Raw genomic sequence first — 68,453 nt, forward strand, 5'->3', positions numbered from 1 at the left:
ACAGCTGTATTCCTGTGGCTTTTCCTGCATCTGCTGCTGTATTCCTGTTGCTGTTCCTGATACTGCTGTATTCCTGTGGCTGTTCCTGCTGCTGCTGTATTCCTATGGCGGTTCCTGCTGCTGCTGCATATCTGTGGTGGTTCCTGCTGCTGCTGCATATCTGTGGCTGTTCCTGCTGCTGCTATATTCCCGTGGCTGCTCCTGATGCTGCTGAATTCCTGTCACTGTTCCTGCTGCTGCTGCATTTCTGTGGCTCTTCCTGCTGCTGCTGTGTTCCTGTGGGTGTTCCTGATACTGCTGTATTCCTGTGGCTTTTCCTGTTGCTGCTGTATTCCTGTCACTGTTCCTGCTGCTGCTGTATTCCTGCTGCTGTTGCTGCTGCTGCTGTATTCCTGTGGCTGTTCCTGCTGCTGCTATTTATCTGTGGCTGCTCCTGCTGCTGTGGGATTTCTTTCGCTGTTCCTGCTGCTGTGGGATTTCTGTCGATATTCCTGCTGCTGCTATATTCCTGTTGCTGTTCCTTCTGCTGCTGTATTCCTATGGCTATTCCTATTGCTGCTGTAATCCTTTGGCTGTTCATGCTGCTGCTGCTGTATTCCTGTGGCAGTTCCTGCTGCTGCTGTATTTGTGTCTTTTCCTGCTGCTGTGGTATTCCTGCGGTTATTCCTGCTGCAGCTGTATTCTTGTGGCTGTTCCTGCTGCTGCTGTATTCCGGTGGCTGTTGCTGCTGCTGCTATATTCCTGTCACTGTTCCTGTTGCTGCTGTATTTGTGTGGCTGTTCCTGCTGGTGCTGTATTCCTCTGGCTGTTCCTGATACTGCTGTATTCCTATGGCTGTTCCTGCTGCTGCTGTATTCCTGTGGCGGTTCCTGCTGCTGCTGCATATCTGTGGCGGTTCCTGCTGCTGCTGCATATCTGTTTCTCTTCCTGCTGCTGCTATATTCCCGTGGCTGCTCCTGCTGTATTCCTGTGGCTATTCCTGCTGCTATTGTATTCCTGTGGCTGTTCCTGCTGCTCCTGCATATCTGTGGCTGATCCTGCAGCTGCTGTATTCCTGTGGCAGTTTCTGCTGCTACTGTATTCCTGTGGTTGTTCCTGCTGATGCTGTATGCCTGTCACTGTTCCTGCTGCTGCTGCATTTCTGTGGCTCTTCCTGCTGCTGCTGTATTCGTGTGGCTGTTTCTGCTGCTGCTGTGTTCCTGTGGCTGTTCCTGATACTGCTGTATTCCTGTGGCTTTTCCTGGTGCTGCTGTATTCGTGTCACTGTTCCTACTGCTGCTGTATTTCTGTTGCTGTTGCTGCTGCTGCTGTATTCCTGTAGCTGTTCCTGCTGCTGCTATTTATCTGTGGCTGTTCCTGCTGCTGTAGGTTTCTGTTGCTGTTCCTGCTGCTGTGGGATTTCTGTCGATATTCCTCCTGCTGCTATATTCCTGTTGCTGTTCCCACTGCTGCTGTATTCCCATGGCTATTCCTATTGCTGTGGTAATCCTTTGGCTGCTCATGCGGCTGCTGCTGTATTCCTGTGGCTGTTCGTGCTGCTGCTGCATATCTGTGGCTGATCCTGCTGCTGCTGTATTCCTGTGGAAGTTTCTGCTGCTACTGTATTCCTATGACTGTTCCTGCTGCTGCTGAATTCCTTTGGCTGTTCCTGCTGCTGCTGCATTCCTGTTGGTGTTCCTGCTGCTGCTTTACTTGTGTGTCTGTTCCTGCTGCTGCTGTATTCCTGCAGCTATTCCTGCTGCTGCTGTATTCTTGTGGCTGTTGCAGCTGCTGCTGTATTGCAGTGGCTGTTCCTGCTGCTACTGCATGTTTGTTGCTGTTCGTGCTGATGTGGGATTTCTGTCGCTGTTCCTGCTGCTGCTGCATATCTGTGGCTCTTCCTGCTCCTGCTGTATTCATTTGGCTGTTCCTGCTGCTGCTGTATTCCTGTGGCTGTTCCTGCTGCTTCTGTATTCCTGTGGCTGTTCCTGCTGCTGCTGTATTCCTGTCACTGTTCCTGTTGCTGCTGTATTCCTGTGGCTGTTCCTGCTGCTGCTGTATTCCTCTGGCTGTTCCTGATACTGCTGTATTCCTGTGGCTGTTCCTGCTGCTGCTGTATTCCTGTGGCTGTTTCTCCTGCTGCTGTATTCCTGTCAATGTTCCTGTTGCTGCTGTATTCCTGTGGCTGTTCCTACTGCTGCTGTACTCCTCTGGCTGTTCCTGATACTGCTGTATTCCTGTGGCTGTTCCTGCTGCTGCTGCATATCTTTGGCTGATCCTGCTGCTGCTGTATTCCTGTGGCAGTTTCTGCTGCTACTGTATTCCTGTGGCTGTTCCTGCTGCTGCTCTATTCCTATCACTGTTCCTGCTGCTGCTGCATTTCTGCGGCTCTTCCTGCTGCTGCTGTATTCGTGTGGCTGTTTCTGCTGCTGCTGAGTTCCTGTGGCTGTTCCTGATAGTCCTCTACTCCTGTGGCTGTTCCTGCTGCTGCTGGATTCCTGTCACTGTTCCTGCTGCTCTTGTATTCCTGTTGCTGGTGCTGCTGCTGCTGTATTCCTGCGGCTGTTCCTGCTGCTGTGGGGTTTCTGTCGCTGTTCCTGCTGCTGTTATATTGCATTTGCTATTCCCATGGCTACTATATACCCGTGGCTTATCCTGCTGCTGTTGTAATCCTGTGGCTGTTCCTGCTGTTGCTGCTGTATTCCTGTGGCTGTTCCTGCTGCTGCTGCATATCTGTGGCTGATCCTTCTTCTGCTGTATTCCTGTAGCTGTTCCTGCTGCTGCTGAATTCCTGTGGCTGTTCCTGCTGCTGCTGTATTCCTGTGGCTGGTCCTTCTGCTGTTGTATTCGTGTGGCTGTTCCTGCTCCTGCAGCTGTATTCCTGTGGCTGTCCCTGCTGCTGCTGCATTCCTGTGGCTGTTCCTGCTGCTGCTGCATATTTGTGGCTGTTCCTGCTGCTGCTGAATTTCTTTGGCTATTCCTGCTGCTGCTGCATTCCCGTGGCTGTTCCTGCTGCTGCTGTATTTGTGTGTCTGTTCCTGCTGCTGCTATTTATCTGTGGCTGTTCCTGCTGCTGTGGGATTCCTGTCGCTGTTCCTGCTGCTGCTATATTCCTGTTGCTATTCCCATTGCTGCTATATTCCTGTGGCTGTTCCTGCTGCTGTTGTAATCCTGCAGCTGTTCCTGCTGCTGCTGTATTCCAGCTCCTGCTGCTGCTGCATTCACGTGGCTGTTCCTGCTGCTGCTGTATTCCTTTGGCCCTTCCTGCTGCTGTTGGTTTCCTGTGGCTGTTCCTGCTGCTGCTGTATTCCTGTGGCTGCTCCTGCTGCTGCTGTATTCCTGTCAATGTTCCTGTTGCTGCTGTATTCCTTTGGCTGTTCCTACTGCTGCTGTATTCCTCTGGCTGTTCCTGCTACTTCTGAATTCCTTTGGCTGTTCCTGCTGCTGCTGTATTCCGTTGCCTGTTCCTGCTGCTACTGCATGTCTGTGGCTGTTTGTGCTGATGTGGGATTTCTGTTGGTGTTCCTGCTGCTGCTATATTCCTGTTGCTGTTCCCACTGCTGCTGTAATCCACTGGCTGTTTCTGCTGCTGTTCTATTCCTGTGGATGTTAGTGCTGCTGCTGCATATCTAAGGCTGTTCTTGCTACAGCTGTATTCCCGTGGCTTTTCCTGCATCTCTTGCTGTATGCCTGTGTCTATTCCTGCTGCTGTTGTATTCCTGTGGCTGTTCCTTCTGCTGTGTTCCTGTGGTTGTTCCTCCTGCTGCTGCTTCATATCTGTGGCGTTTCCTTGCTGCTGCTATGGTTCTGTGGCAGTTCCTACTGCTGCTGTATTCCAGCTCCTGCTGCTGCTGAATTCCCGTGGCTGTTCCTGCTGCTGCTGTATTCCTGTGGCTGTTCCTGCTGCTGCTGTATTCCTGTCACTGTTCCTGTTGCTGCTGTATTCCTGTGGCTGTTCCTGCTGCTGCTATATTCCTGTGGCTGCTCCTGCTGCTGCTGTATTCCTGTGGCTGTTCCTGCTGCTGCTGTATTCCTCTGGCTGTTTCTGATACTGCTATATTCCTGTGGCTGTTCCTGCTGCTGCTATATTCCTGTGGTGGTTCCTGCTGCTGCTTCATATCTGTTGCTGTTCCTGCTACTGCTGCATATCTGTGGCTGTTCCTGCTGCTGCTATATTCCTCTGTCTGCTCCTGCTGCTGCTGCTGTATTTGCTGTGGAAATTCCTGCTGCTGTTGCATTCCTTTGGCTATTCCTGCTGCTGCTGCATGTCTGTGGCTGTTCGTGCTGATGTGGGATTTCGGTCGCTGTTCCTACTGCTGCTATATTCCTGTTGCTGTTCCCACTGCTGCTGTAATCCTCTGGCTGTTTCTGCTGCTGTTCTATTCCTGTGGCTGTTAGTGCTGCTGCTGCATATCTGTGGCTGTTCTTGCTACAGCTGTATTCCTGTGGTTTTTCCTGCATCTGCTGCTGTATTCCTGTTGCTGTTCCTGATACTGCTGTATTCCTGTGGCTGTTCCTGCTGCTGCTGTATTCCTGTGGCGGTTCCTGCTTCTGCTGCATATCTGTGGTGGTTCCTGCTGCTGCTGCATATCTGTGGCTGTTCCTGCTGCTGCTATATTCCCGTGGCTGCTCCTGCTGCTGCTGTATTCCGGTGGCTATTCCTGCTGCTGTTGTATTCCTGTGGCTGTTCCTGCTGCACCTGCATATCTGTGGCTGATCCTGCTGCTGCTGTATTCCTGTGGCAGTTTCTGCTGCTACCCTATACCTTTCGTTGTTCCTGCTGCTGCTGAATTCCTGTCACTGTTCCTGCTGCTGCTGCAATTCTGTGGCTCTTCCTACTGCTGCTGTATTCCAGCTCCTGCTTCTGCCTAATTCCCGTGGCTGTTCCTGCTGCTGCTGTATTCCTGTGGCTGTTCCTGCTGCTGCTGTATTCCTGTCACTGTTCCTGTTGTTGCTGTATTCCTGTGGCTGTTCCTGCTGCTGCTGTATTCCTGTCACTGTTCCTGTTGCTGCTGTATTCCTGTGGCTGTTCCTTCTGCTGTGTTCCTGTGGTTGTTCCTCCTGCTGCTGCGTCATATCTGTGGCGTTTCCTTGCTGCTGCTATGTTCCTGTGGCAGTTCCTACTCCTGCTGTATTCCAGCTCCTGCTGCTGCTGAATTCCCTTTGGCTGTTCCTGCTGCTGCTGCATTCCTGTGGCTGTTCCTGCTGCTGCTGTATTCCTGTCACTGTTCCTGTTGCTGCTGTATTCCTGTGGCTGTTCCTGCTGCTGCTGTATTCCTGTGGCTGTTCCTGCTGCTGCTGTATTCCTGTCACTGTTCCTGTTACTGCTGTATTCTTGTGGCTGTTCCTGCTGCTGCTGTATTCCTCTGGCTGTTTCTGATACTGCTATATTCCTGTGGCTGTTCCTGCTGCTGCTATATTCCTGTGGTGGTTCCTGCTGCTGCTTCATATCTTTGGCTGTTCCTGCTACTGCTGCATATCTGTGGCTGTTCCTGCTGCTGCTATATTCCTGTGGCTGCTGCTGCTGCTGCTGCTGTATTCCTGTGGCTGTTCCTGCTGCTGCTGTATTCCTGTCACTCTTCCTGTTGTTGCTGTATTCCTGTGGCTGTTCCTGCTGCTGCTGTATTCCTGTCACTGTTCCTGTTGCTGCTGTATTCCTGTGGCTGTTCCTGCTGCTGCTATATTCCTGTGGCTGCTCCTGCTGCTGCTGTGTTCCTGTGGCTATTCCTGCTGCTGTTGTATTCCTGTGGCTGTTCCTGCTGCTGCTGTATTCCTGTGGCTGTTCCTGCTGCTGCTGTATTTCTGTCAATGTTCCTGTTACTGCAGTATTCTTGTGGCTGTTCCTGCTGCTGCTTTATTCATTTGGCTGTTCCTGCTGCTGCTGTATTCCTTTGGCCTTTCCTGCTGCTGCTGTATTCCTGTGGCTGTTCCTGCTGCTGCTGTATTCCTTTGGCTGTTCCTGCTGCTGCTGTATTCCTTTGGCTGTTCCTGCTGCTGCTGTATTCCGTTGGCTGTTCCTGCTGCTGCTGTATTCCTGTGGCTGTTCCTGTTGCTGCTGCATATCTGTGGCTGTTCCTGCTGCTGTGGGGTTTCTGTCGCTGTTCCTGCTGCTGTTATATTGCATTTGCTATTCCCATTTCTGCTATATTCCTGTGGCTGATCCTGCTGCTGTTGTAATCCTGTGGCTGTTCCTGCTGTTGCTGCTGTATTCCTGTGGCTGTTCCTGCTGCTGCTGCATATCTGTGGCTGATCCTTCTGCTGCTGTATTCCTGTAGCTGCTGCTGAATTCCTGTGCCTGTTCCTGCTGCTGCTGTATTCCTGTGGCTGGTCCTTCTGCTGTTGTATTCGTGTGGCTGTTCCTGCTCCTGCAGCTGTATTCTTGTGGCTGTCCCTGCTGCTGCTGCATTCCTGTGGCTGTTCCTGCTGCTGCTGTATTTGTGTGTCTGTTCCTGCTGCTACTATTTATCTGTGGCTGTTGCTGCTGCTGTGGGATTCCTGTCACTGTTCCTGCTGCTGCTATATTCCTGTTGCTATTTCCATTGCTGCTATATTCCCGTGGCTGTTCCTGCTGCTGTTGTAACCCTGCAGCTGTTCCTGCTGCTGCTGTATTCCAGCTCCTGCTGCTGCTGCATTCACGTGGCTGTTCCTGCTGCTGATGTATTCCTTTGGCCCTTCCTGCTGCTGCTGGTTTCCTGTGGCTGTTCCTGCTGCTGCTGTATTCCTGTGGCTGCTCCTGCTGCTGCTGTATTCCTGTCAATGTTCCTGTTGCTGCTGTATTCCTTTGGCTGTTCCTACTGCTGCTGTATTCCTCTGGCTGTTCCTGATACTGCTGTATTCCTGTGGCTGTTCCTGCTGCTGCTGTATTCCTGTCACTGTTCCTGCTGCTGCTGCATTTCTGTGGCTCTTCCTGCTGCTGCTGTATTCCTGTGGCTGTTTCTGCTGCTGCTGTATTCCTGTCACTGTTCCTGTTGCTGCTGTATTCCTGTGGCTGTTCCTGCTGCTGCTATATTCCTGTGGCTGCGCCTGCTGCTGCTGTATTCCTGTGGCTGTTCCTGCTGCTGTTGTATTCCTGTGGCTGTTCCTGCTGCTGCTGTATTCATGTGGCTGTTCCTGCTGCTGCTGTATTCCTGTCACTGTTCCTGTTACTGCTGGATTCTTGTGGCTGGTCCTGCTGCTGCTGCAAACCTCTGGCTGTTTCTGATACTGCTATATTCCTGTGGCTGTTCCTGCTGCTGCGATATTCCTGTGGCTGCTCCTGCTGCTGCTGCTGTATTTGCTGTGGCTATTCCTGCTGCTGTTGTATTCCTGTGGCTATTCCTGCTGCTGCTGCATGTCTGTGGCTGTTCGTGCTGATGTGGGATTTCGGTCGCTGTTCCTACTGCTGCTATATTCCTGTTGCTGTTCCCACTGCTGCTGTAATCCTCTGGCATTTTCTTCTGCTGTTCTATTCCTGTGGCTGTTAGTGCTGCTGCTGCATATCTGTGGCTGTTCTTGCTACAGCTGTATTCCTGTGGCTTTTCCTGCATCTGCTGCTGTATTCCTGTTGCTGTTCCTGATACTGCTGTATTCCTGTGGCTGTTCCTGCTGCTGCTGTATTCCTATGGCGGTTCCTGCTGCTGCTGCATATCTGTGGTGGTTCCTGCTGCTGCTGCACATCTGTGGCTGTTCCTGCTGCTGCTATATTCCCGTGACTGCTCCTGTTGCTGCTGTATTCCTGCGGCTATTCCTGCTGCTTTTGTATTCCTGTGGCTGTTCCTGCTGCACCTGCATATCTGTGGCTGATCCTGCTGCTGCTCTATTCCTGTGGCTGTTCCTGCTGCTGCTATATTCCTGTGGCTGCTCCGGCTGCTGCTGTGTTCCTGTTGCTATTCCTGCTGCTGTTGTATTCCTGTGGCTGTTCCTGCTGCTGCTGTATTCCTGTCACTGTTCCTGTTACTGCAGTATTCTTGTGGCTGTTCCTGCTGCTGCTGTATTCCTTTGGCTGTTCCTGCTGCTGCTGTATTCCTTTGGCTGTTCCTGCTGCTGCTGTATTCCTTTGGCCTTTCCTGCTGCTGCTGTATTCCGGTGGCTGTTCCTGCTGCTGCTGTATTCCTTTGGCTGTTCCTGATGCTGCTGTATTTCTGTGGCTTGTTCCTGCTGCTGCTGTATTCCTTTGGCTGTTCCTGCTGCTGCTGTATTCTTGTGGCTGTTCCTGCTGCTGCTGTATTCCGGTGGCTGTTCCTGCTGCTGCTGTATTCCTGTGGCTGTTCCTGTTGCTGCTGCATATCTGTGGCTGTTCCTGCTGCTGTGGGGTTTCTGTCGCTGTTCCTGCTGCTGTTATATTGCATTTGCTATTCCCATGGCTGCTATATTCCTGTGGCTGATCCTGCTGCTGTTGTAATCCTGTGGCTGTTCCTGCTGTTGCTGCTGTATTCCTGTGGCTGTTCCTGCTGCTGCTGCATATCTGTGGCTGATCCTTCTGCTGCTGTATTCCTGTAGCTGCTGCTGAATTCCTGTGCCTGTTCCTGCTGCTGCTGTATTCCTGTGGCTGGTCCTTCTTCTGTTGTATTCGTGTGGCTGTTCCTGCTCCTGCAGCTGTATTCTTGTGGCTGTCCCTGCTGCTGCTGCATTCCTGTGGCTGTTCCTGCTGCTGCTGCATATTTGTGGCTGTTCCTGCTGCTGCTGAATTCCTTTGGCTATTCCTGCTGCTGCTGCATTCCTGTGGCTGTTCCTGCTGCTGCTGTATTTGTGTGTCTGTTCCTGCTGCTACAATTTATCTGTGGCTGTTCCTGCTGCTGTGGGATTCCTGTCACTGTTCCTGCTGCTGCTATATTCCTGTTGCTATTCCCATTGCTGCTATATTCCCGTGGCTGTTCCTGCTGCTGTTGTAACCCTGCAGATGTTCCTGCTGCTGCTGTATTCCAGCTCCTCTTGCTGCTGCATTCACGTGGCTGTTCCTGCTGCTGCTGCATTCCTTTGGCCCTTCCTGCTGCTGCTGGTTTCCTGTGGCTGTTGCTGCTGCTGCTGTATTCCTGTGGCTGCTCCTGCTGCTGCTGTATTCCTGTCAATGTTCCTGTTGCTGCTGTATTCCTTTGGCTGTTCCTACTGCTGCTGTATTCCTCTGGCTGTTCCTGATACTGCTGTACTCCTGTGGCTGTTCCTGCTGCTGCTGTATTCCTGTGGCTGTTTCTGCTGCTGCTGTATTTGTGTGGCTGTTTCTGCTGCTGCTGTATTGGTGTGGCTGTTTCTGCTGCTGCTGTATTCCTGTGGCTGTTCCTGCTGCTGCAGAATATCTGTGGCTGTACCTGCTGCTGCTTTATTGCTGTGACTGTTCCTGCTACTTCTGAATTCCTTTGGCTGTTCCTGCTGCTGCTGTATTCCGTTGCCTGTTCCTGCTGCTACTGCATGTCTGTGGCTGTTTGTGCTGATGTGGGATTTCTGTTGGTGTTCCTGCTGCTGCTATATTCCTGTTGCTGTTCCCACTGCTGCTGTAATCCACTGGCTGTTTATGCTGCTGTTCTACTCCTGTGGATGTTAGTGCTGCTGCTGCATATCTATGGCTTTCTTGCTACAGCTGTATTCCCGTGGCTTTTCCTGCATCTGCTGCTGAATGCCTGTGTCTATTCCTGCTGCTGTTGTATTCCTGTGGCTGTTCCTTCTGCTGTGTTCCTGTGGTTGTTCCTCCTGCTGCTGCTTCATATCTGTGGCGTTTCCTTGCTGCTGCTATGTTCCTGTGGCAGCTCCTACTGCTGCTGCATTCCAGCTCCTGCTGCTGCTGAATTCCCGTGGATGTTCCTGCTGCTGCTGCATTCCTGTGGCTGTTCCTGCTGCTGCTGTATTCCTGTCACTGTTCCTGTTGCTGCTGTATTCCTGTGGCTGTTCCTGCTGCTGCTATATTCCTGTGGCTGCTCCTGCTGCTGCTGTATTCCTGTGGCTGTTCCTGCTGCTGTTGTATTCCTGTGGCTGTTCCTGCTGCTGCTGTATTCATGTGGCTGTTCCTGCTGCTGCTGCATTCCTGTCACTGTTCCTGTTACTGCTGGATTCTTGTGGCTGTTCCTGCTGCTGCTGCAAACCTCTGGCTGTTTCTGATACTGCTATATTCCTGTGGCTGCGCCTGCTGCTGCTGCTGTATTTGCTGTGGCTATTCCTGCTGCTGTTGTATTCCTGTGGCTGTTCCTGCTGCTGCTGCATTCCTGTCACTGTTCCTGTTACTGCTGGATTCTTGTGGCTGTTCCTGCTGCTGCTGCAAACCTCTGGCTGTTTCTGATACTGCTATATTCCTGTGGCTGCGCCTGCTGCTGCTGCTGTATTTGCTGTGGCTATTCCTGCTGCTGTTGTATTCCTGTGGCTATTCCTGCTGCTGCTGCATGTCTGTGGCTGTTCGTGCTGATGTGGGATTTCGGTCGCTGTTCCTACTGCTGCTATATTCCTGTTGCTGTTCCCACTGCTGCTGTAATCCTCTGGCATTTTCTTCTGCTGTTCTATTCCTGTGGCTGTTAGTGCTGCTGCTGCATATCTGTGGCTGTTCTTGCTACAGCTGTATTTCTGTGGCTTTTCCTGCATCTGCTGCTGTATTCCTGTTGCTGTTCCTGATACTGCTGTATTCCTGTGGCTGTTCCTGCTGCTGCTGTATTCCTATGGCGGTTCCTGCTGCTGCTGCATATCTGCGGTGGTTCCTGCTGCTGCTGCACATCTGTGGCTGTTCCTGCTGCTGCTATATTCCCGTGACTGCTCCTGTTGCTGCTGTATTCCTGCGGCTATTCCTGCTGCTTTTGTATTCCTGTGGCTGTTCCTGCTGCACCTGCATATCTGTGGCTGATCCTGCTGCTGCTCTATTCCTGTGGCTGTTCCTGCTGCTGCTATATTCCTGTGGCTGCTCCTGCTGCTGCTGTGTTCCTGTTGCTATTCCTGCTGCTGTTGTGTTCCTGTGGCTGTTCCTGCTGCTGCTGTATTCCTGTGGCTGTTCCTGCTGCTGCTGTATTCCTGTCACTGTTCCTGTTACTGCAGTATTCTTGTGGCTGTTCCTGCTGCTGCTGTATTCCTTTGGCTGTTCCTGCTGCTGCTGTATTCCTTTGGCCTTTCCTGCTGCTGCTGTGTTCCTGTGGCTGTTCCTGCTGCTGCTGTATTCCGGTGGCTGTTCCTGCTGCTGCTGTATTCCTTTGGCTGTTCCTGATGCTGCTGTATTCCTGTGGCTTGTTCCTGCTGCTGCTGTATTCCTTTGGCTGTTCCTGCTGCTGCTGTATTCCTGTGGCTGTTCCTGCTGCTGCTGTATTCCTGTGGCTGTTCCTGCTGCTGCTGTATTCCGTTGGCTGTTCCTGCTGCTGCTGTATTCCTGTGGCTGTTCCTGTTGCTGCTGCATATCTGTGGCTGTTCCTGCTGCTGTGGGGTTTCTGTCGCTGTTCCTGCTGCTGTTATATTGCATTTGCTATTCCCATTTCTGCTATATTCCTGTGGCTGATCCTGCTGCTGTTGTAATCCTGTGGCTGTTCCTGCTGTTGCTGCTGTATTCCTGTGGCTGTTCCTGCTGCTGCTGCATATCTGTGGCTGATCCTTCTGCTGCTGTATTCCTGTAGCTGCTGCTGAATTCCTGTGCCTGTTCCTGCTGCTGCTGTATTCCTGTGGCTGGTCCTTCTGCTGTTGTATTCGTGTGGCTGTTCCTGCTCCTGCAGCTGTATTCTTGTGGCTGTCCCTGCTGCTGCTGCATTCCTGTGGCTGTTCCTGCTGCTGCTGCATATTTGTGGCTGTTTCTGCTGCTGCTGAATTCCTTTGGCTATTCATGCTGCTGCTGCATTCCTGTGGCTGTTCCTGCTGCTGCTGTATTTGTGTGTCTGTTCCTGCTGCTACTATTTATCTGTGGCTGTTCCTGCTGCTGTGGGATTCCTGTCACTGTTCCTGCTGCTGCTATATTCCTGTTGCTATTTCCATTGCTGCTATATTCCCGTGGCTGTTCCTGCTGCTGTTGTAACCCTGCAGCTGTTCCTGCTGCTGCTGTATTCCAGCTCCTGCTGCTGCTGCTTTCACGTGGCTGTTCCTGCTGCTGCTGTATTCCTTTGGCCCTTCCTGCTGCTGCTGGTTTCCTGTGGCTGTTCCTGCTGCTGCTGTATTCCTGTGGCTGCTCCTGCTGCTGCTGTATTCCTGTCAATGTTCCTGTTGCTGCTGTATTCCTTTGGCTGTTCCTACTGCTGCTGTATTCCTCTGGCTGTTCCTGATACTGCTGTATTCCTGTGGCTGTTCCTGCTGCTGCTGTATTCCTGTCACTGTTCCTGCTGCTGCTGCATTTCTGTGGCTCTTCCTGCTGCTGCTGTATTCCTGTGGCTGTTTCTGCTGCTGCTGTATTCCTGTCACTGTTCCTGTTGCTGCTGTATTCCTGTGGCTGTTCCTGCTGCTGCTATATTCCTGTGGCTGCGCCTGCTGCTGCTGTATTCCTGTGGCTGTTCCTGCTGCTGTTGTATTCCTGTGGCTGTTCCTGCTGCTGCTGTATTCATGTGGCTGTTCCTGCTGCTGCTGTATTCCTGTCACTGTTCCTGTTACTGCTGGATTCTTGTGGCTGGTCCTGCTGCTGCTGCAAACCTCTGGCTGTTTCTGATACTGCTATATTCCTGTGGCTGATCCTGCTGCTGCGATATTCCTGTGGCTGCTCCTGCTGCTGCTGCTGTATTTGCTGTGGCTATTCCTGCTGCTGTTGTATTCCTGTGGCTATTCCTGCTGCTGCTGCATGTCTGTGGCTGTTCGTGCTGATGTGGGATTTCGGTCGCTGTTCCTACTGCTGCTATATTCCTGTTGCTGTTCCCACTGCTGCTGTAATCCTCTGGCATTTTCTTCTGCTGTTCTATTCCTGTGGCTGTTAGTGCTGCTGCTGCATATCTGTGGCTGTTCTTGCTACAGCTGTATTCCTGTGGCTTTTCCTGCATCTGCTGCTGTATTCCTGTTGCTGTTCCTGATACTGCTGTATTCCTGTGGCTGTTCCTGCTGCTGCTGTATTCCTATGGCGGTTCCTGCTGCTGCTGCATATCTGTGGTGGTTCCTGCTGCTGCTGCATATCTGTGGCTGTTCCTGCTGCTGCTATATTCCCGTGACTGCTCCTGTTGCTGCTGTATTCCTGCGGCTATTCCTGCTGCTTTTGTATTCCTGTGGCTGTTCCTGCTGCACCTGCATATCTGTGGCTGATCCTGCTGCTGCTCTATTCCTGTGGCTGTTCCTGCTGCTGCTATATTCCTGTGGCTGCTCCTGCTGCTGCTGTGTTCCTGTTGCTATTCCTGCTGCTGTTGTATTCCTGTGGCTGTTCCTGCTGCTGCTGTATTCCTGTGGCTGTTCCTGCTGCTGCTCTATTCCTGTCACTGTTCCTGTTACTGCAGTATTCTTGTGGCTGTTCCTGCTGCTGCTGTATTCCTTTGGCTGTTCCTGCTGCTGCTGTATTCCTTTGGCCTTTCCTGCTGCTGCTGTATTCCTGTGGCTGTTCCTGCTGCTGCTGTATTCCGGTGGCTGTTCCTGCTGCTGCTGTATTCCTTTGGCTGTTCCTGATGCTGCTGTATTCCTGTGGCTTGTTCCTGCTGCTGCTGTATTCCTTTGGCTGTTCCTGCTGCTGCTGTATTCCTGTGGCTGTTCCTGCTGCTGCTGTAATCCGGTGGCTGTTCCTGCTGCTGCTGTATTCCTGTGGCTGTTCCTGTTGCTGCTGCATATCTGTGGCTGTTCCTGCTGCTGTGGGGTTTCTGTCGCTGTTCCTGCTGCTGTTATATTGCATTTGCTATTCCCATGGCTGCTATATTCCTGTGGCTGATCCTGCTGCTGTTGTAATCCTGTGGCTGTTCCTGCTGTTGCTGCTGTATTCCTGTGGCTGTTCCTGCTGCTGCTGCATATCTGTGGCTGATCCTTCTGCTGCTGTATTCCTGTAGCTGCTGCTGAATTCCTGTGCCTGTTCCTGCTGCTGCTGTATTCCTGTGGCTGGTCCTTCTTCTGTTGTATTCGTGTGGCTGTTCCTGCTCCTGCAGCTGTATTCTTGTGGCTGTCCCTGCTACTGCTGCATTCCTGTGGCTGTTCCTGCTGCTGCTGCATATTTGTGGCTGTTCCTGCTGCTGCTGAATTCCTTTGGCTATTCCTGCTGCTGCTGCATTCCTGTGGCTGTTCCTGCTGCTGCTGTATTTGTGTGTCTGTTCCTGCTGCTACAATTTATCTGTGGCTGTTCCTGCTGCTGTGGGATTCCTGTCACTGTTCCTGCTGCTGCTATATTCCTGTTGCTATTCCCATTGCTGCTATATTCCCGTTGGTGTTCCTGCTGCTGTTGTAACCCTGCAGATGTTCCTGCTGCTGCTGTATTCCAGCTCCTCTTGCTGCTGCATTCACGTGGCTGTTCCTGCTGCTGCTGCATTCCTTTGGCCCTTCCTGCTGCTGCTGGTTTCCTGTGGCTGTTGCTGCTGCTGCTGTATTCCTGTGGCTGCTCCTGCTGCTGCTGTATTCCTGTCAATGTTCCTGTTGCTGCTGTATTCCTTTGGCTGTTCCTACTGCTGCTGTATTCCTCTGGCTGTTCCTGATACTGCTGTACTCCTGTGGCTGTTCCTGCTGCTGCTGTATTCCTGTCACTGTTCCTGCTGCTGCTGCATTTCTGTGGCTCTTCCTGCTGCTGCTGTATTCCTGTGGCTGTTTCTGCTGCTGCTGTATTTGTGTGGCTGTTTCTGCTGCTGCTGTATTGGTGTGGCTGTTTCTGCTGCTGCTGTATTCCTGTGGCTGTTCCTGCTGCTGCAGAATATCTGTGGCTGTACCTGCTGCTGCTTTATTGCTGTGACTGTTCCTGCTACTTCTGAATTCCTTTGGCTGTTCCTGCTGCTGCTGTTTTCCGTTGCCTGTTCCTGCTGCTACTGCATGTCTGCGGCTGTTTGTGCTGATGTGGGATTTCTGTTGGTGTTCCTGCTGCTGCTATATTCCTGTTGCTGTTCCCACTGCTGCTGTAATCCACTGGCTGTTTATGCTGCTGTTCTACTCTTGTGGATGTTAGTGCTGCTGCTGCATATCTATGGCTTTCTTGCTACAGCTGTATTCCCGTGGCTTTTCCTGCATCTGCTGCTGAATACCTGTGTCTATTCCTGCTGCTGTTGTATTCCTGTGGCTGTTCCTTCTGCTGTGTTCCTGTGGTTGTTCCTCCTGCTGCTGCTTCATATCTGTGGCGTTTCCTTGCTGCTGCTATGTTCCTGTGGCAGCTCCTACTGCTGCTGCATTCCAGCTCCTGCTGCTGCTGAATTCCCGTGGCTGTTCCTGCTGCTGCTGCATTCCTGTGGCTGTTCCTGCTGCTGCTGTATTCCTGTCACTGTTCCTGTTGCTGCTGTATTCCTGTGGCTGTTCCTGCTGCTGCTATATTCCTGTGGCTGCTCCTGCTGCTGCTGTATTCCTGTGGCTGTTCCTGCTGCTGTTGTATTCCTGTGGCTGTTCCTGCTGCTGCTGTATTCATGTGGCTGTTCCTGCTGCTGCTGCATTCCTGTCACTGTTCCTGTTACTGCTGGATTCTTGTGGCTGTTCCTGCTGCTGCTGCAAACCTCTGGCTGTTTCTGATACTGCTATATTCCTGTGGCTGCGCCTGCTGCTGCTGCTGTATTTGCTGTGGCTATTCCTGCTGCTGTTGTATTCCTGTGGCTGTTCCTGCTGCTGCTGCATTCCTGTCACTGTTCCTGTTACTGCTGGATTCTTGTGGCTGTTCCTGCTGCTGCTGCAAACCTCTGGCTGTTTCTGATACTGCTATATTCCTGTGGCTGCGCCTGCTGCTGCTGCTGTATTTGCTGTGGCTATTCCTGCTGCTGTTGTATTCCTGTGGCTATTCCTGCTGCTGCTGCATGTCTGTGGCTGTTCGTGCTGATGTGGGATTTCGGTCGCTGTTCCTACTGCTGCTATATTCCTGTTGCTGTTCCCACTGCTGCTGTAATCCTCTGGCTGTTTCTGCTGCTGTTCTATTCCTGTGGCTGTTAGTGCTGCTGCTGCATATCTGTGGCTGTTCTTGCTACAGCTGTATTCCTGTGGCTTTTCCTGCATCTGCTGCTGTATTCCTGTTGCTGTTCCTGATACTGCCTTATTCCTGTGGCTCTTCCTGCTGCTGCTGTATTCCTATGGCGGTTCCTGCTGCTGCTGCATATCTGTGGTGGTTCCTGCTGCTGCTGCATATCTGTGGCTGTATCTGCTGCTGCTATATTCCCGTGACTGCTCCTGTTGCTGCTGTATTCCTGTGGCTATTCCTGCTGCTTTTGTATTCCTGTGGCTGTTCCTGCTGCACCTGCATATCTGTGGCTGATCCTGCTGCTGCTGTATTCCTGTGGCAGTTTCTGCTGCTACCGTATTCCTGTCGTTGTTCCTGCTGCTGCTGAATTCCTGTCACTGTTCCTGCTGCTGCTGCAATTCTGTGGCTCTTCCTACTGCTGCTGTATTCCAGCTCATGCTGCTGCTGAATTCCCGTGGCTGTTCCTGCTGCTGCTGTATTCCTGTGGCTGTTCCTGCTGCTGCTGTATTCCTGTCACTGTTCCTGTTGTTGCTGTATTCCTGTGGCTGTTCCTGCTGCTGCTGTATTCCTGTCACTGTTCCTGTTGCTGCTGTATTCCTGTGGCTGTTCCTGCTGCTGCTATATTCCTGTGGCTGTTCCTGCTGCTGCTGTATTCCTGTCAATGTTCCTGTTACTGCAGTATTCTTGTGGCTGTTCCTGCTGCTGCTTTATTCCTTTGGCTGTTCCTGCTGCTGCTGTATTCCTTTGGCCTTTCCTGCTGCTGCTGTATTCCTGTGGATGTTCCTGCTGCTGCTGTATTCCTGTGGCTGTTCCTGCTGCTGCTGCATATCTGTGGCTGATCCTTCTGCTGCTGTATTCCTGTAGCTGCTGCTGAATTCCTGTGCCTGTTCCTGCTGCTGCTGTATTCCTGTGGCTGGTCCTTCTGCTGTTGTATTCGTGTGGCTGTTCCTGCTCCTGCAGCTGTATTCTTGTGGCTGTCCCTGCTGCTGCTGCATTCCTGTGGCTGTTCCTGCTGCTGCTGCATATTTGTGGCTGTTCCTGCTGCTGCTGAATTCCTTTGGCTATTCATGCTGCTGCTGCATTCCTGTGGCTGTTCCTGCTGCTGCTGTATTTGTGTGTTTGTTCCTGCTGCTACTATTTATCTGTGGCTGTTCCTGCTGCTGTGGGATTCCTGTCACTGTTCCTGCTGCTGCTATATTCCTGTTGCTATTCCCATTGCTGCTATATTCCCGTGGCTGTTCCTGCTGCTGTTGTAACCCTGCAGCTGTTCCTGCTGCTGCTGTATTCCAGCTCCTGCTGCTGCTGCATTCACGTGGCTGTTCCTGCTGCTGCTGTATTCCTTTGGCCCTTCCTGCTGCTGCTGGTTTCCTGTGGCTGATCCTGCTGCTGCTGTATTCCTGTGGCTGCTCCTGCTGCTGCTGTATTCCTGTCAATGTTCCTGTTGCTGCTGTATTCCTTTGGCTGTTCCTACTGCTGCTGTATTCCTCTGGCTGTTCCTGATACTGCTGTATTCCTGTGGCTGTTCCTGCTGCTGCTGTATTCCTGTCACTGTTCCTGCTGCTGCTGCATTTCTGTGGCTCTTCCTGCTGCTGCTGTATTCCTGTGGCTGTTTCTGCTGCTGCTGTATTCCTGTCACTGTTCCTGTTGCTGCTGTATTCCTGTGGCTGTTCCTGCTGCTGCTATATTCCTGTGGCTGCTCCTGCTGCTGCTGTATTCCTGTGGCTGTTCCTGCTGCTGTTGTATTCCTGTGGCAGTTCCTGCTGCTGCTGTATTCATGTGGCTGTTCCTGCTGCTGCTGTATTCCTGTCACTGTTCCTGTTACTGCTGGATTCTTGTGGCTGGTCCTGCTGCTGCTGCAAACCTCTGGCTGTTTCTGATACTGCTATATTCCTGTGGCTGTTCCTGCTGCTGCGATATTCCTGTGGCTGCTCCTGCTGCTGCTGCTGTATTTGCTGTGGCTATTCCTGCTGCTGTTGTATTCCTGTGGCTATTCCTGCTGCTGCTGCATGTCTGTGGCTGTTCGTGCTGATGTGGGATTTCGGTCGCTGTTCCTACTGCTGCTATATTCCTGTTGCTGTTCCCACTGCTGCTGTAATCCTCTGGCATTTTCTTCTGCTGTTCTATTCCTGTGGCTGTTAGTGCTGCTGCTGCATATCTGTGGCTGTTCTTGCTACAGCTGTATTCCTGTGGCTTTTCCTGCATCTGCTGCTGTATTCCTGTTGCTGTTCCTGATACTGCTGTATTCCTGTGGCTGTTCCTGCTGCTGCTGTATTCCTATGGCGGTTCCTGCTGCTGCTGCATATCTGTGGTGGTTCCTGCTGCTGCTGCATATCTGTGGCTGTTCCTGCTGCTGCTATATTCCCGTGACTGCTCCTGTTGCTGCTGTATTCCTGCGGCTATTCCTGCTGCTTTTGTATTCCTGTGGCTGTTCCTGCTGCACCTGCATATCTGTGGCTGATCCTGCTGCTGCTCTATTCCTGTGGCTGTTCCTGCTGCTGCTATATTCCTGTGGCTGCTCCTGCTGCTGCTGTGTTCCTGTTGCTATTCCTGCTGCTGTTGTATTCCTGTGGCTGTTCCTGCTGCTGCTGTATTCCTGTGGCTGTTCCTGCTGCTGCTGTACTCCTGTCACTGTTCCTGTTACTGCAGTATTCTTGTGGCTGTTCCTGCTGCTGCTTTATTCCTTTGGCTGTTCCTGCTGCTGCTGTATTCCTTTGGCCTTTCCTGCTGCTGCTGTATTCCTGTGGCTGTTCCTGCTGCTGCTGTATTCCGGTGGCTGTTCCTGCTGCTGCTGTATTCCTTTGGCTGTTCCTGATGCTGCTGTATTCCTGTGGCTGCTCCTGCTGCTGCTGTATTCCTGTCAATGTTCCTGTTGCTGCTGTATTCCTTTGGCTGTTCCTACTGCTGCTGTATTCCTCTGGCTGTTCCTGATACTGCTGTATTCCTGTGGCTGTTCCTGCTGCTGCTGTATTCCTGTCACTGTTCCTGCTGCTGCTGCATTTCTGTGGCTCTTCCTGCTGCTGCTGTATATCTGTGGCTGTATCTGCTGCTGCTGTATTCCCGTGACTGCTCCTGTTGCTGCTGTATTCCTGTGGCTATTCCTGCTGCTTTTGTATTCCTGTGGCTGTTCCTGCTGCACCTGCATATCTGTGGCTGATCCTGCTGCTGCTGTATTCCTGTGGCAGTTTCTGCTGCTACCGTATTCCTGTCGTTGTTCCTGCTGCTGCTGAATTCCTGTCACTGTTCCTGCTGCTGCTGCAATTCTGTGGCTCTTCCTACTGCTGCTGTATTCCAGCTCATGCTGCTGCTGAATTCCCGTGGCTGTTCCTGCTGCTGCTGTATTCCTGTGGCTGTTCCTGCTGCTGCTGTATTCCTGTCACTGTTCCTGTTGTTGCTGTATTCCTGTGGCTGTTCCTGCTGCTGCTGTATTCCTGTCACTGTTCCTGTTGCTGCTGTATTCCTGTGGCTGTTCCTGCTGCTGCTATATTCCTGTGGCTGTTCCTGCTGCTGCTGTATTCCTGTCAATGTTCCTGTTACTGCAGTATTCTTGTGGCTGTTCCTGCTGCTGCTTTATTCCTTTGGCTGTTCCTGCTGCTGCTGTATTCCTTTGGCCTTTCCTGCTGCTGCTGTATTCCTGTGGATGTTCCTGCTGCTGCTGTATTCCTGTGGCTGTTCCTGCTGCTGCTGCATATCTGTGGCTGATCCTTCTGCTGCTGTATTCCTGTAGCTGCTGCTGAATTCCTGTGCCTGTTCCTGCTGCTGCTGTATTCCTGTGGCTGGTCCTTCTGCTGTTGTATTCGTGTGGCTGTTCCTGCTCCTGCAGCTGTATTCTTGTGGCTGTCCCTGCTGCTGCTGCATTCCTGTGGCTGTTCCTGCTGCTGCTGCATATTTGTGGCTGTTCCTGCTGCTGCTGAATTCCTTTGGCTATTCATGCTGCTGCTGCATTCCTGTGGCTGTTCCTGCTGCTGCTGTATTTGTGTGTCTGTTCCTGCTGCTACTATTTATCTGTGGCTGTTCCTGCTGCTGTGGGATTCCTGTCACTGTTCCTGCTGCTGCTATATTCCTGTTGCTATTCCCATTGCTGCTATATTCCCGTGGCTGTTCCTGCTGCTGTTGTAACCCTGCAGCTGTTCCTGCTGCTGCTGTATTCCAGCTCCTGCTGCTGCTGCATTCACGTGGCTGTTCCTGCTGCTGCTGTATTCCTTTGGCCCTTCCTGCTGCTGCTGGTTTCCTGTGGCTGATCCTGCTGCTGCTGTATTCCTGTGGCTGCTCCTGCTGCTGCTGTATTCCTGTCAATGTTCCTGTTGCTGCTGTATTCCTTTGGCTGTTCCTACTGCTGCTGTATTCCTCTGGCTGTTCCTGATACTGCTGTATTCCTGTGGCTGTTCCTGCTGCTGCTGTATTCCTGTCACTGTTCCTGCTGCTGCTGCATTTCTGTGGCTCTTCCTGCTGCTGCTGTATTCCTGTGGCTGTTTCTGCTGCTGCTGTATTCCTGTCACTGTTCCTGTTGCTGCTGTATTCCTGTGGCTGTTCCTGCTGCTGCTATATTCCTGTGGCTGCTCCTGCTGCTGCTGTATTCCTGTGGCTGTTCCTGCTGCTGTTGTATTCCTGTGGCAGTTCCTGCTGCTGCTGTATTCATGTGGCTGTTCCTGCTGCTGCTGTATTCCTGTCACTGTTCCTGTTACTGCTGGATTCTTGTGGCTGGTCCTGCTGCTGCTGCAAACCTCTGGCTGTTTCTGATACTGCTATATTCCTGTGGCTGTTCCTGCTGCTGCGATATTCCTGTGGCTGCTCCTGCTGCTGCTGCTGTATTTGCTGTGGCTATTCTTGCTGCTGTTGTATTCCTGTGGCTATTCCTGCTGCTGCTGCATGTCTGTGGCTGTTCGTGCTGATGTGGGATTTCGGTCGCTGTTCCTACTGCTGCTATATTCCTGTTGCTGTTCCCACTGCTGCTGTAATCCTCTGGCATTTTCTTCTGCTGTTCTATTCCTGTGGCTGTTAGTGCTGCTGCTGCATATCTGTGGCTGTTCTTGCTACAGCTGTATTCCTGTGGCTTTTCCTGCATCTGCTGCTGTATTCCTGTTGCTGTTCCTGATACTGCTGTATTCCTGTGGCTGTTCCTGCTGCTGCTGTATTCCTATGGCGGTTCCTGCTGCTGCTGCATATCTGTGGTGGTTCCTGCTGCTGCTGCATATCTGTGGCTGTTCCTGCTGCTGCTATATTCCCGTGACTGCTCCTGTTGCTGCTGTATTCCTGCGGCTATTCCTGCTGCTTTTGTATTCCTGTGGCTGTTCCTGCTGCACCTGCATATCTGTGGCTGATCCTGCTGCTGCTCTATTCCTGTGGCTGTTCCTGCTGCTGCTATATTCCTGTGGCTGCTCCTGCTGCTGCTGTGTTCCTGTTGCTATTCCTGCTGCTGTTGTATTCCTGTGGCTGTTCCTGCTGCTGCTGTATTCCTGTGGCTGTTCCTGCTGCTGCTGTACTCCTGTCACTGTTCCTGTTACTGCAGTATTCTTGTGGCTGTTCCTGCTGCTGCTTTATTCCTTTGGCTGTTCCTGCTGCTGCTGTATTCCTTTGGCCTTTCCTGCTGCTGCTGTATTCCTGTGGCTGTTCCTGCTGCTGCTGTATTCCGGTGGCTGTTCCTGCTGCTGCTGTATTCCTTTGGCTGTTCCTGATGCTGCTGTATTCCTGTGGCTGGTCCTGCTGCTGCTGTATTCCTGTCAATGTTCCTGTTGCTGCTGTATTCCTTTGGCTGTTCCTACTGCTGCTGTATTCCTCTGGCTGTTCCTGATACTGCTGTATTCCTGTGGCTGTTCCTGCTGCTGCTGTATTCCTGTCACTGTTCCTGCTGCTGCTGCATTTCTGTGGCTCTTCCTGCTGCTGCTGTATTCCTGTGGCTGTTTCTGCTGCTGCTGTATTCCTGTCACTGTTCCTGTTGCTGCTGTATTCCTGTGGCTGTTCCTGCTGCTGCTATATTCCTGTGGCTGCGCCTGCTGCTGCTGTATTCCTGTGGCTGTTCCTGCTGCTGTTGTATTCCTGTGTCTGTTCCTGCTGCTGCTGTATTCATGTGGCTGTTCCTGCTGCTGCTGTATTCCTGTCACTGTTCCTGTTACTGCTGGATTCTTGTGGCTGGTCCTGCTGCTGCTGCAAACCTCTGGCTGTTTCTGATACTGCTATATTCCTGTGGCTGATCCTGCTGCTGCGATATTCCTGTGGCTGCTCCTGCTGCTGCTGCTGTATTTGCTGTGGCTATTCCTGCTGCTGTTGTATTCCTGTGGCTATTCCTGCTGCTGTTGTATTCCTGTGGCTATTCCTGCTGCTGCTGCATGTCTGTGGCTGTTCGTGCTGATGTGGGATTTCGGTCGCTGTTCCTACTGCTGCTATATTCCTGTTGCTGTTCCCACTGCTGCTGTAATCCTCTGGCATTTTCTTCTGCTGTTCTATTCCTGTGGCTGTTAGTGCTGCTGCTGCATATCTGTGGCTGTTCTTGCTACAGCTGTATTCCTGTGGCTTTTCCTGCATCTGCTGCTGTATTCCTGTTGCTGTTCCTGATACTGCTGTATTCCTGTGGCTGTTCCTGCTGCTGCTGTATTCCTATGGCGGTTCCTGCTGCTGCTGCATATCTGTGGTGGTTCCTGCTGCTGCTGCATATCTGTGGCTGTTCCTGCTGCTGCTATATTCCCGTGACTGCTCCTGTTGCTGCTGTATTCCTGCGGCTATTCCTGCTGCTTTTGTATTCCTGTGGCTGTTCCTGCTGCACCTGCATATCTGTGGCTGATCCTGCTGCTGCTCTATTCCTGTGGCTGTTCCTGCTGCTGCTATATTCCTGTGGCTGCTCCTGCTGCTGCTGTGTTCCTGTTGCTATTCCTGCTGCGGTTGTATTCCTGTGGCTGTTCCTGCTGCTGCTGTATTCCTGTGGCTGTTCCTGCTGCTGCTCTATTCCTGTCACTGTTCCTGTTACTGCAGTATTCTTGTGGCTGTTCCTGCTGCTGCTGTATTCCTTTGGCTGTTCCTGCTGCTGCTGTATTCCTTTGGCCTTTCCTGCTGCTGCTGTATTCCTGTGGCTGTTCCTGCTGCTGCTGTATTCCGGTGGCTGTTCCTGCTGCTGCTGTATTCCTTTGGCTGTTCCTGATGCTGCTGTATTCCTGTGGCTTGTTCCTGCTGCTGCTGTATTCCTTTGGCTGTTCCTGCTGCTGCTGTATTCCTGTGGCTGTTCCTGCTGCTGCTGTAATCCGGTGGCTGTTCCTGCTGCTGCTGTATTCCTGTGGCTGTTCCTGTTGCTGCTGCATATCTGTGGCTGTTCCTGCCGCTGTGGGGTTTCTGTCGCTGTTCCTGCTGCTGTTATATTGCATTTGCTATTCCCATGGCTGCTATATTCCTGTGGCTGATCCTGCTGCTGTTGTAATCCTGTGGCTGTTCCTGCTGTTGCTGCTGTATTCCTGTGGCTGTTCCTGCTGCTGCTGCATATCTGTGGCTGATCCTTCTGCTGCTGTATTCCTGTAGCTGCTGCTGAATTCCTGTGCCTGTTCCTGCTGCTGCTGTATTCCTGTGGCTGGTCCTTCTTCTGTTGTATTCGTGTGGCTGTTCCTGCTCCTGCAGCTGTATTCTTGTGGCTGTCCCTGCTACTGCTGCATTCCTGTGGCTGTTCCTGCTGCTGCTGCATATTTGTGGCTGTTCCTGCTGCTGCTGAATTCCTTTGGCTATTCCTGCTGCTGCTGCATTCCTGTGGCTGTTCCTGCTGCTGCTGTATTTGTGTGTCTGTTCCTGCTGCTACAATTTATCTGTGGCTGTTCCTGCTGCTGTGGGATTCCTGTCACTGTTCCTGCTGCTGCTATATTCCTGTTGCTATTCCCATTGCTGCTATATTCCCGTGGCTGTTCCTGCTGCTGTTGTAACCCTGCAGATGTTCCTGCTGCTGCTGTATTCCAGCTCCTCTTGCTGCTGCATTCACGTGGCTGTTCCTGCTGCTGCTGCATTCCTTTGGCCCTTCCTGCTGCTGCTGGTTTCCTGTGGCTGTTGCTGCTGCTGCTGTATTCCTGTGGCTGCTCCTGCTGCTGCTGTATTCCTGTCAATGTTCCTGTTGCTGCTGTATTCCTTTGGCTGTTCCTACTGCTGCTGTATTCCTCTGGCTGTTCCTGATACTGCTGTACTCCTGTGGCTGTTCCTGCTGCTGCTGTATTCCTGTCACTGTTCCTGCTGCTGCTGCATTTCTGTGGCTCTTCCTGCTGCTGCTGTATTTCTGTGGCTGTTTCTGCTGCTGCTGTATTTGTGTGGCTGTTTCTGCTGCTGCTGTATTGGTGTGGCTGTTTCTGCTGCTGCTGTATTCCTGTGGCTGTTCCTGCTGCTGCAGAATATCTGTGGCTGTACCTGCTGCTGCTTTATTGCTGTGACTGTTCCTGCTACTTCTGAATTCCTTTGGCTCTTCCTGCTGCTGCTGTTTTCCGTTGCCTGTTCCTGCTGCTACTGCATGTCTGTGGCTGTTTGTGCTGATGTGGGATTTCTGTTGGTGTTCCTGCTGCTGCTATATTCCTGTTGCTGTTCCCACTGCTGCTGTAATCCACTGGCTGTTTATGCTGCTGTTCTACTCTTGTGGATGTTAGTGCTGCTGCTGCATATCTATGGCTTTCTTGCTACAGCTGTATTCCCGTGGCTTTTCCTGCATCTGCTGCTGAATGCCTGTGTCTATTCCTGCTGCTGTTGTATTCCTGTGGCTGTTCCTTCTGCTGTGTTCCTGTGGTTGTTCCTCCTGCTGCTGCTTCATATCTGTGGCGTTTCCTTGCTGCTGCTATGTTCCTGTGGCAGCTCCTACTGCTGCTGCATTCCAGCTCCTGCTGCTGCTGAATTCCCGTGGCTGTTCCTGCTGCTGCTGCATTCCTGTGGCTGTTCCTGCTGCTGCTGTATTCCTGTCACTGTTCCTGTTGCTGCTGTATTCCTGTGGCTGTTCCTGCTGCTGCTATATTCCTGTGGCTGCTCCTGCTGCTGCTGTATTCCTGTGGCTGTTCCTGCTGCTGTTGTATTCCTGTGGCTGTTCCTGCTGCTGCTGTATTCATGTGGCTGTTCCTGCTGCTGCTGCATTCCTGTCACTGTTCCTGTTACTGCTGGATTCTTGTGGCTGTTCCTGCTGCTGCTGCAAACCTCTGGCTGTTTCTGATACTACTATATTCCTGTGGCTGCGCCTGCTGCTGCTGCTGTATTTGCTGTGGCTATTCCTGCTGCTGTTGTATTCCTGTGGCTGTTCCTGCTGCTGCTGCATTCCTGTCACTGTTCCTGTTACTGCTGGATTCTTGTGGCTGTTCCTGCTGCTGCTGCAAACCTCTGGCTGTTTCTGATACTGCTATATTCCTGTGGCTGCGCCTGCTGCTGCTGCTGTATTTGCTGTGGCTATTCCTGCTGCTGTTGTATTCCTGTGGCTATTCCTGCTGCTGCTGCATGTCTGTGGCTGTTCGTGCTGATGTGGGATTTCGGTCGCTGTTCCTACTGCTGCTATATTCCTGTTGCTGTTCCCACTGCTGCTGTAATCCTCTGGCTGTTTCTGCTGCTGTTCTATTCCTGTGGCTGTTAGTGCTGCTGCTGCATATCTGTGGCTGTTCTTGCTACAGCTGTATTCCTGTGGCTTTTCCTGCATCTGCTGCTGTATTCCTGTTGCTGTTCCTGATACTGCCTTATTCCTGTGGCTCTTCCTGCTGCTGCTGTATTCCTATGGCGGTTCCTGCTGCTGCTGCATATCTGTGGTGGTTCCTGCTGCTGCTGCATATCTGTGGCTGTATCTGCTGCTGCTATATTCCCGTGACTGCACCTGTTGCTGCTGTATTCCTGTGGCTATTCCTGCTGCTTTTGTATTCCTGTGGCTGTTCCTGCTGCACCTGCATATCTGTGGCTGATCCTGCTGCTGCTGTATTCCTGTGGCAGTTTCTGCTGCTACCGTATTCCTGTCGTTGTTCCTGCTGCTGCTGAATTCCTGTCACTGTTCCTGCTGCTGCTGCAATTCTGTGGCTCTTCCTACTGCTGCTGTATTCCAGCTCATGCTGCTGCTGAATTCCCGTGGCTGTTCCTGCTGCTGCTGTATTCCTGTGGCTGTTCCTGCTGCTGCTGTATTCCTGTCACTGTTCCTGTTGTTGCTGTATTCCTGTGGCTGTTCCTGCTGCTGCTGTATTCCTGTCACTGTTCCTGTTGCTGCTGTATTCCTGTGGCTGTTCCTGCTGCTGCTATATTCCTGTGGCTGTTCCTGCTGCTGCTGTATTCCTGTCAATGTTCCTGTTACTGCAGTATTCTTGTGGCTGTTCCTGCTGCTGCTTTATTCCTTTGGCTGTTCCTGCTGCTGCTGTATTCCTTTGGCCTTTCCTGCTGCTGCTGTATTCCTGTGGATGTTCCTGCTGCTGCTGTATTCCTGTGGCTGTTCCTGCTGCTGCTGCATATCTGTGGCTGATCCTTCTGCTGCTGTATTCCTGTAGCTGCTGCTGAATTCCTGTGCCTGTTCCTGCTGCTGCTGTATTCCTGTGGCTGGTCCTTCTGCTGTTGTATTCGTGTGGCTGTTCCTGCTCCTGCAGCTGTATTCTTGTGGCTGTCCCTGCTGCTGCTGCATTCCTGTGGCTGTTCCTGCTGCTGCTGCATATTTGTGGCTGTTCCTGCTGCTGCTGAATTCCTTTGGCTATTCATGCTGCTGCTGCATTCCTGTGGCTGTTCCTGCTGCTGCTGTATTTGTGTGTCTGTTCCTGCTGCTACTATTTATCTGTGGCTGTTCCTGCTGCTGTGGGATTCCTGTCACTGTTCCTGCTGCTGCTATATTCCTGTTGCTATTTCCATTGCTGCTATATTCCCGTGGCTGTTCCTGCTGCTGTTGTAACCCTGCAGCTGTTCCTGCTGCTGCTGTATTCCAGCTCCTGCTGCTGCTGCATTCACGTGGCTGTTCCTGCTGCTGCTGTATTCCTTTGGCCCTTCCTGCTGCTGCTGGTTTCCTGTGGCTGATCCTGCTGCTGCTGTATTCCTGTGGCTGCTCCTGCTGCTGCTGTATTCCTGTCAATGTTCCTGTTGCTGCTGTATTCCTTTGGCTGTTCCTACTGCTGCTGTATTCCTCTGGCTGTTCCTGATACTGCTGTATTCCTGTGGCTGTTCCTGCTGCTGCTGTATTCCTGTCACTGTTCCTGCTGCTGCTGCATTTCTGTGGCTCTTCCTGCTGCTGCTGTATTCCTGTGGCTGTTTCTGCTGCTGCTGTATTCCTGTCACTGTTCCTGTTGCTGCTGTATTCCTGTGGCTGTTCCTGCTGCTGCTATATTCCTGTGGCTGCTCCTGCTGCTGCTGTATTCCTGTGGCTGTTCCTGCTGCTGTTGTATTCCTGTGGCAGTTCCTGCTGCTGCTGTATTCATGTGGCTGTTCCTGCTGCTGCTGTATTCCTGTCACTGTTCCTGTTACTGCTGGATTCTTGTGGCTGGTCCTGCTGCTGCTGCAAACCTCTGGCTGTTTCTGATACTGCTATATTCCTGTGGCTGTTCCTGCTGCTGCGATATTCCTGTGGCTGCTCCTGCTGCTGCTGCTGTATTTGCTGTGGCTATTCCTGCTGCTGTTGTATTCCTGTGGCTATTCCTGCTGCTGCTGCATGTCTGTGGCTGTTCGTGCTGATGTGGGATTTCGGTCGCTGTTCCTACTGCTGCTATATTCCTGTTGCTGTTCCCACTGCTGCTGTAATCCTCTGGCATTTTCTTCTGCTGTTCTATTCCTGTGGCTGTTAGTGCTGCTGCTGCATATCTGTGGCTGTTCTTGCTACAGCTGTATTCCTGTGGCTTTTCCTGCATCTGCTGCTGTATTCCTGTTGCTGTTCCTGATACTGCTGTATTCCTGTGGCTGTTCCTGCTGCTGCTGTATTCCTATGGCGGTTCCTGCTGCTGCTGCATATCTGTGGTGGTTCCTGCTGCTGCTGCATATCTGTGGCTGTTCCTGCTGCTGCTATATTCCCGTGACTGCTCCTGTTGCTGCTGTATTCCTGCGGCTATTCCTGCTGCTTTTGTATTCCTGTGGCTGTTCCTGCTGCACCTGCATATCTGTGGCTGATCCTGCTGCTGCTCTATTCCTGTGGCTGTTCCTGCTGCTGCTATATTCCTGTGGCTGCTCCTGCTGCTGCTGTGTTCCTGTTGCTATTCCTGCTGCTGTTGTATTCCTGTGGCTGTTCCTGCTGCTGCTGTATTCCTGTGGCTGTTCCTGCTGCTGCTGTACTCCTGTCACTGTTCCTGTTACTGCAGTATTCTTGTGGCTGTTCCTGCTGCTGCTTTATTCCTTTGGCTGTTCCTGCTGCTGCTGTATTCCTTTGGCCTTTCCTGCTGCTGCTGTATTCCTGTGGCTGTTCCTGCTGCTGCTGTATTCCGGTGGCTGTTCCTGCTGCTGCTGTATTCCTTTGGCTGTTCCTGATGCTGCTGTATTCCTGTGGCTTGTTCCTGCTGCTGCTGTATTCCTTTGGCTGTTCCTGCTGCTGCTGTATTCCTGTGGCTGTTCCTGCTGCTGCTGTATTCCGGTGGCTGTTCCTGCTGCTGCTGTATTCCTGTGGCTGTTCCTGTTGCTGCTGCATATCTGTGGCTGTTCCTGCTGCTGTGGGGTTTCTGTCGCTGTTCCTGCTGCTGTTATATTGCATTTGCTATTCCCATGGCTGCTATATTCCTGTGGCTGATCCTGCTGCTGTTGTAATCCTGTGGCTGTTCCTGCTGTTGCTGCTGTATTCCTGTGGCTGTTCCTGCTGCTGCTGCATATCTGTGGCTGATCCTTCTGCTGCTGTATTCCTGTAGCTGCTGCTGAATTCCTGTGCCTGTTCCTGCTGCTGCTGTATTCCTGTGGCTGGTCCTTCTTCTGTTGTATTCGTGTGGCTGTTCCTGCTCCTGCAGCTGTATTCTTGTGGCTGTCCCTGCTGCTGCTGCATTCCTGTGGCTGTTCCTGCTGCTGCTGCATATTTGTGGCTGTTCCTGCTGCTGCTGAATTCCTTTGGCTATTCCTGCTGCTGCTGCATTCCTGTGGCTGTTCCTGCTGCTGCTGTATTTGTGTGTCTGTTCCTGCTGCTACAATTTATCTGTGGCTGTTCCTGCTGCTGTGGGATTCCTGTCACTTTTTCCTGCTGCTGCTATATTCCTGTTGCTATTCCCATTGCTGCTATATTCCCGTGGCTGTTCCTGCTGCTGTTGTAACCCTGCAGATGTTCCTGCTGCTGCTGTATTCCAGCTCCTCTTGCTGCTGCATTCACGTGGCTGTTCCTGCTGCTGCTGCATTCCTTTGGCCCTTCCTGCTGCTGCTGGTTTCCTGTGGCTGTTGCTGCTGCTGCTGTATTCCTGTGGCTGCTCCTGCTGCTGCTGTATTCCTGTCAATGTTCCTGTTGCTGCTGTATTCCTTTGGCTGTTCCTACTGCTGCTGTATTCCTCTGGCTGTTCCTGATACTGCTGTACTCCTGTGGCTGTTCCTGCTGCTGCTGTATTCCTGTCACTGTTCCTGCTGCTGCTGCATTTCTGTGGCTCTTCCTGCTGCTGCTGTATTCCTGTGGCTGTTTCTGCTGCTGCTGTATTTGTGTGGCTGTTTCTGCTGCTGCTGTATTGGTGTGGCTGTTTCTGCTGCTGCTGTATTCCTGTGGCTGTTCCTGCTGCTGCAGAATATCTGTGGCTGTACCTGCTGCTGCTTTATTGCTGTGACTGTTCCTGCTACTTCTGAATTCCTTTGGCTGTTCCTGCTGCTGCTGTATTCCGTTGCCTGTTCCTGCTGCTACTGCATGTCTGTGGCTGTTTGTGCTGATGTGGGATTTCTGTTGGTGTTCCTGCTGCTGCTATATTCCTGTTGCTGTTCCCACTGCTGCTGTAATCCACTGGCTGTTTATGCTGCTGTTCTACTCCTGTGGATGTTAGTGCTGCTGCTGCATATCTATGGCTTTCTTGCTACAGCTGTATTCCCGTGGCTTTTCCTGCATCTGCTGCTGAATGCCTGTGTCTATTCCTGCTGCTGTTGTATTCCTGTGGCTGTTCCTTCTGCTGTGTTCCTGTGGTTGTTCCTCCTGCTGCTGCTTCATATCTGTGGCGTTTCCTTGCTGCTGCTATGTTCCTGTGGCAGCTCCTACTGCTGCTGCATTCCAGCTCCTGCTGCTGCTGAATTCCCGTGGCTGTTCCTGCTGCTGCTGCATTCCTGTGGCTGTTCCTGCTGCTGCTGTATTCCTGTCACTGTTCCTGTTGCTGCTGTATTCCTGTGGCTGTTCCTGCTGCTGCTATATTCCTGTGGCTGCTCCTGCTGCTGCTGTATTCCTGTGGCTGTTCCTGCTGCTGTTGTATTCCTGTGGCTCTTCCTGCTGCTGCTGTATTCACGTGGCTGTTCCTGCTGCTGCTGCATTCCTGTCACTGTTCCTGTTACTGCTGGATTCTTGTGGCTGTTCCTGCTGCTGCTGCAAACCTCTGGCTGTTTCTGATACTGCTATATTCCTGTGGCTGCGCCTGCTGCTGCTGCTGTATTTGCTGTGGCTATTCATGCTGCTGTTGTATTCCTGTGGCTGTTCCTGCTGCTGCTGCATTCCTGTCACTGTTCCTGTTACTGCTGGATTCTTGTGGCTGTTCCTGCTGCTGCTGCAAACCTCTGGCTGTTTCTGATACTGGTATATTCCTGTGGCTGCGCCTGCTGCTGCTGCTGTATTTGCTGTGGCTATTCCTGCTGCTGTTGTATTCCTGTGGCTATTCCTGCTGCTGCTGCATGTCTGTGGCTGTTCGTGCTGATGTGGGATTTCGGTCGCTGTTCCTACTGCTGCTATATTCCTGTTGCTGTTCCCACTGCTGCTGTAATCCTCTGGCTGTTTCTGCTGCTGTTCTATTCCTGTGGCTGTTAGTGCTGCTGCTGCATATCTGTGGCTGTTCTTGCTACAGCTGTATTCCTGTGGCTTTTCCTGCATCTGCTGCTGTATTCCTGTTGCTGTTCCTGATACTGCCTTATTCCTGTGGCTCTTCCTGCTGCTGCTGTATTCCTATGGCGGTTCCTGCTGCTGCTGCATGTCTGTGGTGGTTCCTGCTGCTGCTGCATATCTGTGGCTGTATCTGCTGCTGCTATATTCCCGTGACTGCTCCTGTTGCTGCTGTATTCCTGTGGCTATTCCTGCTGCTTTTGTATTCCTGTGGCTGTTCCTGCTGCACCTGCATATCTGTGGCTGATCCTGCTGCTGCTGTATTCCTGTGGCAGTTTCTGCTGCTACCGTATTCCTGTCGTTGTTCCTGCTGCTGCTGAATTCCTGTCACTGTTCCTGCTGCTGCTGCAATTCATTGGCTCTTCCTACTGCTGCTGTATTCCAGCTCCTGCTGCTGCTGAATTCCCGTGGCTGTTCCTGCTGCTGCTGTATTCCTGTGGCTGTTCCTGCTGCTGCTGTATTCCTGTCACTGTTCCTGTTGCTGCTGTATTCCTGTGGCTGTTCCTGCTGCTGCTGTATTCCTGTCACTGTTCCTGTTGCTGCTGTATTCCTGTGGCTGTTCCTGCTGCTGCTATATTCTTGTGGCTGCTCCTGCTGCTGCTGTGTTCCTGTGGCTATTCCTGCTGCTGTTGTATTCCTGTGGCTGTTCCTGCTGCTGCTGTATTCCTGTGGCTGTTCCTGCTGCTGCTGTATTCCTGTCAATGTTCCTGTTACTGCAGTATTCTTGTGGCTGTTCCTGCTGCTGCTTTATTCCTATGGCTGTTCCTGCTGCTGCTGTATTCCTTTGGCCTTTCCTGCTGCTGCTGTATTCCTGTGGATGTTCCTGCTGCTGCTGTATTCCTGTGGCTGTTCCTACTGCTGCTGCATATCTGTGGCTGATCCTTCTGCTGCTGTATTCCTGTAGCTGCTGCTGAATTCCTGTGCCTGTTCCTGCTGCTGCTGTATTCCTGTGGCTGGTCCTTCTGCTGTTGTATTCGTGTGGCTGTTCCTGCTCCTGCAGCTGTATTCTTGTGGCTGTCCCTGCTGCTGCTGCATTCCTGTGGCTGTTCCTGCTGCTGCTGCATATTTGTGGCTGTTCCTGCTGCTGCTGAATTCCTTTGGCTATTCATGCTGCTGCTGCATTCCTGTGGCTGTTCCTGCTGCTGCTGTATTTGTGTGTCTGTTCCTGCTGCTACTATTTATCTGTGGCTGTTCCTGCTGCTGTGGGATTCCTGTCACTGTTCCTGCTGCTGCTATATTCCTGTTGCTATTTCCATTGCTGCTATATTCCCGTGGCTGTTCCTGCTGCTGTTGTAACCCTGCAGCTGTTCCTGCTGCTGCTGTATTCCAGCTCCTGCTGCTGCTGCATTCACGTGGCTGTTCCTGCTGCTGCTGTATTCCTTTGGCCCTTCCTGCTGCTGCTGGTTTCCTGTGGCTGATCCTGCTGCTGCTGTATTCCTGTGGCTGCTCCTGCTGCTGCTGTATTCCTGTCAATGTTCCTGTTGCTGCTGTATTCCTTTGGCTGTTCCTACTGCTGCTGTATTCCTCTGGCTGTTCCTGATACTGCTGTATTCCTGTGGCTGTTCCTGCTGCTGCTGTATTCCTGTCACTGTTCCTGCTGCTGCTGCATTTCTGTGGCTCTTCCTGCTGCTGCTGTATTCCTGTGGCTGTTTCTGCTGCTGCTGTATTCCTGTCACTGTTCCTGTTGCTGCTGTATTCCTGTGGCTGTTCCTGCTGCTGCTATATTCCTGTGGCTGCTCCTGCTGCTGCTGTATTCCTGTGGCTGTTCCTGCTGCTGTTGTATTCCTGTGGCAGTTCCTGCTGCTGCTGTATTCATGTGGCTGTTCCTGCTGCTGCTGTATTCCTGTCACTGTTCCTGTTACTGCTGGATTCTTGTGGCTGGTCCTGCTGCTGCTGCAAACCTCTGGCTGTTTCTGATACTGCTATATTCCTGTGGCTGTTCCTGCTGCTGCGATATTCCTGTGGCTGCTCCTGCTGCTGCTGCTGTATTTGCTGTGGCTATTCCTGCTGCTGTTGTATTCCTGTGGCTATTCCTGCTGCTGCTGCATGTCTGTGGCTGTTCGTGCTGATGTGGGATTTCGGTCGCTGTTCCTACTGCTGCTATATTCCTGTTGCTGTTCCCACTGCTGCTGTAATCCTCTGGCATTTTCTTCTGCTGTTCTATTCCTGTGGCTGTTAGTGCTGCTGCTGCATATCTGTGGCTGTTCTTGCTACAGCTGTATTCCTGTGGCTTTTCCTGCTTCTGCTGCTGTATTCCTGTTGCTGTTCCTGATACTGCTGTATTCCTGTGGCTGTTCCTGCTGCTGCTGTATTCCTATGGCGGTTCCTGCTGCTGCTGCATATCTGTGGTGGTTCCTGCTGCTGCTGCATATCTGTGGCTGTTCCTGCTGCTGCTATATTCCCGTGACTGCTCCTGTTGCTGCTGTATTCCTGTGGCTATTCCTGCTGCTTTTGTATTCCTGTGGCTGTTCCTGCTGCACCTGCATATCTGTGGCTGATCCTGCTGCTGCTCTATTCCTGTGGCTGTTCCTGCTGCTGCTATATTCCTGTGGCTGCTCCTGCTGCTGCTGTGTTCCTGTTGCTATTCCTGCTGCTGTTGTATTCCTGTGGCTGTTCCTGCTGCTGCTGTATTCCTGTGGCTGTTCCTGTTGCTGCTGTACTCCTGTCACTGTTCCTGTTACTGCAGTATTCTTGTGGCTGTTCCTGCTGCTGCTGTATTCCTTTGTCTGTTCCTGCTGCTGCTGTATTCCTTTGGCCTTTCCTGCTGCTGCTGTATTCCTGTGGCTGTTCCTGCTGCTGCTGTATTCCGGTGGCTGTTCCTGCTGCTGCTGTATTCCTTTGGCTGTTCCTGATGCTGCTGTATTCCTGTGGCTTGTTCCTGCTGCTGCTGTATTCCTTTGGCTGTTCCTGCTGCTGCTGTATTCCTGTGGCTGTTCCTGCTGCTGCTGTATTCCGGTGGCTGTTCCTGCTGCTGCTGTATTCCTGTGGCTGTTCCTGCTGCTGCTGCATATCTGTGGCTGTTCCTGCTGCTGTGGGGTTTCTGTCGCTGTTCCTGCTGCTGTTATATTGCATTTGCTATTCCCATGGCTGCTATATTCCTGTGGCTTATCCTGCTGCTGTTGTAATCCTGTGGCTGTTCCTGCTGCTGCTGCTGTATTCCTGTGGCTGCTCCTGCTGCTGCTGTATTCCTGTCAATGTTCCTGTTGCTGCTGTATTCCTTTGGCTGTTCCTACTGCTGCTGTATTCCTCTGGCTGTTCCTGATACTGCTGTATTCCTGTGGCTGTTCCTGCTGCTGCTGTATTCCTGTCACTGTTCCTGCTGCTGCTGCATTTCTGTGGCTCTTCCTGCTGCTGCTGTATTCCTGTGGCTGTTTCTGCTGCTGCTGTATTCCTGTCACTGTTCCTGTTGCTGCTGTATTCCTGTGGCTGTTCCTGCTGCTGCTATATTCCTGTGGCTGCTCCTGCTGCTGCTGTATTCCTGTGGCTGTTCCTGCTGCTGTTGTATTCCTGTGGCAGTTCCTGCTGCTGCTGTATTCATGTGGCTGTTCCTGCTGCTGCTGTATTCCTGTCACTGTTCCTGTTACTGCTGGATTCTTGTGGCTGGTCCTGCTGCTGCTGCAAACCTCTGGCTGTTTCTGATACTGCTATATTCCTGTGGCTGTTCCTGCTGCTGCGATATTCCTGTGGCTGCTCCTGCTGCTGCTGCTGTATTTGCTGTGGCTATTCCTGCTGCTGTTGTATTCCTGTGGCTATTCCTGCTGCTGCTGCATGTCTGTGGCTGTTCGTGCTGATGTGGGATTTCGGTCGCTGTTCCTACTGCTGCTATATTCCTGTTGCTGTTCCCACTGCTGCTGTAATCCTCTGGCATTTTCTTCTGCTGTTCTATTCCTGTGGCTGTTAGTGCTGCTGCTGCATATCTGTGGCTGTTCTTGCTACAGCTGTATTCCTGTGGCTTTTCCTGCATCTGCTGCTGTATTCCTGTTGCTGTTCCTGATACTGCTGTATTCCTGTGGCTGTTCCTGCTGCTGCTGTATTCCTATGGCGGTTCCTGCTGCTGCTGCATATCTGTGGTGGTTCCTGCTGCTGCTGCATATCTGTGGCTGTTCCTGCTGCTGCTATATTCCCGTGACTGCTCCTGTTGCTGCTGTATTCCTGCGGCTATTCCTGCTGCTTTTGTATTCCTGTGGCTGTTCCTGCTGCACCTGCATATCTGGCTGATCCTGCTGCTGCTCTATTCCTGTGGCTGTTCCTGCTGCTGCTATATTCCTGTGGCTGCTCCTGCTGCTGCTGTGTTCCTGTTGCTATTCCTGCTGCTGTTGTATTCCTGTGGCTGTTCCTGCTGCTGCTGTATTCCTGTGGCTGTTCCTGCTGCTGCTGTACTCCTGTCACTGTTCCTGTTACTGCAGTATTCTTGTGGCTGTTCCTGCTGCTGCTGTATTCCTTTGGCTGTTCCTGCTGCTGCTGTATTCCTTTGGCCTTTCCTGCTGCTGCTGTATTCCTGTGGCTGTTCCTGCTGCTGCTGTATTCCGGTGGCTGTTCCTGCTGCTGCTGTATTCCTTTGGCTGTTCCTGATGCTGCTGTATTCCTGTGGCTTGTTCCTGCTGCTGCTGTATTCCTTTGGCTGTTCCTGCTGCTGCTGTATTCCTGTGGCTGTTCCTGCTGCTGCTGTATTCCGGTGGCTGTTCCTGCTGCTGCTGTATTCCTGTGGCTGTTCCTGTTGCTGCTGCATATCTGTGGCTGTTCCTGCTGCTGTGGGGTTTCTGTCGCTGTTCCTGCTGCTGTTATATTGCATTTGCTATTCCCATGGCTGCTATATTCCTGTGGCTTATCCTGCTGCTGTTGTAATCCCTTGGCTGTTCCTGCTGTTGCTGCTGTATTCCTGTGGCTGTTCCTGCTGCTGCTGCATATCTGTGGCTGATCCTTCTGCTGCTGTATTCCTGTGGCTGGTCCTTCTTCTGTTGTATTCGTGTGGCTGTTCCTGCTCCTGCAGCTGTATTCTTGTGGCTGTCCCTGCTGCTGCTGCATTCCTGTGGCTGTTCCTGCTGCTGCTGCATATTTGTGGCTGTTCCTGCTGCTGCTGAATTCCTTTGGCTATTCCTGCTGCTGCTGCATTCCTGTGGCTGTTCCTGCTGCTGCTGTATTTGTGTGTCTGTTCCTGCTGCTACTATTTATCTGTGGCTGTTCCTGCTGCTGTGGGATTCCTGTCACTGTTCCTGCTGCTGCTATATTCCTGTTGCTATTCCCATTGCTGCTATATTCCCGTGGCTGTTCCTGCTGCTGTTGTAACCCTGCAGATGTTCCTGCTGCTGCTGTATTCCAGCTCCTCTTGCTGCTGCATTCACGTGGCTGTTCCTGCTGCTGCTGCATTCCTTTGGCCCTTCCTGCTGCTGCTGGTTTCCTGTGGCTGTTGCTGTTGCTGCTGTATTCCTTTGGCTGTTCCTACTGCTGCTGTATTCCTCTGGCTGTTCCTGATACTGCTGTACTCCTGTGGCTGTTCCTGCTGCTGCTGTATTCCTGTCACTGTTCCTGCTGCTGCTGCATTTCTGTGGCTCTTCCTGCTGCTGCTGCATTCCTGTGGCTGTTTCTGCTGCTGCTGTATTTGTGTGGCTGTTTCTGCTGCTGCTGTATTGGTGTGGCTGTTTCTGCTGCTGCTGTATTCCTTTGGCTGTTCCTACTGCTGCTGTATTCCTCTGGCTGTTCCTGATACTGCTGTACTCCTGTGGCTGTTCCTGCTGCTGCTGTATTCCTGTCACTGTTCCTGCTGCTGCTGCATTTCTGTGGCTCTTCCTGCTGCTGCTGTATTCCTGTGACTGTGTCTGCTGCTGCTGTATTTGTGTGGCTGTTTCTGCTGCTGCTGTATTGGTGTGGCTGTTTCTGCTGCTGCTGTATTCCTGTGGCTGTTCCTGCTGCTGCAGAATATCTGTGGCTGTACCTGCTGCTGCTTTATTGCTGTGACTGTTCCTGCTACTTCTGAATTCCTTTGGCTGTTCCTGCTGCTGCTGTATTCCGTTGCCTGTTCCTGCTGCTACTGCATGTCTGTGGCTGTTTGTGCTGATGTGGTATTTCTGTTGGTGTTCCTGCTGCTGCTATATTCCTGTTGCTGTTCCCACTGCTGCTGTAATCCACTGGCTGTTTATGCTGCTGTTCTACTCCTGTGGATGTTAGTGCTGCTGCTGCATATCTATGGCTTTCTTGCTACAGCTGTATTCCCGTGGCTTTTCCTGCATCTGCTGCTGAATGCCTGTGTCTATTCCTGCTGCTGTTGTATTCCTGTGGCTGTTCCTTCTGCTGTGTTCCTGTGGTTGTTCCTCCTGCTGCTGCTTCATATCTGTGGCGTTTCCTTGCTGCTGCTATGTTCCTGTGGCAGTTCCTACTGTTGCTGTATTCCAGTTCCTGCTGCTGCTGAATTCCCGTGGCTGTTCCTGCTGCTGCTGTATTCCTGTGGCTGTTCCTGCTGCTGCTGTATTCCTGTCACTGTTCCTGTTGCTGCTGTATTCCTATGTCTGTTCCTGCTGCTGCTGTATCCCTGTGGCGGTTCCTGCTGCTGCTGCATATCTGTGGCGGCTGCTGCTGCTGCTACATATCTGTGGCTCTTCCTGCTGCTGCTATATTCCCGTGGCTGCTCCTGCTCCTGCTGTATTCCTGTGACTATTCCTGCTGCTATTGTATTCCTGTGGCTGTTCCTGCTGCTCCTGCATATCTGTGGCTAATCCTGCTGCTGCTGAATTCCTGTCGCAGTTTCTGCTGCTACTGTATTCCTGTGGTTGTTCCTGCTGCTGCTGTATTCGTGTCACTGTTCCTACTGCTGCTTTATTTCTGTTGCTGTTGCTGCTGCTGCTGTATTCCTGTAGCTGTTCCTGCTCCTGCTATTTATCTTTGGCTGTTCCTGCTGCTGTGGGATTTCTGTTGCTGTTCCTGCTGCTGTGGGATTTCTGTCGATATTCCTGCTGCTGCTATACTCCTGTTGCTGTTCCCACTGCTGCTGTATTCCCATGGCTATTCCTATTGCTGCGGTAATACTTTGGCTGTTCATGCGGCCGCTGCTGTATTCCTGTGGCTGTTCCTGCTGCTGCTGCATTTCTGTGGCTGATCCTGCTGCTGCTGTATTCCTGTGGCTGTTCCTGCTGCTGCTGTATTCCTGTCACTGTTCCTGTTGCTGCTGCATTCCTGTGGCTGTTCCTGTTGCTGCTGTATTCCTCTGGATGTTCCTGATACTGCTGTATTCCTATGTCTGTTCCTGCTGCTGCTTTATCCCTGTGGTGGATCCTGCTGCTGCTGTATTCCTGTAGCTGTTCCTGCTGCTGCTGAATTCCTGTGGCTTTCTTGCTGCTGCTGTATTCCTGTGGCTGGTCCTTCTTCTGTTTTATTCGTGTGGCTGTTCCTGCTCCTGCAGCTGTATTCTTGTGGCTGTCCCTGCTGCTGCTGCATTCCTGTGGCTGTTCCTGCTGCTGCTGCATATTTGTGGCTGTTCCTGCTGCTGCTGAATTCCTCTGGCTATTCCTGCTGCTGCTGCATTCCTGTGGCTGTTCCTGCTGCTGCTGTATTTGTGTGTCTGTTCCTGCTGCTGCTATTTATCTGTGGCTGTTCCTGCTGCTGCTATATTCCTGTTGCTATTCCCATTGCTGCTATATTCCCGTGGCTGTTCCTGCTGCTGTTGTAATCCTGCAGCTGTTCCTGCTGCTGCTGTATTCCAGCCCCTGCTGCTGCTGTATTCACGTGCTGCTGTATTCCTTTGGCCCTTCCTGCTGCTGCTGGTTTCCTGTGGCTGTTCCTGCTGCTGCTGTATTCCTGTGGCTGCTCCTGCTGCTGTTGTATTCCTGTCAATGTTCCTGTTGCTGCTGTATTCCTTTGGCTGTTCCTACTGCTGCTGTATTCCTGTCACTGTTCCTGCTGCTGCTGCATTTCTGTGTCTCTTCCTGCCTCTGCTGTATTCCTGTGGCTGTTTCTGCTGCTGCTGTATTTGTGTGGCTGTTTCTGCTGCTGCTGTATTCCTGTCGCTGTTCCTGCTGCTGCAGAATATCTGTGGCTGTACCTGCTGCTGCTTTATTGCTGTGACTGTTCCTGCTACTTCTGAATTCCTTTGGCTGTTCCTGCTGCTGCTGTATTCCGTTGCCTCTTCCTGCTGCTACTGCATGTCTGTGGCTGTTTGTGCTGATGTGGGATTTCTGTTGGTTTTCCTGCTGCTGCTATATTCCTGTTGCTGTTCCCACTGCTGCTGTAATCCACTGGCTGTTTATGCTGCTGTTCTACTCCTGTGGATGTTAGTGCTGCTGCTGCATATCTATGGCTGTTCTTGCTACAGCTGTATTCCCGTGGCTTTTCCTGCATCTGCTGCTGTATGCCTGTGTCTATTCCTGCTGCTGTTGTATTCCTGTGGCTGTTCCTTCTGCTGTGTTCCTGTGGTTGTTCCTCCTGCTGCTGCTTCATATCTGTGGCTGCTATGTTCCTGTGGCAGTTCCTACTGTTGCTGTATTCCAGTTCCTGCTACTGCTGAATTCCCGTGGCTGTTCCTGCTGCTGCTGTATTCCTGTGGCTGTTCCTGCTGCTGCTGTATTCCTGTCACTGTTCCTGTTGCTGCTGTATTCCTATGTCTGTTCCTGCTGCTGCTGTATCCCTGTGGCGGTTCCTGCTGCTGCTGCATATCTTTGGCGGTTGCTGCTGCTGCTACATATCTGTGGCTCTTCCTGCTGCTGCTATATTCCCGTGGCTGCTCCTGCTCCTGCTGTATTCCTGTGACTATTCCTGCCGCTATTGTATTCCTGTGGCTGTTCCTGCTGCTCCTGCATATCTGTGGCTGATCCTGCTGCTGCTGGATTCCTGTGGCAGTTTCTGCTGCTACTGTATTCCTGTGGTTGTTCCTGCTGCTGCTGTATTCGTGTCACTGTTCCTACTGCTGCTGTATTCCTTTGGCCCTTCCTGCTGCTGCTGGCTTCCTGTGGCTGTTCCTGCTGCTGCTGTATTCTTGTGGCTGCTCCTGCTGCTGTTGTATTCCTGTCAATGTTCCTGCTGCTGCTGTATTCCGGAGGCTTTTCCTGCTGCTGCTATATTCCTGTCACTGTTCCTGCTGCTGCTGCATTTCTGTGGCTCTTCCTGCTGCTGCTGTATTCCTCTGGCTGTTCCTGATACTGCTGTATTCCTATGTCTGTTCCTGCTGCTGCTGTATCCCTGTGGCGGTTCCTGCTGCTGCTGCATATCTGTGGCAGTTCCTGCTGCTGCTGCATATCTGTGTCTCTTCCTGCTGCTGCTTTATTCCCGTGGCTGCTCCTGCTCCTGCTGTATTCCTGTGACTATTCCTGCTGCTATTGTATTCCTGTGGCTGTTCCTGCTGCTCCTGCATATCTGTGGCTGATCCTGCTGCTGCTGTATTCCTGTGGCAGTTTCTGCTGCTACTGTATTCCTGTGGTTGTTCCTGCTGCTGCTGTATGCCGGTCTCTGTTCCTGCTGCTGCTGCATTTCTGTGGCTTTTCCTGGTGCTGGTGTATTCGTGTCACTGTTCCTACTGCTGCTTTATTTCTGTTGCTGTTGCTGCTGCTGCTGTATTCCTGTAGCTGTTCCTGCTGCTGCTATTTATCTGTGGCTGTTCCTGCTGCTGTGGGATTTCTGTTGCTGTTCCTGCTGCTGTGGGATTTCTGTCGATATTCCTGCTGCTGCTATATTCCTGTTGCTGTTCCCACTGCTGCTGTATTCCCATGGCTATTCCTATTGCTGCGGTAATACTTTGGCTGTTCATGCGGCTGCTGCTGTATTCCTGTGGCTGTTCGTGCTGCTGCTGCATATCTGTGGCTGATCCTGCTGCTGCTGTATTCCTGTGGAAGTTTCTGCTGCTACTGTATTCCTATGACTGTTCCTGCTGCTGCTGAATTACTTTGGCTGTTCCTGCTGCTGCTGCATTCCTGTTGGTGTTCCTGCTGCTGCTTTATTTGTGTGTCTGTTCCTGCTGCTGCTGTATTCCTGCGGCTATTCCTGCTGCTGCTGTATTCTTGTGGCTGTTGCAGCTGCTGCTGTATTGCATTGGCAGTACCTGCTGCTACCCCATGTTTGTTGCTGTTCGTGCTGATGTGGGATTTCTGTCGCTGTTCCTGCTGCTGCTATATTCCTGTTGCTGTTCCCACTGCTGCTGTAATCCTCTGGCGGTTTCTGCTGCTGTTGTATTCCTGTGGCTGTTCCTGCTGCTGCTGCATATCTATGGCTGTTCTTGCTACTGCTGTATTCCTGTGGCAGTTCCTGCTGCTGCTGTATTCTAGCTCCTGCTGCTGCTGTATTTCCGTGTCTGTTCCTGCTGCTGCTGTATTCATTTGGCTGTTCCTGCTGCTGCTGTATTCCTGTGGCTGTTCCTGCTGCTGCTGTATTCCTGTGGCTGTTCCTCCTGCGGCTGTATTCCTTTCAATGTTCCTGTTGCTGCTGTATTCCTGTGGCTGTTCCTTCTGCTGCATTATTCCTCTGGCTGTTCCTGATACTGCTGTATTCTTGTGGCTGTTCCTGCTGCTGCTGCATATCTTTGGCTGATCCTGATGCTGCTGTATTCCTGTGGCAGTTTCTGCTGCTACTGTATTCCTGTGGCTGTTCCTGCTGCTGTTGTATTCCTGTCACTGTTCCTGCTGCTGCATTTCTGTGGCTCCTCCTGCTGCTGCTGTATTCGTGTGGCTGTTTCTGCTGCTGCTGTGTTCCTGTGGCTGTTCCTGATAGTCCTGTATTCCTGTGGCTTTTCCTGGTGCTGCTGTATTCCTGTGGCTGTTCCTGCTGCTGCTGGATTCCTGTCACTGTTCCTGCTGCTCTTGTATTCCTGTTGCTGGTGCTGCTGCTGGTGTATTCCTGTGGCTGTTCCTGTTGCTGCTGCATATCTGTGGCTGTTCCTGCTGCTGTGGGGTTTCTGTCGCTGTTCCTGCTGCTGTTATATTGCATTTGCTAATCCCATGGCTGCTATATTCCTGTGGCTGATCCTGCTGCTGTTGTAATCCTGTGGCTGTTCCTGCTGTCGCTGCTGTATTCCTGTGGCATTTCCTGCTGCTGCTGCATATCTGTGGCTGATCCTTCTGCTGCTGTATTCCTGTAGCTGTTCCTGCTGCTGCTGAATTCCTGTGGCTGGTCCTTCTTCTGTTGTATTCGTGTGGCTGTTCCTGCTCCTGCAGCTGTATTCTTGTGGCTGTCCCTGCTGCTGCTGCATTCCTGTGGCTGTTCCTGCTGCTGCTGCATTCCTGTGGCTGTTCCTGCTGCTGCTGTATTTGTGTGTCTGTTTCTGCTGCTGCTATTTATCTGTGGCTGTTCCTGCTGCTGCTATATTCCTGTTGCTATTCCCATTGCTGCTATATTCCCGTGGCTGTTCCTGCTGCTGTTGTAATCCTGCAGCTGTTCCTGCTGCTGCTGTATTCCAGCTCCTGCTGCTGCTGCATTCATGTGGCTGTTCCTGCTGCTGCTGTATTACTTTGGCCCTTCCTGCTGCTGCTGGTTTCCTGTGGCTGTTCCTGCTGCTGCTGTACTCCTGTGGCTGCTCCTGCTGCTGTTGTATTCCTGTCAATGTTCCTGTTGCTGCTGTATTCCTTTGGCTGTTCCTACTGCTGCTGTATTCCTGTCACTGTTCCTGCTGCTGCTGCATTTCTTGTCTCTTCCTGCTGCTGCTGTATTCCTGTGGCTGTTTCTGCTGGTGCTGTATTTGTGTGGCTGTTTCTGCTGCTGCTGTATTCCTGTGGCTGTTCCTTCTGCTGCAGAATATCTGTGGCTGTACCTGCTGCTGCTTTATTGCTGTGACTGTTCCTGCTACTTCTGAATTCCTTTGGCTGTTCCTGCTGCTGCTGTATTCTGTTGCCTGTTCCTGCTGCTACTGCATGTCTGTGGCTGTTTGTGCTGATGTGGGATTTCTGTTGGTGTTCCTGCTGCTGCTATATTCCTGTTGCTGTTCCCACTGCTGCTGTAATCCACTGGCTGTTTCTGCTGCTGTTCTATTCCTGTGGATGTTAGTGCTGCTGTTGCATATCTATGGCTGTTCTTGCTACAGCTGTATTCCCGTGGCTTTTCCTGCATCTGCTGCTGTATGCCTGTGTCTATTCCTGCTGCTGTTGTATTCCTGTGGCTGTTCCTTCTGCTGTGTTCCTGTGGTTGTTTCTCCTGCTGCTGCTTCATATCTGTGGCGTTTCCTTGCTGCTGCTATGTTCCTGTGGCAGTTCCTACTGCTGCTGTATTCCAACTTCTGCTGCTGCTGTATTCCTGTGGCTCTTCCTGCTGCTGCTGTATTCCTGTGGATGTTCCTGCTGCTGCTGTATTCCTGTCACTGTTCCTGTTGCTGCTGTATTCCTGTGGCTGTTCCTGCTGCTGCTGTATTCCTGTCACTGTTCCTGTTGCTGCTATATTCCTGTGGCTGTTCCTGCTGCTGCTATATTCTTGTGGCTGCTCCTGCTGCTGCTGTATTCCTGTGGCTATTCCTGCTGCTGTTGTATTCCTGTGGCTGTTCCTGCTGCTGCTGTATTCCTGTGGCTGTTCCTGCTGCTGCTGTATTCCTGTCACTGTTCCTGTTACTGCTGTATTCTTGTGGCTGTTCCTGCTGCTGCTGTATTCCTTTGGGTGTTCCTGCTGCTGCTGTATTCCTGTGGCATTTCCTGCTGCTGCTGCATATCTGTGGCTGATCCTTCTGCTGCTGTATTCCTGTAGCTGTTCCTGCTGCTGCTGAATTCCTGTGGCTGGTCCTTCTTCTGTTGTATTCGTGTGGCTGTTCCTGCTCCTGCAGCTGTATTCTTGTGGCTGTCCCTGCTGCTGCTGCATTCCCGTGGCTGTTCCTGCTGCTGCTGCATTCCTGTGGCTGTTCCTGCTGCTGCTGTATTTGTGTGTCTGTTTCTGCTGCTGCTATTTATCTGTGGCTGTTCCTGCTGCTGCTATATTCCTGTTGCTATTCCCATTGCTGCTATATTCCCGTGGCTGTTCCTGCTGCTGTTTTAATCCTGCAGCTGTTCCTGCTGCTGCTGTATTCCAGCTGCTGCTGCTGCTGCATTCATGTGGCTGTTCCTGCTGCTGCTGTATTCCTTTGGCCCTTCCTGCTGCTGCTGGTTTCGTGTGGCTGCTCCTGCTGCTGTTGTATTCCTGTCAATGTTCCTGTTGCTGCTGTATTCCTTTGGCTGTTCCTACTGCTGCTGTATTCCTGTCACTGTTCCTGCTGCTGCTGCATTTCTTGTCTCTTCCTGCTGCTGCTGTATTCCTGTGGCTGTTCCTTTTGCTGCAGAATATCTGTGGCTGTCCCTGCTGCTGCTTTATTGCTGTGACTGTTCCTGCTACTTCTGAATTCCTTTGGCTGTTCCTGCTGCTGCTGTATTCTGTTGCCTGTTCCTGCTGCTACTGCATGTCTGTGGCTGTTTGTGCTGATTTGGGATTTCTGTTGGTGTTCCTGCTGCTGCTATATTCCTGTTGCTGTTCCCACTGCTGCTGTAATCCACTGGCTGTTTCTGCTGCTGTTCTATTCCTGTGGATGTTAGTGCTGCTGTTGCATATCTATGGCTGTTCTTGCTACAGCTGTATTCCCGTGGCTTTTCCTGCATCTGCTGCTGTATGCCTGTGTCTATTCCTGCTGCTGTTGTATTCCTGTGGCTGTTCCTTCTGCTGTGTTCCTGTGGTTGTTTCTCCTGCTGCTGCTTCATATCTGTGGCGTTTCCTTGCTGCTGCTATGTTCCTGTGGCAGTTCCTACTGCTGCTGTATTCCAACTTCTGCTGCTGCTGAATTCCTGTGGCTGTTCCTGCTGCTGCTGTATTCCTGTGGATGTTCCTGCTGCTGCTGTATTCCTGTCACTGTTCCTGTTGCTGCTGTATTCCTGTGGCTGTTCCTGCTGCTGCTGTATTCCTGTCACTGTTCCTGTTGCTGCTATATTCCTGTGGCTGTTCCTGCTGCTGCTATATTCTTGTGGCTGCTCCTGCTGCTGCTGTATTCCTGTGGCTATTCCTGCTGCTGTTGTATTCCTGTGGCTGTTCCTGCTGCTGCTGTATTCCTGTGGCTGTTCCTGCTGCTGCTGTATTCCTGTCACTGTTCCTTTTACTGCTGTATTCTTGTGGCTGTTCCTGCTGCTGCTGTATTCCTTTGGGTGTTCCTGCTGCTGCTGTATTCCTGTGGCTGTTCCTGCTGCTGCTGTATTGCTGTGGCTGTTCCTGCTGCTGCTGTATTCCGGTGGCTGTTCCTGCTGCTGCTGTATTCCTTTCGCTGTTCCTGATGCTGCTGTATTCCTGTGGCTTGTTCCTGCTGCTGCTGTATTCCTTTGGCTGTTCCTGCTGCGGCTGTATTCCTGTGGCTGTCCCTGCTGCTGCTGTATTCCGGAGGCTGTTCCTGCTGCTGCTATATTCCTGTCACTGTTCCTGTTGCTGCTGTATTTCTGTGGCTGTTCCTGTTGCTGCTGTATTCCTCTGGCTGTTCCTGATAGTGCTGTATTCCTATGTCTGTTCCTGCTGCTGCTGTCTCCCTGTGGCGGTTCCTGCTGCTGCTGCATATCTGTGGCAGTTCCTGCTGCTGCTGCATATCTGTGGCTCTTCCTGCTGCTGCTATATTCCCGTGGCTGCTCCTGCTCCTGCTGTGTTCCTGTGGCTATTCCTGCTGCTATTTTACTCCTGTGGCTGTTGCTGCTGCTCCTGCATATCTGTGGCTGATCCGGCTGCTGCTGTATTCCTGTGGCAGTTTCTGCTGCTACTGTATTCCTGTGGTTGTTCCTGCTGCTGCTGTATGCCGGTCTCTGTTCCTGCTGCTGCTGCATTTCTGTGGCTCTTCCTGCTGCTGCTGTATTCGTGTGGCTTTTTCTGCTGCAGCTGTGTTCCTGTGGCTGTTCCTGATACTGCTGTATTCCTGTGGCTTTTCCTTGTGCTGCTGTATTCGTGTCACTGTTCCTACTGCTGCTTTATTTCTGTTGCTGTTGCTGCTGTATTCCTGTAGCTGTTCCTGCTGCTGCTATTTATCTGTGGCTGTTCCTGCTGCTGTGGGATTCCTGTTGCTGTTCCTGCTGCTGTGGGATTTCTGTCGATATTCCTGCTGCTGCTATATTCCTGTTGCTGTTCCCACTGCTGCTGTATTCCCATGGCTATTCCTATTGCTGCGGTAATACTTTGGCTGTTCATGCGGCTGCTGCTGTATTCCTGTGGCTGTTCGTGCTGCTGCTGCATATCTGTGGCTGATCCTGCTGCTGCTGTATTCCTGTGGAAGTTTCTGCTGCTACTGTATTCCTATGACTGTTCCTGCTGCTGCTGAATTACTTTGGTTGTTCCTGCTGCTGCTGCATTCCTGTTGGTGTTCCTGCTGCTGCTTTATTTGTGTGTCTGTTCCTGCTGCTGCTGTATTCCTGCGGCTATTCCTGCTGCTGCTGTATTCTTGTGGCTGTTGCAGCTGCTGCTGTATTGCATTGGCAGTACCTGCTGCTGCTGTATTCCTGTGGCTGTTCCTGCTGCTGCTGTATTCCGGTGGCTGTTCCTGCTGCTGCTGTATTCCGGTGTCTGTTCCTGCTGCTGCTATATTCCTGTTGCTGTTCCCACTGCTGCTGTATTCCGGTGGCTGTTCCTGCTGCTGCTGTATTCCTTTGGCTGTTCCTGATGCTGCTGTATTCCTGTGGCTTGTTCCTGCTGCTGCTGTATTCCTTTGGCTGTTCCTGCTGCTGCTGTATTCCTTTGGCTGTTCCTGCGGCTGCTGTATTCCTGTGGCTGTTCCTGCTGCTGCTGTATTCCGGTGGCTGTTCCTGCTGCTGCTGTATTCCGGTGTCTGTTCCTGCTGCTGCTGTATTCCTCTGGCTCTTCCTGATGCTGCTGTATTCCTGTGGCTTGTTCCTGCTGCTGCTGTATTCCTTTGGCTGTTCCTGCTGCTGCTGTATTCCTGTGGCTGTTCCTGCTGCGGCTGTATTCCGGAGGCTGTTCCTGCTGCTGCTATATTCCTGTCACTGTTCCTGTTGCTGCTGTATTTCTGTGGCTGTTCCTGCTGCTGCTGTATTCCTCTGGCTGTTCCTGATACTGCTGTATTCCTATGTCTGTTCCTGCTGCTGCTGTATCCCTGTGGCGGTTCCTGCTGCTGCTGCATATCTGTGGTAGTTCCTGCTGCTGCTGCTGCATATCTGTGGCTCTTACTGCTGCTGCTATATTCCCGTGGCTGCTCCTGCTCCTGCTGTATTCCTGTGGATATTCCTGCTGCTATTGTATTCCTGTGGCTGTTCCTGCTGCTCCTGAATATCTGTGGCTGATCCTGCTGCTGCTGTATTCCTGTGGCAGTTTCTGCTGCTACTGTATTCCTGTGGTTGTTCCTGCTGCTGCTCTATGCCTGTCACTGTTCCTGCTGCTGCTGCATTTCTGTGGCTCTTCCTGCTGCTGCTGTATTCGTGTGGCTGTTTCTGCTGCTGCTGTGTTCCTGTGGCTGTTCCTGATACTGCTGTATTCCTTTGGCTTTTCCTGGTGCTGCTGTTTTCGTGTCAATGTTCCTACTGCTGCTTTATTTCTGTTGCTGTTGCTGCTGCTGCTGTATTCCTGTAGCTGTTCCTGCTGCTGCTATTTATCTGTGGCTGTTCCTGCTGCTGTGGGATTTCTGTTGCTGTTCCTGCTACTGTGGGATTTCTGTCGATATTCCTGCTGCTGCTATATTCCTGTTGCTGTTCCCACTGCTGCTGTATTCCCATGGCTATTCCTATTGCTGCGGTAATACTTTGGCTGTTGATGCGGCTGCTGCTGTATTCCTGTGGCTGTTCCTGCTGCTGCTGCATATCTGTGGCTGATCCTGCTGCTGCTGTATTCCTGTGGCAGTTTCTGCTGCTACTGTATTCCTATGACTGTTCCTGCTGCTGCTGAATTCCTTTGGCTGTTCCTGCTGCTGCTGCATTCCTGTTGGTGTTCCTGCTGCTGCTTTATTTGAGTGTCTGTTCCTGCTGCTGCTGTATTCCTGCGGCTATTCCTGCTGCTGCTGTATTCTTGTGGCTGTTGCAGCTGCTGCTGTATTGCAGTGCCTGTTCCTGCTGCTACTGCATGTTTGTTGTTGTTCGTGCTGATGTGGGATTTCTGTCGCTGTTCCTGCTGCTGCTACATTCCTGTTGCTGTTCCCACTGCTGCTGTAATCCTCTGGCAGTTTCTGCTGCTGTTGTATTCCTGTGGCTGTTCCTGCTGCTGCTGCATATCTATGGCTGTTCTTGCTACTGCTGTATTACTGTGGCAGTTCCTGCTGATGCTGTATTCAAGCTCCTGCTGCTGCTGTATTCCTGTGGCTGTTCCTGCTGCTGCTGTATTCATTTGGCTGTTCCTGCTGCTGCTGTATTCCTTTGGCTGTTCCTGCTGCTGCTGTATTCCTGTCACTGTTCCTATTGCTGCTGTATTCCTGTGGCTCTTCCTGCTGCTGCTGTATTCCTCTGGCTGTTCCTGATACTGCTGTATTCCTGTGGCTGTTCCTGCTGCTGCTGTATTCCTGTGGCTGTTCCTGCTGCTGCTGCATATCTTTGGCTGATCCTGATGCTGCTGTATTCCTGTGGCAGTTTCTGCTGCTACTGTATTCCTGTGGCTGTTCCTGCTGCTGCTGGATTCCTGTCACTGTTCCTGCTGCTCTTGTATTCCTGTTGCTGGTGCTGCTGTTGCTGTATTCCTGTGGCTGTTCCTGTTGCTGCTGCATATCTGTGGCTGTTCCTGCTGCTGTGGGGTTTCTGTCGCTGTTCGTGATGCTCTTATATTGCTTTTGCTATTCCCATGGCTGCTATATTCCTGTGGCTGATCCTGCTGCTGTTGTAATCCTGTGGCTGTTCCTGCTTTGCTGCTGTATTCCTGTGGCTGTTCCTGCTGCTGCTGCATATCTGTGGCTGATCCTTCTGCTGCTGTATTCCTGTAGCTGTTCCTGCTGCTGCTGAATTCCTGTGGCTGTTCCTGCTGCTGCTGTATTCCTGTGGCTGGTCCTTCTGCTGTTGTATTCGTGTGGCTGTTCCTGCTCCTGCAGCTGTATTCTTGTGGCTGTCCCTGCTGCTGCTGCATTCCTGTGGCTGTTCCTGCTGCTGCTGCATATTTGTGGCTGTTCCTGCTGCTGCTGAATTCCTTTGGCTATTCTTGCTGCTGCTGCATTCCTGTGGCTGTTCCTGCTGCTGCTGTATTTGTGTGTCTGTTCCTGCTACTGCTATTTATCTGTGGCTGTTCCTGCTGCTGTGGGATTCCTGTCGCTGTTCCTGCTGCTGCTATATTCCTGTTGCTATTCGCATTGCTGCTATATTCCCGTGGCTGTTCCTGCTGCTGTTGTAATCCTGCAGCTGTTCCTGCTGCTGCTGTATTCCAGCTCCTGCTGCTGCTGAATTCACGTGGCTGTTCCTGCTGCTGCTGTATTCCTTTGGCCCTTCCTGCTGCTGCTGGTTTCCTGTGGCTGTTCATGCTGCTGCTGTATTCCTGTGGCTGCTCCTGCTGCTGTTGTATTCCTGTCAATGTTCCTGTTGCTGCTGTATTCCTATGGCTGTTCCTACTGCTGCTGTATTCCTCTGGCTGTTCCTGATACTGCTGTATTCCTATGGCTGTTCCTACTGCTGCTGTATTCCTCTGGCTGTTCCTGCTGCTGCTGTATTCCTGTGGTTGTTCCTGCTGCTGCTGTATTCCTGTCACTGTTCCTGCTGCTGCTGCATTTCTGTGGCTCTACCTGCTGCTGCTGTATTCCTGTGGCTGTTTCTGCTGCTGCTGTATTTGTGTGGCTGTTTCTGCTGCTGTTGTATTCCTGTGGCAGTTCCTGCTGCTGCAGAATATCTGTGGCTGTACCTGCTGCTGCTTTATTGCTGTGACTGTTCCTGCTACTTCTGAATTCCTTTGGCTGTTCCTGCTGCTGCTGTATTCCGTTGCGTGTTCCTGCTGCTACTGCATGTCTGTGGCTGTTTGTGCTGATGTGGGATTTCTGTTGGTGTTCCTGCTGCTGCTCTATTCCTGTTGCTGTTCCCACTGCTGCTGTAATCCTCTGGCTGTTTCTGCTGCTGTTCTATTCCTGTGGATGTTATTGCTGCTGCTGCATATCTATGGCTGTTCTTGCTACAGCTGTATTCCCGTGGCTTTTCCTGCATCTGCTGCTGTATGCCTGTGTCTATTCCTGCTGCTGTTGTATTCCTGTGGCTGTTCCTTCTGCTGTGTTCCTGTGGTTGTTCCTCCTGCTGCTGCTTCATATCTGTGGCGTTTCCTTGCTGCTGCTATGTTCCTGTGGCAGTTCCTACTGCTGCTGTATTCCAGCTCCTGCTGCTGCTGAATTCCCGTCTCTGTTCCTGCTGCTGCTGTATTCCTGTCACTGTTCCTGTTGCTGCTATATTCCTGTGGCAGTTTCTGCTGCTGCTGTATTCCTGTCACTGTTCCTGTTGCTGCTTTACTCCTGTGGCTGTTCCTGCTGCTGCTATATTCCTGTGGCTGCACCTGCTGCTGCTGAATTCCTGTGGCTATTCCTGCTGCTGTTGTATTCCTGTGGCTGTTCCTGCTGCTGCTGTATTCCTGTGGCTGTTCCTGCTGCTGCTGTATTCCTGTCACTGTTCCTGTTACTGCTGTATTCTTGTGGCTGTTCCTGCTGCTGCTGTATTCCTTTGGCTGTTCCTGCTGCTGCTGTATTCCTTTCGCTGTTCCTGCTGCTGCTGTTATTCCTTTGGCTGTTCGTGATGCTGCTGTATTCCTGTGGCTTGTTCCTGCTGCTGCTGTATTCCTTTGGCTGTTTCTGCTGCTGCTCTATTCCTGTGGCAGTTCCTGCTGCTGCTGTGTTCCGGTGGCTGTTCCTGCTGCTGCTATATTCCTGTCACTGTTCCTGTTGCTGCTGTATTTTTGTGGCTGTTCCTGCTGCTGCTGTATTCCTCTGGCTGTTCCTGATACTGCTGTATTCCTATGGCTGTTCCTGCTGCTGCTGTATTCCTGTGGCGGTTCCTGCTGCTGCTGCATATCTGTGGCAGTTCCTGCTGCTGCTGCATATCTGTGGCTCTTCCTGCTGCTGCTATATTTCCGTGGCTGCTCCTGCTCCTGCTGTATTCCTGTGGCTATTCCTGCTGCTTTTGTATTCCTGTGGCTGTTCCTGCTGCTCCTGCATATCTGTGGCTGATCCTGCTGCTGCTGCATTCCTGTGGCAGTTTCTGCTGCTACTGTATTCCTGTGGTTGTTCCTGCTGCTGCTGTATGCCTGTCACTGTTCCTGCTGCTGCTGCATTTCTGTGGCTCTTCACGCTGCTGCTGTATTCGTGTGGCTGTTTCTGCTGCAGCTGTGTTCCTGTGGCTGTTCCTGATACTGCTGTATTCCTGTGGCTTTTCCTGGTGCTGCTGTATTCGTGTCACTGTTCCTACTGCTGCTTTATTTCTGTTGCTGTTGCTGCTGCTGCTGTATTCCTGTAGCTCTTCCGCCTGCTATTTATCTGTGGCTGTCCCTGCTGCTGTGGGATTTCTGTTGCTGTTCCTGCTACTGTGGGATTTCTGTCGATATTCCTGCTGCTGCTATATTCCTGTTGCTGTTCCCACTGCTGTTGTATTCCCATGGCTATTCCTATTGCTGCTGTAATACTTTGGCTGTTCATGCGGCTGCTGCTGTATTCCTGTGGCTGTTCATGCTGCTGCTGCATATCTGTGGCTGATCCTGCTGCTGCTGTATTCCTGTGGCAGTTACTGCTGCTGCTGTATTCCTATGACTTTTCCTGCTGCTGCTGAATTCCTTTGGCTGTTCCTGCTGCTGCTGCATTCCTGTTGGTGTTCCTGCTGCTGCTTTATTTGTGTGTCTGTTCCTGCTGCTGCTGTATTCCTGCTGCTATTCCTGCTGCTGCTGTATTCTTGTGGCTGTTGCAGCTGCTGCTGTATTGCAGTGGCTGTTCCTGCTGCTACTGCATGTTTGTTGCTGTTCGTGCTGATGTGGGATTTCTGTGGCTGTTCCTGCTGCTGCTATATTCCTGTTGCTGTTCCCACTGCTGCTGTAATCCTCTGGCGGTTTCTGCTGCTGCTGTATTCTTGTGGCTGTTCCTGCTGCTGCTGTAGTCCTGTGGCTGTTCCTGCTGCTGCTGTATTCCTGTCACTGTTCCTGTTGCTGCTGTATTCCTGTGGCTGTTCCTGCTGCTGCTGTATTCCTCTGGCTGTTCCTGATACTGCTGTATTCCTGTGGCTGTTCCTGCTGCTGCTGTATTCCTGTGGCTGTTCCTCCTGCTGCTGTATTCCTTTCAATGTTCCTGTTGTTGCTGTATTCCTGTGGCTGTTCCTACTGCTGCTGTATTCCTCTGGCTGTTCCTGATACTGCTGTATTCCTGTGGCTGTTCCTGCTGCTGCTGCATATCTTTGGCTGATCCTGATGCTGCTGTATTCCTGTGGCAGTTCCTGCTGCTGCTGTATTCTAGCTCCTGCTGCTGCTGTATTCCTCTGGCTGTTCCTGCTGCTGCTGTATTCATTTGGCTGTTCCTGCTGCTGCTGTATTCCTGTGGCTGTTCCTGCTGCTGCTGTATTCCTGTGGCTGTTCCTGCTGCTGCTGTATTCCTGTCACTGTTCCTGTTGCTGCTGTATTCCTGTGGCTGTTCCTGCTGCTGCTGTATTCCTCTGGCTGTTCCTGATACTGCTGTATTCCTGTGGCTGTCCCTGCTGCTGCTGTATTCCTGTGGCTGTTCCTCCTGCTGCTGTATTCCTTTCAATGTTCCTGTTGCTGCTGTATTCCTGTGGCTGTTCCTACTGCTGCTGTATTCCTGTGGCTGTTCCTGCTGCTGCTACATATCTTTGGCTGATCCTGATGCTGCTGTATTCCTGTGGCAGTTTCTGCTGCTACTGTATTCCTGTGGCTGTTCCTGCTGCTGCTGTATTCCTGTCACTGTTCCTGCTGCTGCTGCATTTCTGTGGCTCTTCCTGCTGCTGCTGTATTCGTGTGGCTGTTTCTGCTGCTGCTGCTGTGTTCCTGTGGCTGTTCCTGATAGTCCTGTATTCCTGTGGCTTTTCCTGGTGCTGCTGTATTCCTGTGGCTGTTCCTGCTGCTGCTGGATTCCTGTCTATGTTCCTGCTGCTCTTGTATTCCTGTTGCTGGTGCTGCTGCTGTTGTATTCCTGTGGCTGTTCCTGTTGCTGCTGCATATCTGTGGCTGTTCCTGCTGCTGTGGGGTTTCTGTCGCTGTTCCTGCTGCTGTTATATTGCATTTGCTATTCCCATGGCTGCTATAGTCCTGTGGCTGATCCTGCTGCTGTTGTAATCCTGTGGCTGTTCCTGCTGTTGTTGCTGTATTCCTGTGGCTGTGTCTGCTGCTGCTGCATATCTGTGGCTGATCATTCTGCTGCTGTATTCCTGTAGCTGTTACTGCTGCTGCTGAATTCCTGTGGCTGTTCCTGCTGCTGCTGTATTCCTGTGGCTGGTCCTTTTGCTGTTGTATTCGTGTGGCTGTTCCTGCTCCTGCAGCTGTATTCTTGCGGCTGTCCCTGCTGCTTCTGCATTCCTGTGGCTGTTCCTGCTGCTGCTGCATATTTGTGGCTGTTCCTGCTGCTGCTGAATTCCTTTGGCTATTCCTGCTGCTGCTGCATTCCTGTGGCTGTTCCTGCTGCTGCTGTATTTGTGTGTCTGTTCCTGCTGCTGCTATTTATCTGTGGCTGTTCCTGCTGCTGCTATATTCCTGTTGCTTTTCCCATTGCTGCTATATTCCCGTGGCTGTTCCTGCTGCTGTTGTAATCCTGCAGCTGTTCCTGCTGCTGCTGTATTCCAGCTCCTGCTGCTGCTGCATTCACGTGGCTGTTCCTGCTGCTGCTGTATTCCTTTGGACCTTCCTGCTGCTGCTGGTTTCCTGTGGCTGTTCCTGCTGCTGCTGTATTCCTGTGGCTGCTCCTGCTGCTGTTGTATTCCTGTCAATGTTCCTGTTGCTGCTGTATTCCTTTGGCTGTTCCTGCTGCCGCTGTATTCCTCTGGCTGTTCCTGATACTGCTGTATTCCTGTGGCTGTTCCTGCTGCTGCTGTATTCCTGTCACTGTTCCTGCTGCTGCTGTATTCCTTTGGACCTTCCTGCTGCTGCTGGTTTCCTGTGGCTGTTCCTGCTACTTCTGAATTCCTTTGGCTGTTCCTGCTGCTGCTGTATTCCGTTTCCTGTTCCTGCTGCTACTGCATGTCTGTGGCTGTTTGTGCTGATGTGGGATTTCTGTTGGTTTTCCTGCTGCTGCTATATTCCTGTTGCTGTTCCCACTGCTGCTGTAATCCACTGGCTGTTTCTGCTGCTGTTCTATTCCTGTGGATGTTAGTGCTGCTGCTGCATATCTATGGCTGTTCTTGCTACAGCTGTATTCCCGTGGCTTTTCCTGCATCTGCTGCTGTATGCCTGTGTCTATTCCTGCTGCTGTTGTATTCCTGTGGCTGTTCCTTCAGCTGTGTTCCTGTGGTTGTTCCTCCTGCTGCTGCTTCATATCTGTGGCGTTCCTTGCTGCTGCTATGTTCCTGTGGCAGTTCCTACTGCTGCTGTATTCCAGCTCCTGCTGCTGCTGAATTCCCGTGGCTGTTCCTGCTGCTGCTGTATTCCTGTGGCTGTTCCTGCTGCTGCTGTATTCCTGTCACTGTTCCTGTTGCTGCTGTATTCCTGTGGCTGTTCCTGCTGCTGCTGTATTCCTGTCACTGTTGCTGTTGCTGCTGTATTCCTGTGGCTCTTCCTGCTGCTGCTATATTCCTGTGGCTGCTCCTGCTGCTGCTGTATTCCTGTCGCTATTCCTGCGGCTGCTGTATTCCTGTCACTGTTCCTGTTGCTGCTGTATTCCTGTGGCTGTTCGTGCTGCTGCTATATTCCTTTGGACCTTCCTGCTGCTGCTGGTTTCCTGTGGCTGTTCCTGCTGCTGCTGTATTCCTGTGGCTGCTCCTGCTGCTGTTGTATTCCTGTCAATGTTCCTGTTGCTGCTGTATTCCTTTGGCTGTTCCTGCTGCCGCTGTATTCCTCTGGCTGTTCCTGATACTGCTGTATTCCTGTGGCTGTTCCTGCTGCTGCTGTATTCCTGTCACTGTTCCTGCTGCTGCTGTATTCCTTTGGACCTTCCTGCTGCTGCTGGTTTCCTGTGGCTGTTCCTGCTACTTCTGAATTCCTTTGGCTGTTCCTGCTGCTGCTGTATTCCGTTTCCTGTTCCTGCTGCTACTGCATGTCTGTGGCTGTTTGTGCTGATGTGGGATTTCTGTTGGTTTTCCTGCTGCTGCTATATTCCTGTTGCTGTTCCCACTGCTGCTGTAATCCACTGGCTGTTTCTGCTGCTGTTCTATTCCTGTGGATGTTAGTGCTGCTGCTGCATATCTATGGCTGTTCTTGCTACAGCTGTATTCCCGTGGCTTTTCCTGCATCTGCTGCTGTATGCCTGTGTCTATTCCTGCTGCTGTTGTATTCCTGTGGCTGTTCCTTCAGCTGTGTTCCTGTGGTTGTTCCTCCTGCTGCTGCTTCATATCTGTGGCGTTCCTTGCTGCTGCTATGTTCCTGTGGCAGTTCCTACTGCTGCTGTATTCCAGCTCCTGCTGCTGCTGAATTCCCGTGGCTGTTCCTGCTGCTGCTGTATTCCTGTGGCTGTTCCTGCTGCTGCTGTATTCCTGTCACTGTTCCTGTTGCTGCTGTATTCCTGTGGCTGTTCCTGCTGCTGCTGTATTCCTGTCACTGTTGCTGTTGCTGCTGTATTCCTGTGGCTCTTCCTGCTGCTGCTATATTCCTGTGGCTGCTCCTGCTGCTGCTGTATTCCTGTCGCTATTCCTGCGGCTGCTGTATTCCTGTCACTGTTCCTGTTGCTGCTGTATTCCTGTGGCTGTTCGTGCTGCTGCTATATTCCTGTGGCTGCTCCTGCTGCTGCTGTATTCCTGTGGCTATTCCTGCTGCTGCTGTATTCCTGTCACTGTTAGTGTTGCTGCTGTATTCCTGTGGCTGTTCCTGCTGCTGCTATATTCCTGTGGCTGCTCCTGCTGCTGCTGTATTCCTGTGGCTATTCCTGCTGCTGTTGTATTCCTGTGGCTGTTCCTGCTGCTGCTGTATTCCTGTGGCTGTTCCTGCTGCTGCTGTATTCCTGTCACTGTTGCTGTTACTGCTGTATTCTTGTGGCTGTTCCTGCTGCTGCTGTATTCCTTTGGCTGATCCTGCTGCTGCTGTATTCCTTGGGCTGTTCCTGCTGCTGCTGTATTCCGGTGTCTGTTCCTGCTGCTGCTGTATTCCGGTGGCTGTTCCTGCTGCTGCTGTATTCCTGTTGCTGTTCCTGCTGCTGCTATATTCCTGTCACTGTTCCTGTTACTGCTGTATTTCTGTGGCTGTTCCTGCTGCTGCTGTATTCCTGTGTCTGTTCCTGCTGCTGCTGTATTCCGGTGGCTGTTCCTGCTGCTGCTGTATTCCTGTGGCTGTTCCTGCTGCTGCTATATTCCTGTCACTGTTCCTGTTGCTGCTGTATTCCTGTGGCGGTTCCTGCTGCTGCTGCATATCTGTGGCAGTTCCTGCTGCTGCTGCATATCTGTGTCTCTTCCTGCTGCTGCTATATTCCCGTGGCTGCTCCTGCTCCTGCTGTAGTCCTGTGGCTATTCCTGCTGCTATTGTATTCCTGTGGCTGTTCCTGCTGCTCCTGCATATCTGTGGCTGATCCTGATGCTGCTGTATTCCTGTTTCAGTTTCTGCTGCTACTGTATTCCTGTGGTTGTTCCTGCTGCTGCTGTATGCCTGTCACAGTTCCTGCTTCTGCTGCATTTTTTGCGGCTCTTCCTGCTGCTGCTGTATTCCTCTGGCTGTTCCTGACACTGCTGTATTCCTGTGGCTGTTCCTGATACTGCTGCATTCCTGTTGGTGTTCCTGCTGCTGCTTTATTTGTGTGTCTGTTCCTGCTGCTGCTGTATTCCTGCGGCTATTCCTGCTGCTGCTGTATTCTTGTGGCTGTTGCAGCTGCTGCTGTATTGCAGTGGCTGTTCCTGCTGCTACTGCATGTTTGTTGGTGTTCGTGCTGATGTGGGATTTCTGTGGCTGTTCCTGCTGCTGCTATATTCCTGTTGCTGTTCCCACTGCTGCTGTAATACTCTGGCGGTTTCTGCTGCTGTTGTATTCCTGTGGCTGTTCCTGCTGCTGCTGCATATCTATGGCTCTTCTTGCTACTGCTGTATTCCTGTGGCAGTTCCTGCTGCTGCTGTTTTCTAGCTCCTGCTGCTGCTGTATTCCCGTGGCTGTTCCTGCTGCTGCTGTATTCATTTGGCTGTTCCTGCTGCTGCTGTATTCCTGTGGCTGTTCCTGCTGCTGCTGTATTCCTGTAACTGTTCCTGTTGCTGCTGTATTCCTGTGGCTGTTCCTGCTGCTGCGGTATTCCTCTGGCTGTTCCTGATACTGCTGTAAGCCTGTGGCTGTTCCTGCTGCTGCTGTATTCCTGTGGCTTTTCCTCCTGCTGCTGTATTCCTTTCAATGTTCCTGTTGCTGCTGTATTCCTGTGGCTCTTTCTACTGCTGCTGTATTCCTCTGGCTGTTCCTGATACTGCTCTATTCCTGTGGCTGTTCCTGCTGCTGTTGCATATCTTTGGCTGATCCTGATGCTGCTGTATTCCTGTGGCATTTTCTGCTGCTACTGTATTCCTGTGGCTGTTCCTGCTGCTGCTGTATTCCTGTCACTGTTCCTGCTGCTGCTGCATTTCTGTGGCTCTTCCTGCTGCTGCTGTATTCGTGTGGCTGTTTCTGCTGCTGCTGTGTTCCTGTGGCTGTTCCTGATAGTCCTGTATTCCTGTGGCTTTTCCTGGTGCTGCTGTAATCCTGTGGTTGTTCCTGCTGCTGCCGGATTCCTGTCACTGTTCCTGCTTCTCTTGTATTCCTGTTGCTGGTGCTGCTGCTGCTGTATTCCTGTGGCTGTTCCTGTTGCTGCTGCATATCTGTGGCTGTTCCTGCTGCTGTGGGGTTTCTGTTGCTGTTCCTGCTGCTGTTATATTGCATTTGCTATTCCCATGGCTGCTATATTCCTGTGGCTGTTCCTGCTGCTGTTGTAATCCTGTGGCTGTTCCTGCTGCTGCTGCATATCTGTGGCTGATCCTTCTGCTGCTGTATTCCTGTAGCTGTTCCTGCTGCTGCTGAATTCCTGTGGCTGTTCCTGCTGCTGCTGTATTCCTGTGGCTGGTCCTTCTGCTGTTGTATTCGTGTGGCTGTTCCTGCTCCTGCAGCTGTATTCTTGTGGCTGTCCCTGCTGCTGCTGCATTCCTATGGCTGTTCCTGCTGCTGCTGCATATTTGTGGCTGTTCCTGCTGCTGCTGAATTCCTTTGGCTATTCCTGCTGCTGCTGCATTCCTGTGGCTGTTCTTGCTGCTGCTGTATTTGTGTGTCTGTTCCTGCTGCTGCTATTTATCTGTGGCTGTTCCTGCTGCTGTGGGATTCCTGTCGCTGTTCCTGCTGCTGCTATATTCCTGTTGCTATTCCCATTGCTGCTATATTCCCGTGGCTGTTCCTGCTGCTGTTGTAATCCTGCAGCTGTTCCAGCTGCTGCTGTATTCCAGCTCCTGCTGCTGCTGAATTCACGTGGCTGTTCCTGCTGCTGCTGTATTCCTTTGGCCATTCCTGCTGCTGCTGGTTTCCTGTGGCTGTTCCTGCTGCTGCTGTATTCCTGTCAATGTTCCTGTTGCTGCTGTATTCCTTTGGCTGTTCCTACTGCTGCTGTATTCCTCTGGCTGTTCCTGATACTGCTGTATTCCTGTGGCTGTTCCTGCTGCTGCTGTATTCCTGTCACTGTTCCTGCTGCTGCTTCATTTCTGTGGCTCTTCCTGCTGCTGCTGTATTCCTGTGGCTGTTTCTGCTGCTGCTGTATTTGTGTGGCTGTTTCTGCTGCTGCTGTATTCCTGTGGCTGTTCCTGCTGCTGCAGAATATGTGTGGCTGTACCTGCTGCTGCTTTATTGCTGTGACTGTTCCTGCTACTTCTGAATTCCTTTGGCTGTTCCTGCTGCTGCTGTATTCCGTTGCCTGTTCCTGCTGCTACTGCATGTATGAGGCTGTTTGTGCTGATGTGGGATTTCTGTTGGTGTTCCTGCTGCTGCTATATTCCTGTTGCTGTTCCCACTGCTGCTGTAATCCACTGGCTGTTTCTGCTGCTGTTCTATTCCTGTGGATGTTAGTGCTGCTGCTGCACATCTATGGCAGTTCTTGCTACAGCTGTATTCCCGTGGCTTTTCCTGCATCTGCTGCTGTATGCCTGTGTCTATTCCTGCTGCTGTTGTATTCCTGTGGCTGTTCCTTCAGCTGTGTTCCTGTGGTTGTTCCTCCTGCTGCTGCTTCATATCTGTGGCGTTTACTTGCTGCTGCTATGTTCCTGTGGCAGTTCCCTTGCTGCTGTATTCCAGCTCCTGCTGCTGCTGAATTCCTGTCACTGTTGCTGTTGCTGCTGTATTCCTGTGGCTGTTCCTGCTGCTGCTGTATTCCTGTCACTGTTCCTGTTGCTGCAGTAATCCTGTGGCTGTTCCTGCTGCTGCTATATTCCTTTGGCTGCTCCTGCTGCTGCTGTATTCCTGTGGCTGTTCCTGCTGCTGCTGTATTCCGGATGCGGTTCCTGCTGCTGCTATATTCCTGTCACTGTTCCTGTTGCTGCTGTGTTTCTGTGGCTGTTCCTACTGCTGCTGTATTCCTCTGGCTGTTCCTGATACTGCTGTATTCCTATGGCTGTTCCTGCTGCTGCTGTATTCCTGTGGCGGTTCCTGCTGCTGCTGCATATCTATGGCGGTTCCTGCTGCTGCTGCATATCTGTGGCTCTTCCTGCTGCTGCTATGTTCCCGTGGCTGCTCCTGCTCCTGCTGTATTCCTCTGGCTATTCCTGCTGCTATTGGTTCCTGTGGCTGTTCCTGCTGCTCCTGCTTATCTGTGGCTGAAACTGCTGCTGCTGTATTCCTGTGGCAGTTTCTGCTGCTACTGTATTCCTGTGGTTGTTCCTGCAGCTGCTGTATGCCAGTCACTGTTCCTGCTGCTGCTGCATTTCTGTGGCTCTTCCTGCTGCTGCTGTATTCGTGTGGCTGTTTCTGCTGCTGCTGTGTTCCTGTGGCTGTTCCTGATACTGCTGTATTCCTGTGGCTTTTCCTGGTGCTGCTGTATTCGTGTCACTGTTCCTACTGCTGCTTTATTTCTGTTGCTGTTGCTGCGGCTGCTGTATTCCTGTAGCTGTTCCTGCTGCTGCTATTTATCTGTGGCTGTTCCTGCTGCTGCTGCATATCTGTGTCTCTTCCTGCTGCTGCTATATTCCCGTGGCTGCTCCTGCTCCTGCTGTAGTCCTGTGGCTATTCCTGCTGCTATTGTATTCCTGTGGCTGTTCCTGCTGCTCCTGCATATCTGTGGCTGATCCTGATGCTGCTGTATTCCTGTTTCAGTTTCTGCTGCTACTGTATTCCTGTGGTTGTTCCTGCTGCTGCTGTATGCCTGTCACAGTTCCTGCTTCTGCTGCATTTTTTGCGGCTCTTCCTGCTGCTGCTGTATTCCTCTGGCTGTTCCTGACACTGCTGTATTCCTGTGGCTGTTCCTGATACTGCTGCATTCCTGTTGGTGTTCCTGCTGCTGCTTTATTTGTGTGTCTGTTCCTGCTGCTGCTGTATTCCTGCGGCTATTCCTGCTGCTGCTGTATTCTTGTGGCTGTTGCAGCTGCTGCTGTATTGCAGTGGCTGTTCCTGCTGCTACTGCATGTTTGTTGGTGTTCGTGCTGATGTGGGATTTCTGTGGCTGTTCCTGCTGCTGCTATATTCCTGTTGCTGTTCCCACTGCTGCTGTAATACTCTGGCGGTTTCTGCTGCTGTTGTATTCCTGTGGCTGTTCCTGCTGCTGCTGCATATCTATGGCTCTTCTTGCTACTGCTGTATTCCTGTGGCAGTTCCTGCTGCTGCTGTTTTCTAGCTCCTGCTGCTGCTGTATTCCCGTGGCTGTTCCTGCTGCTGCTGTATTCATTTGGCTGTTCCTGCTGCTGCTGTATTCCTGTGGCTGTTCCTGCTGCTGCTGTATTCCTGTAACTGTTCCTGTTGCTGCTGTATTCCTGTGGCTGTTCCTGCTGCTGCTGTATTCCTCTGGCTGTTCCTGATACTGCTGTAAGCCTGTGGCTGTTCCTGCTGCTGCTGTATTCCTGTGGCTTTTCCTCCTGCTGCTGTATTCCTTTCAATGTTCCTGTTGCTGCTGTATTCCTGTGGCTCTTTCTACTGCTGCTGTATTCCTCTGGCTGTTCCTGATACTGCTCTATTCCTGTGGCTGTTCCTGCTGCTGTTGCATATCTTTGGCTGATCCTGATGCTGCTGTATTCCTGTGGCATTTTCTGCTGCTACTGTATTCCTGTGGCTGTTCCTGCTGCTGCTGTATTCCTGTCACTGTTCCTGCTGCTGCTGCATTTCTGTGGCTCTTCCTGCTGCTGCTGTATTCGTGTGGCTGTTTCTGCTGCTGCTGTGTTCCTGTGGCTGTTCCTGATAGTCCTGTATTCCTGTGGCTTTTCCTGGTGCTGCTGTAATCCTGTGGTTGTTCCTGCTGCTGCCGGATTCCTGTCACTGTTCCTGCTTCTCTTGTATTCCTGTTGCTGGTGCTGCTGCTGCTGTATTCCTGTGGCTGTTCCTGTTGCTGCTGCATATCTGTGGCTGTTCCTGCTGCTGTGGGGTTTCTGTTGCTGTTCCTGCTGCTGTTATATTGCATTTGCTATTCCCATGGCTGCTATATTCCTGTGGCTGATCCTGCTGCTGTTGTAATCCTGTGGCTGTTCCTGCTGCTGCTGCATATCTGTGGCTGATCCTTCTGCTGCTGTATTCCTGTAGCTGTTCCTGCTGCTGCTGAATTCCTGTGGCTGTTCCTGCTGCTGCTGTATTCCTGTGGCTGGTCCTTCTGCTGTTGTATTCGTGTGGCTGTTCCTGCTCCTGCAGCTGTATTCTTGTGGCTGTCCCTGCTGCTGCTGCATTCCTATGGCTGTTCCTGCTGCTGCTGCATATTTGTGGCTGTTCCTGCTGCTGCTGAATTCCTTTGGCTATTCCTGCTGCTGCTGCATTCCTGTGGCTGTTCTTGCTGCTGCTGTATTTGTGTGTCTGTTCCTGCTGCTGCTATTTATCTGTGGCTGTTCCTGCTGCTGTGGGATTCCTGTCGCTGTTCCTGCTGCTGCTATATTCCTGTTGCTATTCCCATTGCTGCTATATTCCCGTGGCTGTTCCTGCTGCTGTTGTAATCCTGCAGCTGTTCCAGCTGCTGCTGTATTCCAGCTCCTGCTGCTGCTGCATTCACGTGGCTGTTCCTGCTGCTGCTGTATTCCTTTGGCCATTCCTGCTGCTGCTGGTTTCCTGTGGCTGTTCCTGCTGCTGCTGTATTCCTGTCAATGTTCCTGTTGCTGCTGTATTCCTTTGGCTGTTCCTACTGCTGCTGTATTCCTCTGGCTGTTCCTGATACTGCTGTATTCCTGTGGCTGTTCCTGCTGCTGCTGTATTCCTGTCACTGTTCCTGCTGCTGCTTCATTTCTGTGGCTCTTCCTGCTGCTGCTGTATTCCTGTGGCTGTTTCTGCTGCTGCTGTATTTGTGTGGCTGTTTCTGCTGCTGCTGTATTCCTGTGGCTGTTCCTGCTGCTGCAGAATATGTGTGGCTGTACCTGCTGCTGCTTTATTGCTGTGACTGTTCCTGCTACTTCTGAATTCCTTTGGCTGTTCCTGCTGCTGCTGTATTCCGTTGCCTGTTCCTGCTGCTACTGCATGTATGAGGCTGTTTGTGCTGATGTGGGATTTCTGTTGGTGTTCCTGCTGCTGCTATATTCCTGTTGCTGTTCCCACTGCTGCTGTAATCCACTGGCTGTTTCTGCTGCTGTTCTATTCCTGTGGATGTTAGTGCTGCTGCTGCACATCTATGGCAGTTCTTGCTACAGCTGTATTCCCGTGGCTTTTCCTGCATCTGCTGCTGTATGCCTGTGTCTATTCCTGCTGCTGTTGTATTCCTGTGGCTGTTCCTTCAGCTGTGTTCCTGTGGTTGTTCCTCCTGCTGCTGCTTCATATCTGAGGCGTTTACTTGCTGCTGCTATGTTCCTGTGGCAGTTCCCTTGCTGCTGTATTCCAGCTCCTGCTGCTGCTGAATTCCTGTCACTGTTGCTGTTGCTGCTGTATTCCTGTGGCTGTTCCTGCTGCTGCTGTATTCCTGTCACTGTTCCTGTTGCTGCAGTAATCCTGTGGCTGTTCCTGCTGCTGCTATATTCCTTTGGCTGCTCCTGCTGCTGCTGTATTCCTGTGGCTGTTCCTGCTGCTGCTGTATTCCGGATGCGGTTCCTGCTGCTGCTATATTCCTGTCACTGTTCCTGTTGCTGCTGTATTTCTGTGGCTGTTCCTGCTGCTGCTGTATTCCTCTGGCTGTTCCTGATACTGCTGTATTCCTATGGCTGTTCCTGCTGCTGCTGTATTCCTGTGGCGGTTCCTGCTGCTGCTGCATATCTATGGCGGTTCCTGCTGCTGCTGCATATCTGTGGCTCTTCCTGCTGCTGCTATGTTCCCGTGGCTGCTCCTGCTCCTGCTGTATTCCTCTGGCTATTCCTGCTGCTATTGGTTCCTGTGGCTGTTCCTGCTGCTCCTGCTTATCTGTGGCTGAAACTGCTGCTGCTGTATTCCTGTGGCAGTTTCTGCTGCTACTGTATTCCTGTGGTTGTTCCTGCAGCTGCTGTATGCCAGTCACTGTTCCTGCTGCTGCTGCATTTCTGTGGCTCTTCCTGCTGCTGCTGTATTCGTGTGGCTGTTTCTGCTGCTGCTGTGTTCCTGTGGCTGTTCCTGATACTGCTGTATTCCTGTGGCTTTTCCTGGTGCTGCTGTATTCGTGTCACTGTTCCTACTGCTGCTTTATTTCTGTTGCTGTTGCTGCGGCTGCTGTATTCCTGTAGCTGTTCCTGCTGCTGCTATTTATCTGTGGCTGTTCCTGCTGCTGCTATATTCCTGTTGCTGTTCCCACTGCTGCTGTATTCCCATGGCTATGCCTATTGCTGCGGTAATACTTTGGCTGTTCATGCGGCTGCTGCTGTATTCCTGTTTCTGTTCGTGCTGCTGCTGCATTTCTGTGGCTGATCCTGCTGCTGCTGTATTCCTGTGGCAGTTTCTGCTGCTACTGTATTCCTATGACTGTTCCTGCTGCTGCTGAATTCCTTTGGCTGTTCCTGCTGCTGCTGCATTCCTGTTGGTGTTCCTGCTGCTGCTTTATTTGTGTGTCTGTTCCTGCTGCTGCTGTATTCCTGCAGCTATTCCTGCTGCTGCTGTATTCTTGTGGCTGTTGCAGCTGCTGCTGTATTGCAGTGGCTGTTCCTGCTGCTACTGCATGTTTGTTGCTGTTCGTGCTGATGTGGGATTTCTGTCGCTGTTCCTGCTGCTGCTATATTCCTGTTGCGGTTCCCACTGCTGCTGTAATCCTCTGGCGGTTTCTGCTGCTGCTGAATTCTTGTGGCTGTTCCTGCTGCTGCTGTATTCCTGTGGCTGTTCCTGCTGCTGCTGTATTCCTGTCACTGTTCCTGTTGCTGCTGTATTCCTGTGGCTGTTCCTGCTGCTGCTGTATTCCTCTGGCTCTTCCTGATACTGCTGTATTCCTGTGGCTGTTCCTGCTGCTGCTGTATTCCTGTGGCTGTTCCTCCTGCTGCTGTATTCCTTTCAATGTTCCTGTTGCTGCTGCATTCCTGTGGCTGTTCCTACTGCTGCTGTATTCCTCCGGCTGTTCCTGATACTGCTGTATTCCTGTGGCTGTTCCTGCTGCTGCTGCATATCTTTGGCTGATCCTGATGCTGCTGTATTCCTGTGGCAGTTTGTGCTGCTACTGTATTCCTGTGGCTGTTCCTGCTGCTGCTGTATTCCTTCACTGTTCCTGCTGCTGCTGCATTTCTGTGGCTCTTCCTGCTGCTGCTGTATTCGTGTGGCTGTTTCTGCTGCTGCTGTGTTCCTGTGGCTGTTCCTGATAGTCCTGTATTCCTGTGGCTTTTCCTGGTGCTGCTGTATTCCTGTGGTTTTCCTGCTGCTGCTGGATTCCTGTCACTGTTCCTGCTGCTCTTGTATTCCTGTTGCTGGTGCTGCTGCTGCTGTATTCCTGTGGCTGTTCCTGTTGCTGCTGCATATCTGTGGCTGTTCCTGCTGCTGTGGGGTTTCTGTCGCTGTTCCTGCTGCTGTTATATTGCATTTGCTATTCCCATGGCTGCTAAATTCCTGTGGCTGATCCTGCTGCAGTTGTAATCTTGTGGCTGTTCCTGCTGTTGCTGCTGTATTCCTGCGGCTGTTCCTGCTGCTGCTGCATATCTGTGGCTGATCCTTCTGCTGCTGTATTCCTGTAGCTGTTCCTGCTGCTGCTGAATTCCTGTGGCTGTTCCTGCTGCTGCTGTATTCATGTGGCTGGTCCTTCTGCTGTTGTATTCGTGTGGCTGTTCCTGCTCCTGCAGCTGTATTCTTGTGGCTGTCCCTGCTGCTGCTGCATTCCTGTGGCTGTTCCTGCTGCTGCTGCATATTTGTGGCTGTTCCTGCTGCTGCTGAATTTCTTTGGCTTTTCCTGCTGCTGCTGCATTCCTGTGGCTGTTCCTGCTGCTGCTGTATTTGTGTGTCTGTTCCTGCTGCTGCTATTTATCTGCGGCTGTTCCTGCTGCTGTGGGATTCCTGTCGCTGTTCCTGCTGCTGCTATATTCCTGTTGCTATTCCCATTGATGCTATATTCCCGTGGCTGTTCCTGTTGTAATCCTGCAGCTGTCCCTGCTGCTGCTGTATTCCAGCTCCTGCTGCTGCTGCATTCACGTGGCTGTTCCTGCTGCTGCTGTATTCCTTCGGCCCTTCCTGCTGCTGCTGGTTTCCTGTGGATGTTCCTGCTGCTGCTGTATTCCTGTGGCTGCTCCTGCTGCTGTTGTATTCCTGTCAATGTTCCTGTTGAAGCTGTATTTCTTTGGCTGTTCCTACTGCTGCTGTATTCCTCTGGCTGTTCCTGATACTGCTGTATTCATGTGGCTGTTCCTGCTGCTGCTGTATTCCTGTCACTGGTCCTGCGGCTGCTGCATTTCTGTGGCTCTTCCTGCTGCTGCTGTATTCCTGTGGCTGTTTCTGCTGCTGCTGTATTTGTGTGGCTGTTTCTGCTGCTGTATTCCTGTGGCTGTTCCTGCTGCTGCAGAATATGTGTGGCTGTACCTGCTGCTGCTTTAATGCTGTGACTGTTCCTGCTACTTCTGAATTCCTTTGGCTGTTCCTGCTGCTGCTGTATTCTGTTGCCTGTTCCTGCTGCTACTGCATGCCTGTGGCTGTTTGTGCTGATGTGGGATTTCTGTTGGTGTTCCTTCTGCTGCTATATTCCTGTTGCTGTTCCCACTGCTGCTGTAATCCACTGGCTGTTTCTGCTGCTGTTCTATTCCTGTGGATGTTAGTGCTGCTGCTGCATATCTATGGCAGTTCTTGCTACAGCTGTATTCCCGTGGCTTTTCCTGCATCTGCTGCTGTATGCCTGTGTCTATTCCTGCTGTTGTTGTATTCCTGTGGCTGTTCCTTCTGCTGTGTTCCTGTGGTTGTTCCTCCTGCTGCTGCTTCATATCTGTGGCGTTTCCTTGCTGCTGCTATGTTCCTGTGGCAGTTCCTACAGCTGCTGTATTCCAGCTCCTGCTGCTGCTGAATTCCCGTGGCTGTTCCTGCTGCTGCTGTATTCCTGTGGCTGTTCCTGCTGCTGCTGTATTCCTGTCACTGTTCCTGTTGCTGCTGTATTCCTGTGGCTGTTCTTGCTGCTGCTGTATTCCTGTGGCTGTTCCTGCTGCTGCTGTATTTCTGTGGCTGTTTCTGCTGCTACTGTATTCCTGTGGCTGTTCCTGCTGCTGCTGTAATCCTCTGGCTGTTCCTGATACCGCTGTACTCCTATGGCTGTTCCTGCTGCTGCTGTGTTCCTGTGGCGGTTCCTGCTGCTGCTTCATATCTGTGGCAGTTCCTACTGCTGCATATCTGTGGCAATTCCTGCTGCTGCTATATTCCCATGGCTGCTGCTGCTCCTGCTGTATTCCTGTGGCTATTCCTGCTGCTATTGTATTCCTCTGGCTGTTCCTGCTGCTCCTGCATATCTGTGGCTGATCCTGCTGCTGCTGTATTCCTGTGGCAGTTTCTGCTGCTACTGTATTCCTGTGGTTGTTCCTGCTGCTGCTTTATGCCTGTCACTGTTCCTGCTGCTGCTGCATTTCTGTGGCTCTTCCTGCTGCTGCTGTATTCGTGTGGCTGTTTCTGCTGCTGCTGTGTTCCTGTGGCTGTTCCTGATAGTCCTGTATTCCTGTGGCTTTTCCTGGTGCTGCTGTATTCGTGTCACTGTTCCTACAGCTGCTTTACTTCTGTTGCTGTTGCTGCTGCTGCTGTATTCCTGTAGCTGTTCCTGCTGCTGCTATTTATCTGTGGCTGTTCCTGCTGCTGTGGGATTTCTGTTGCTGTTCCTGCTGCTGTGGGATTTCTGTCGATATTCCTGCTGCTGCTATATTCCTGTTGCTGTTCCCACTGCTGCTGTATTCCCATGGCTATTCCTATTGCTGCGGTAATACTTTGGCTGTTCATGCGGCTGCTGCTGTATTCCTGTGGCTGTTCGTGCTGCTGCTGCATATCTGTGGCTGATCCTGCTGCTGCTGTATTCCTGTGGCAGTTTCTGCTGCTGCTGTATTCCTATGACTGTTCCTGCTGCTGCTGAATACCTTTGGCTGTTCCTGCTGCTGCTGCATTCCTGTTGGTGTTCCTGCTGCTGCTGTATTCCTGCGGCTATTCCTGCTGCTGCTGTATTCTTGTGGCTGTTGCAGCTGCTGCTGTATTGCAGTGGCTGTTCCTGCTGCTACTGCATCTTTGTTGCTGTTCGTGCTGATGTGGGATTTCTGTCGCTGTTCCTGCTGCAGCTATATTCCTGTTGCTGTTCCCACTGCTGCTGTAATCCTGTCACTGTTCCTGCTGCTGCTGCATTTCTGTGGTTCTTCCTGCTGCTGCTGTATTCCTGTGGCTGTTTCTGCTGCTGCTGTATTTGTGTGGCTGTTTCTGCTGCTGCTGTATTCCTGTGGCTGTTCATGCTGCTGCAGAATATCTGTGGCTGTACCTGCTGCTGCTTTATTGCTGTGACTGTTCCTGCTACTTCTGAATTCCTTTGGCTGTTCCTGCTGCTGCTGTATTCCGTTGCCTGTTCCTGCTGCTACTGCATGTCTGTGGCTGTTTGAGCTGATGTGGGATTTCTGTTGGTGTTCCTGCTGCTGCTATATTTGAGTGTCTGTTCCTGCTGCTGCTGTATTCCTGCGGCTATTCCTGCTGCTGCTGTATTCTTGTGGCTGTTGCAGCTGCTGCTGTATTGCCCTGGCTGTTCCTGCAGCTACTGCATGTTTGTTGCTGTTCGTGCTGATGTGGGATTTCTGTGGCTGTTCCTGCTGCTGCTGCATATCTTTGGCTGATCCTGATGCTGCTGTATTCCTGTGGCAGTTTCTGCTGCTACTGTATTCCTGTGGCTGTTCCTGCTGCTGCTGTATTCCTGTCACTGTTCCTGCTGCTGCTGCATTTCTGGGGGTCTTCCTGCTGCTGCTCTATTCGTGTGGCTGTTTCTGCTGCTGCTGTGTTCCTGTGGCTGTTCCTGATAGTCCTGTATTCCTGTGGCTTTTCCTGGTGCTGCTGTATTCCTGTGGCTGTTCCTGCTGCTGCTGGATTCCTTTCACTGTTCCTGCTGCGCTTGTATTCCTTTTGCTGGTGCTGCTGCTGCTGTATTCCTGAGGCTGTTCCTGTTGCTGCTGCATATCTGTGGCTGTTCCTGTTGCTGTGGGGTTTCTGTCGCTGTTCCTGCTGTTGTTATATGGCATTTGC

This window comes from Carcharodon carcharias, chromosome 12 (genome assembly GCF_017639515.1).
Source record: "Carcharodon carcharias isolate sCarCar2 chromosome 12, sCarCar2.pri, whole genome shotgun sequence".
Taxonomy (NCBI): domain Eukaryota; kingdom Metazoa; phylum Chordata; class Chondrichthyes; order Lamniformes; family Lamnidae; genus Carcharodon; species Carcharodon carcharias.